This window comes from Tyto alba, unplaced genomic scaffold (genome assembly GCF_018691265.1).
Source record: "Tyto alba isolate M040663 unplaced genomic scaffold, T.alba_DEE_v4.0 Super-Scaffold_26, whole genome shotgun sequence".
Lineage (NCBI taxonomy): Eukaryota > Metazoa > Chordata > Aves > Strigiformes > Tytonidae > Tyto > Tyto alba.
The window spans coordinates 16,415,063-16,484,925 of NW_024881300.1; the positions used below are offsets into that span (position 1 = coordinate 16,415,063).

General features: G+C 37.6%; 2 protein-coding genes across 4 annotated transcripts; both read left to right on the forward strand.

Moving 5' to 3' along the window:
- The first annotated feature begins 43,996 nt into the window (after window positions 1-43,996).
- LOC104356774 (hypoxanthine-guanine phosphoribosyltransferase) lies at window positions 43,997-53,570 on the forward strand. 3 transcript variants are annotated; one of them, XM_032990631.2, is made up of 9 exons: window positions 43,997-44,109; window positions 47,419-47,474; window positions 47,945-48,128; window positions 49,014-49,076; window positions 49,617-49,634; window positions 49,848-49,930; window positions 50,967-51,013; window positions 51,695-51,771; window positions 52,755-53,570. In XM_032990631.2, the coding sequence occupies exons 1-9, from the start codon at window positions 44,092-44,094 to the stop codon at window positions 52,800-52,802; spliced, it is 594 nt and encodes a 197-aa protein (XP_032846522.1). In that variant the 5' UTR covers window positions 43,997-44,091; the 3' UTR covers window positions 52,803-53,570. The 3 variants fall into 3 exon arrangements, with proteins under 3 accessions (XP_032846522.1, XP_032846520.1, XP_032846521.1); XM_032990629.2 differs by having other exon boundaries at window positions 44,002-44,109; window positions 47,368-47,474; window positions 52,755-53,569; XM_032990630.2 differs by lacking the exon at window positions 49,617-49,634 and having other exon boundaries at window positions 44,002-44,109; window positions 47,368-47,474.
- Window positions 53,571-54,371: 801 nt separating this feature from the next.
- On the forward strand, window positions 54,372-58,805 carry NUDT7 (nudix hydrolase 7). The gene is made up of 4 exons (XM_042797705.1): window positions 54,372-54,418; window positions 54,750-54,903; window positions 55,930-56,088; window positions 57,976-58,805. The coding sequence occupies exons 1-4, from the start codon at window positions 54,375-54,377 to the stop codon at window positions 58,357-58,359; spliced, it is 741 nt and encodes a 246-aa protein (XP_042653639.1). The 5' UTR covers window positions 54,372-54,374; the 3' UTR covers window positions 58,360-58,805.
- Window positions 58,806-69,863: the final 11,058 nt, after the last annotated feature.

Consider the following 69,863-nt stretch of genomic DNA (forward strand, 5'->3'; position numbering starts at 1 on the left):
CTTTGATAAACTGAATTTGGGTTTTATTCTGCCTCAGAAACTTCACTGAACATTCAGTAGTCCTACTTTTTAGATAGCCAGCTGATGCTTGTGATTGGGTTTTTAGCTGTGTATATTTCTGGGGTTTAGATTTATTTTTAATACTGACCGTATGTCATGTATTAGGTCTAATACATGGTTTTGTTTAAGCTCAATATAAGCTATGTAAGACTGACTGACTCCAATAAACATCTTTCTCTTTTTCTATTTTTTTTTTAAGGCATCCACTCTTCCTCAAAGTGAAGACTGGGAAAAAAAAAAAAAAAAAAAGTTATATTTTAAATTGAATAGAATCTGATGTTCCCCACAATATGCACTCTTTGATATTTTGAGATATATAAAGCCAGCCTGACAAATGCTGAGTTTGTAACTGTTTGGAAGATACAAGTTGACAGAATAAATAAAGAAATACTCTGTGTCGTTTCCCCATCTGGTCCTACCACTCTACAGAGGAGTACCACAAGAAATCAAGTATCTAGAAATTGGCTTCCAAAGACTTTTGACTGCACCACAAATTAGCCAGTTTCTGAGACTTCTGTTTGAACATGCTCTGTGCACATGCGAATAATAACAGACTGAAACAATGGCAAATTAGAAACATAACTGAAGAAGCATCAAGTCAACTTTTGCTGCCAGTATGTACAGTTGCAAAGCAAAAAAATTCTTTTTATGAGTATGCATCTCTTTATTAAAGAGAAAGTGCAGATATGTTTAATTTCACAATCCTGTGAATCATGCTTTCCTTTCCAGCAGCTTCAGACATGTCTTTCTTCAGTGCAATTTGATTGATAGACCAGACAATTTCATAATTTTTTCTTACCAGCACAAAGTTGGCCTGATTATTAATCATAAAAAGCTTGAACAGAATTTAATTAATCTTTCCTTCTTTCTCATACTTGCTTCCTACAAAACAAGTATGTCAGGCCATATTGGGAAGAACTTTAATTAATGTAACCTAATTCTGAATACTGAATATTGGTTCACAGTGGCAAGTTGCTTACAACCAATCCATTCAAGTGAAAGAAAAATCTCTCCAAGATCTTGCTTCAGAAAAATCAAGAAGATTCCAAAGTCCTTCCAAAGTTTCCATCAACAAAGAGATAGGCTTTGTCTGGAATATTATTCACTAGGAAGAACTTCCTCAAGTCTCATATTATGAATTTGGAGGTTTTTTCTTCTACTATAGGTGTTACCCTGTAAAATACAGCAGCACTGAAGTCAGATCACATAAAATACACTAACTGCTGATGACTTGCGAGTAAATGTAGAAGGGGAGACTGGCCGTAGATACCACCAAACAGGGATCTGCCCTGTCTCTCCCAGGAGGCCTAAAGAGAGGTCTCAAATGAGCAAAAAGCACCCGAGAGTAACAGTGTCTGGCATCCTGTAACTGCTTGTCATTATTAAAGAAGACCTAACCTCCCAGTGCACAGCCAACAAATGCATGAATCCCCAATCATTTACATGCACTGTTCTGGAATTTAACTACAGCCTGGTAACTCAGTGTACAAACTTACTTAAAAACTTTCTGACTTTCTTTCTACATCCCTGACTGAAGGAAAAAAAAAAAAAAAATGGTAGGTGATATTAAAAAAATTAACATAATCTCCTTTTCTCTCCCTTGGAATCTTGAACAATGCTAAAACAGGAATGAGAGGTTTTGGTGCAGACTCTCCAACTCTCAGGCATGTAATTCCACCAAAATCTTTGCATATCACTCATACAGGGTATTAGTTTCTAAGGTATACTGTGGGGAGTATGGCCTTTCACATCTCTTATTATTAGTGGGATTGTTCTTACTGATAATAATAAAATTTACAGTGATTCTAAGATGAGTAGAAATTACTACAACCAGTATTTGCCATTTTTATTTCCCTATCAAAATGTATATGTAAAGTACACAGGGTACAAAATAACAGCATGGAATCCAACATTTAATTACAGGGCTCCCATTAATTCAGGCAGATAATCTGAGATTTTCAGTTAGTGTGGGAATTTTCAGAGTAATTAATGGGTTTTGGACAACATGACATCATTTCAATGACTGACATTTCGTTGAACTTAATATGTCACTTAGCATTCACTGCTAAGCAACGAAGCTTTTGGTATGCTGGATGTCTGAGACATGAGGTCAATGTCTAAAATGTATATGCAACACAATTACTAGTAACTACTAGTCTCTAGTGAAAGTGCACCCACTTAAATTATTATTTCAGTAATTCTGTTTCAGAAAACTTAAACCTTTAAAATTGTCTTTCACACAGGCAAGAGTGTCCTCCACAATTTATCGTTTTGCACTTGTTCTAAACTTAGGTGTCTCCCATTTATTGTCTGTATTGGTGTTTGTTGCTGAAGTACAGCAAGCTATGTCTTGAAAATAATAAAAACAAAGCAAGATAAATTCCTTCAATTTGGCTTCCACTTATTTTAGATTTACTTGAACTAAGGTTTGAGCTATTCATCAAGATGGATTTCCAGGAGCAAAAGGCAGATCCAGAGCTGGGTTAGATCTCAAAGTTCCACAACGAGGGAGTGAGGACAGTGATTTAGTCCCATTTGGTGAAGACTAATTTAACAGAGTCTCCATAGTGGAATCATAATTGTGATCACATCATCAGAAAGCCACTGTATTGAGAAGCAAGTCAGACTTAATTCAACTTAATATTCCAAATGAAGAGCTGATGAATTCTCATCAAGACGCTTGTTCACTTTCTACTTTTTAGTCTGTCTGTTCTCAGGCTTTCTTACATAGTGCTGCTTTATAAAAGATGCGTGAAATGTTACAGCTTTTCACCAAATAATTTTTTCCACTCATACAGTGTTACTTCAGGAACTGGTTCCACCTTTTCCAGGAGTAATTTGGAAAGGGTCCCACCCTGACCAAATCTGACCTCTGATTGATTGCTTCAAAACCTACACACCCCAAATGAGAATAACTGTCCAGGACAAGACATGTAATAATGATCTCACCTGACAGAATGAGAATGATACAACTGAAGTAGAGGCCAGAGTAGTGGAAAAAAAAAAAAATGGATCACTTTCTTATTTGCGATGCTCATTTTCTTTGCCAAATACACTCAAACAGGAAGGATAATATAACAGATGATGGCCTGAACTGCAGAAGCTAAAGACCAAAGTATGTGATTCATATGTACTGCAACTAGTTAAGAAGAGACATATTAAGTAATTCTGGAAAGAAAGGAGCACTTGTCAGTATCATTTCAGTGTTAATACAAGAAACCCATAGCTCTGTTTAAAACATATGAGACATAATTTGTGTGATATACCTTCCAGGCAGCTTTTTCAGCAACATGACCATAAACTGCTAGATAATTGTAGATATTGGTTACTATTAAATTATACTTCAACTATCCCGAAATATCAGTAAATGTCAACTCAATTAGTATTTAGCTAACTGGCTTAGCTGTAGCTAATATAAATACATTTATATTTTAATATTGTCAGTAAGTATTGAGGACCAAATATTATTAACCAATATTTGATCCCATTAACTCCAGTCTGATCACAGTGTTCTTACCTAAAATTGAGGCAAATGCTAACATTCTTACCAAGTTGCAAGTGTATGAACTTTGCACATAAAAATGTAAATATTAGTATATGTGCATTCCTATGTTCTTTATCTTTACATGTGATCAACTCTAAGCTACAGCTGAACCACTTCAAATCATTAAGGGAACTTAAAAGCATGTAAAGTAATGTCATTTTAGAAGACAAATTTACGCTCCAGTGAACCTCAAGAACTTCACTGAACCTCCCAGTTTTTAAGGATCTTTCATCATAACAAATGTTTATGTTAAGCATATTACCTACTTAGAGTGTAATTTTTCATTTTGTGAAAAATTCTGCCACTGACCTCTGAATTGCAGACAAAATTCCTAAGCCCAACATGGATCTTCAAACCAATTCTACTGAAATCTATTTAATTGATATCAATTTAGTGAAAAGACCGTCAATTTGCAAGCCAGTACTATCTGAAGCTGGAGGGAAGAAATTCAAGACAACTGTCTTCTGATTCTGAAGTCAGCATATCTAGATTTAATTTTAAATGTGTTATAAAGCAAGTTTTCAAAAATCTCAGGTTGGTATTTTCCATATTGCTGCTATATGAGAACCCAGCATTCCACACTCTACAACTCCCATTAAGTTTATTGGAAGACTGATATTAATTTAAGTAAGAGTTGGATGTGTTCAAAGAATCAACTTTAATCATATGACGTGCCTATTTATCTTTTGGTTTGGTTTGGTTTGGTTTGCACAGAGTATGTGCTTTTCACAGTTAAATGCTTGTTTGGAAACTATTTTAGGCAGCATTACAGCCCATATAAAACTTGAGATATGTATAATACTTAGATAAAGCTAAAAGCAATAGTATAGTACAAAATTTGGTTCTTTGTATCTTATTTCCACACTTCTAAATTTAGGCCTTCTCATTGTAAAGATCTAGAGAAGCATCTCTTTGAATAGAAGGGAGAAGAACAAAATTCTTGCACTAATAATAAATGCTAGACTATATTAGCCACTCAAGATATTTTCAAAAGAACTTTGTATCCTCAAGCAGCAAAGATTCACATACAGTAACTTCTTTCCTCTTACTGCTTCTTACACTTCGAATGTATGATACTGGAATGATGTGTAGCAGGTAACTCCATATATGCAAACAGAATCCAGTAACTTTTTGTGGAAGTTAAGTTTTCAATTTCTTAACCTCATCTCAATCCAACTTTCAGGCTCTTTTCTCCTGCAGCCCCTCCTCATGAACTACTTTCACTAAACTCAGTGGAATTTCCACAGATAGGACCCAAATAAACATCCAGTCATGCTCCAAAAAATGGGTAAAAGAAGCCAAAAGTTATCATCCTCTTTTTGAGGACAGCTTAGTTCTTAGCTGTTGAAACTGGTGAACTCCTGAAAAGGAGTTGCAAGGCCCTCAGAAGGCCTTAGAATCATGGACTTACGAGGTATCTGAGTCAAGAATGACTGATTTATCGTTGTGCATGCATTTTTTTGGTAACACTTCCACTTTTCAGCATAAACCTGCTCTTCTAATGGATTGAGAATTGCATTCAATCAGCCAGCTTTCACTAGATGGGCTGAATTGGAGTTACTGTTCATGTTGCTTTTAAACTTAACAATGTTATGCTGGCTTCGAAAAAATGCTTTGTGCAGTTGAACTCTGTAGGTCATACTGCAAGTGCACTTTGGGTACACTGACCAGAACATAGAGGCTCTCTTGTTGCATACTCTGTAGCCCTCAGAAGAAAAAAGTGGACTAATGGCTCACACAGAGCCAGATTTCAGACTGAGGCAGGACTCTTGAGGACTCTTCCAAGTTCACTCCGTATGGGCCAGACCACCCCATGACATGCCCACACAGCTACATGAACAGTTTTGCTACACTTAACTGCAAATGTCTGGTATACTGGGAGTCTATGCAAACTGTCATACATCGAACATAGTATGATAACTTCATAGTTAGCAGTTAGCAGGGAGGTATTTTCTACTCTTTAAAACATTATAATTTTAATTTTGATCTTTAGTCATCCACACAATGCAAGGTTCTTTTTTTGCTTGTTTTACAGTCCAGTATTCACATTTACCTGCCACAGTCTCAACCATGGGAATATCGCATATGTCAAGAATCACAAAATGTTGAAAATCATTAAAGTCCTGAAGATTTGGGAGTCATTTTAGCAAATTCTAATTTGCTAATATCACCTGCTTCATTTCTGGAGACATTTCTCTTAGACACACTGGGGAAAACAGCAGTGTTTCACTTAAGTAGGTCTGAAAAATTTGGTTAATTTTGTGAGCAAACATTTAAGAGCTTGGTTGAAAGCGTGCTCTGCATCCACACAGAAAACAGGTTATAAACCAGTTTTAACCAGCATGATATGAGCTACCTACTTCGCTGCACCCTATGATTACGGGAGGTGATTAGACTCCACGCTGTGTGGTCAGTGTGAACTGGACTTGCAAGACAGTAGGGATAATTGCTGTCCCTTTCTTCAGGACTGCAGGGTTAGAATCTAGGTCTACATGGTTGGCTTCCCAAAAAAATGCCTAAGTAGAAAACTGCTGTACTTCAAAAGCAGATATGTATCATCTCTCAATCTTCCCTTTCCATCCAGAAAATTCAAAGGTCTAATTTCAACTGATGGACTCCAGACTATTTTCAGATGAAAAAAGATAATTGAAAAGCTTATCTTGCTTGATTTCAGATTTTCCCTACAGGATATCTCTGTTTATAAATATTCAAGGATGTTTTAGTCTTCAAATTCAGCATAGTATTAGACTGGGAGGTTCACTGTTCACTCTCTATTATTCCTACTTTCAAGGAACTTCCCTTTGTCAGCTATTTGCACCATTGCTTAGCTTGGTAAGACAACCAGCGTCAGTCATAGGCATAACCATTTGAGCAGAAATGTGAACACTTTGAGCTTTCTTCTTTCACAATGAGCTGCTAAATCCTATTGTTAAGTAGGGTTTAAACTTAATTAGATTAAGCTAAAGACATTGTCAGATGGGTTTGTTCGGGACAATGGGGACATCTGCTGGCCACTGCGCCAAACGGCCGTGCCCCCGGAGGGCTCCCGGGTAATGGGGGGTCCCCCCGGCAACAGCACTCTGCAAGCTGGGCTGCCACTGCAGCGGGCACCGCGGCCCGGCCCTACCAGCCGCACGTTCGTGCTCAAAGCGAGGGCGGGGGGTGCATAAAGGAAAAAAGTTCTGTGCATTTTCCAGTTGAAAGTACAGTACCTTCCGCCGTTTCACAGAATATGCACTTCAAGACTTGCCTTGCAGTTACAATGGTAACACTGTTACTCCTGATTTCCAGAAGGCCAGTAGTTGCATGCAATCAGGGAAGCCAAGAGGCAGACCTGAAGGAGGAGGTAATAGGTCTGTAACCTCCCTCCTCGTCACTCAGACACGCACACAGCAGGCAATATTGCCTCCAGTTGTTCTGGTGTGTACAGTTCTGGTCACACAACGCAGTCATGGAGCTGCACAGACTCCACAGTTCACTGTGCAACCAGGCTGTCCTGTCGTTAATATAAAGAATATAGGCTCTATTATCACATCTTCTACTGCAAACAGAAAATCCTCTAACAGAATTATAAGCAAAAATTCTTGTTGGCTCACTACAATATAATTTGGAAACTCAAAGCAATGCCTCTCAGTTTGCCCTAGCTGGCAAAGTTCACTGGGAGCTCAGGAGACTCCTAAAATTATGCTAACCAGAAAGTCAGCCACAGATTTAATATACCACTGTGAAAATATATCTGGGTTTGGGATGATCGTCCAGTAGCTGTTGAGCATAGCTGTGGCCATGCCTGTCTCTCCATGATGAGCAGAATGAAAAGGAATAAGCACAGGAGGACTGATAATGTGTTATTTTTGCTGTAGTTTGTTGATACCTTTCTGGTTGATGTGACGGCCTTTCCAAGAACTTAGAACGAAGACAACAGTAAAGACTATGGCTGTCATCTGTCAGTGCAAATGTACACAAACTTTCTCTCTTGCCATTTAAGTTACAAATCTACTCTGGTCTTGATTACTTTTAGAATTGCTAGCCAAATCACTAATTGAAATTAATAATTAAAATATCTGAAAAGGTTCTGAGCAAGACTATATTAAAAAAAAAAAAATCATATGGCAAACAATGTCACCATTGACATAATGAGTTGGCCAATGCTGTAGTCAGGGAGAAAAATTTAAATCTAGCAAGCTGAAGCCTCACAACTTCCAAACAAAGTAAGCTAGTTAAAAGAAGACAAAGCATGAACAAAACTGTCCAGAACAGTAATGGCAACCAGAGATCCATCATAGACTGTAGAAGGGATAACACAGAAGGGTCAGAAGGAGCCATTTACATGGTTACACTCATCTCTGAGGAGCCCAACGGCTTATTCTCAAAAAGCAGCCATGAATACCCCTTCATCTTTTTCAAGGGGTTGCAGTATAGAATTTACTGTTGTTACCAGTAGCAAAAGCAGTCAAAAAATAAATAAAGCAATATGTATACTTTGTTTGCATTTTGGATATGATGGCACATAACATTTCTGACTTGCTGTATTATATCATAATTTTCCTCTTGACTTCAGCTGTCAACATGTCAGACTGTTCTGATCCCCTTTCAAGCATTCATGACAAAAGCCCCCAAGGGATTAATTCTTTTCATTCATCGGTTTTCTACTTTAAAGTCTTCCATGCCTTGAGGGAAGGAGAGCAAACACTAGAGGGTCAGTAGGGGGTTAAACATTCTTTGACCATATGAAACAAATGTGCAGGCCTACTAGTTGTCATAGGCTGGTAGTGGGGAAAATTGATTAGCAAATGAAAGAGACAAAATAGCTAACTAATTCTGCACATTTATCTGTGAAAGTTCAACACTTTAAGCTACATGCTTTCTCATAAAACACTTCTGTGAGCTTTTCTGGTTTTAACTGCTTTGATATGCTTTCCACCAGTGCTTTGAATTTCAGCTAAGTGACTCCCACTTAAGTGAAAAATCTATCCATATGTAGAAGCAGCAGGTGTTTGTTACTATTTTCCATGCCTTGACCTGCTGGATAGTTTCTTTTGACTTTCACACTATAAATGCCTTAGAAGTCTAACACTTCTCACAGTGATTAGTACACAGAAGAAAAAAAGGAAGCAGGATCTGGGAGTTCTTATGGTTAAAATGTTATGTTTTAGCGAAACACATGAAAATATTCTAACAATATGAGTCCTATCTTAAACTTCTCTGAAGGTTAGACTTTGTGTGTGAAAGATTTCACACCGTTTCTTCGGGGAATGTAAACAAGCTACAGTAGCTCGGAGCCAGAAAACTCAAGGGAATATCCTCTACTGGCACTGCATTAAGAGCATTTTCCTTTCCAGATGACTGCACATGATAACAGTCTGTATTTGGTTTGAACTCTTGTACCAACTGAACGAGTTTTTTCAACTTAGCAAGATTTAAGTCATCCCTAAAAACTGGTACCATTAGGGAGTCCAGCTTCATGGAGATTTCCGCTTGATTTCCACTGAACTTGGGTTTACATAAGATCGTTGCTGTGATCTAAAGAGTACTTGACTCTTCAAATTCTGTCTTGAAACTTGTATGATCTCAAGAGATATGTTCGGTGCATAGCAACTGAATGTCCATTTAAAAATGGAATCTACTGAAAATTTTGAAATATTGTAAACAAACTAAGTTCAATGTAAAACAAAAGAGTGAAAGTGAAAAAGCAAAAGGTGGCGAACTGAAAATACAGATAATATAGCCTGCATCCATCAAACCTTTTTCCCCACAGTACTTAGCCAAATAGTAACTCAGTGTAAATACAACTACATGCTTTTCAGACTTAATACATTCTGCTAAGAACATGCAAAACTGTCTTTGACCCTTTTTATTGTCATCTGCAACATTTAAGCAGTCTTGGAGTGTAAGCTCCTGTGAAAGCCAGTATCACTTTAGTTCCCAATTCACCTAAGAAGAAATGTTTAAGGAACTTAAGCACCTGAAATTGTAGTTGCGTATGTAGTAAGATTCTCAAAACTGCCCAGGTTCCTAATTCTCACTATGAATTAGATATCTTAGGTGGTTTTGAAAATGCTAGTAACTCTGTAACCTCAATTTTTGGTGCGTTTAAAAGTTGGGCCTTCAAAATTGTGCCACAAATACTATTTTAAATGTCTTCTGATTCACTAGGTCTTCAAGACTTAAGCTGTTGGTGTCTGCTTTGCCTGGAATGATATATGTTACATCTGATTCTACCTTCCAAAGTTTTATCACATATAAAAGGAATGACATGGGATATGGGAGACTCTGAACGCCTCAAATGGAAGGGCCCTACTTTGTTACGAAGGGATAGTTATTTGGTAGCTATCCAGTATCATTCTCATGAATAGAAGTATGAACGGGCAAGCACACCATGTATTGAGCATTACATTTTAGTACTTGTGGTTCCAGCATTCAGTACATCCCCCCTGCAGAACTGAACTCTGTCTATAACTTATCCTCCCATAGATATAATCTGTGAATTTTGCCCAGTGACTCCCATCTGAGCGGCATCTGCTCTGTTCTAAGCTGCTGTTAGCTGAATTTGTCCCTGGTTAGTTTTATAAAACCATTCATCTGTTATCACCATTTCCCTTTTGATGTATGTTTTAAGTGAGCTATTTCTGCTGTTTTGTGCAAACTTTCAAAACAAGAAATTCTTGAAGGAAACTCTGTAAACATTTCATACATGCATAACTGGAAAGGCAATGATTATAATAAATGCCGCACTAGCTATCTATATGGCAATGTGGATTTTTTGAATAAAAAGAACTTGTGATAATGACAATCACCTGGACACATTAGCTCTCTCTTTGTATGGGAACCCACTCAGAATGTCAGGAAAAGATATTCTAAAAGAACAAAATAATATGCCTGATTCTTATGTGCAGAATCCGTAGACCCATACAATTTTTTTTTTTTTTCTAAGCATGCAGCTGAATTCAGAAGTATCAGAATAAGAATATAAGCATGGATACAAGCATAACTTAGTAGGGTAATAAATGAAATGAACAGTTAGAGGCTAAGATATGGTCTACAAACCAGATCAGCTCCGCAGAACAATTTGTGTGACCTTAGGCGTACTTGTTGCTGCCTTTCCTGACAGCATATGAGACATAAGAAAGAAGTGGCTTCCAGCGCTTTGACAAGGTCTAACAGCTCCTCTTCTATCTTGTAATCCAGCTGCAGGCAACCTCTACCTCTATTATACAGTGGACAACATAATGCGAGCAACAGGCATAGGCATATGCATGAGATTACACACAATCAGGAATGCACCAGTGTTACAAAGTCACTTGCTCACATGTGAGATGCACATCCTCCCATGCAGGGGAATGTGTCCTGGGTCGTGACCCTCAGTGGTTCTGTGGTGTCTATGTTGCACACTATAGTTTCAAATAATAAATAGAGTTCTGATGACTGACATCAGTAAAATATGTTTTTTGCTCCTATAGTCTTCAGCTGAGACTGGTGCACAGCAGTGAGAGTGCTCCTGACTTACCTAGTCTAAATATGAAGCATGAACATAGTCTATGAATGTATGAAAGCAAAGCGTTTCAGTTAACATTTCCACATAATTAATATAATGTATATTTGATTTGCTTTATATTCTGGTATCTTACTTTCACCTTTTCCTGCTGGTTCAGTTGATCAATAACAAGCACTACCCATGGAGAAGGAAGTTTTACTTTGAGATGTTGCTGGCGTTGCCTCACATTACAAACCAAGATGGGTGGTGAAATATGGGATCTCACACCAAGTTGTGGGACTTAAGAAAATAAATACCTTTAACCTTACAGTGGTTGTGGCATTCCTGATAATTATCTGAAGATACCACAAAAATTCTTGTTTGTTTATTTGTTTCAACTGTACTACTTGTACAGCAACACTGGGCACAGTGAATTAGAGTTAACCAAGGCAAAGCAAAATTCAGCCACTGTGTGAATTTACATGTTCTGAAGTAATGTCAAAGTCCCCAGTATATTTGAATGTATACTTTTTGGTAAGCAAGTGAGTAATTTCATGGATTTCAAAGCTTAAACATACACCAAACTGAGGTTTCGTTTGTCAGGTAAATCCTGGTTTTATTTATAGACAAGGAAGTGAGTATATAACTATGGTTATTTTACACAACAGAAGAAATCATCACAAAATTTTAAAGTGAGTGCACAACAGTAGCACTACAATTTTCTAATTGCTATCTTTATAGAAACACATATGCTATACAGAACTAAGAGCTAAATATAAACAAACACAATACACTTGTTTGGCTGTCAGTACAGAGCACGCAGGCATGTGGAAATGCAATCAGCATTCAACTCCCCAGGCAAGCAAAGCAAGCTCTATGGACACCTTTGGCACACTGTAGCTTTTTTGTGTGTACCGTCCTGTAGATTGTAATTAAAACTGCAGCACCACTCCTCAAGATGGCATCCTGAACTTTCTGGACATCAAAATAGTTTCTTGCAAGTCATGTGATAGGGAATAATTTAAAAACAATGCTTTTACAACAGGAGTATGATGTTCTCTTTCAATTGGAAGCTCACTAAAAATGGGCCAAAATAGCTTTTTCTGTCCTTAGAAAATTTTTAAAATTCCAAGGAAGTTCAACCCAGCTAAATCTTTATCTGTGAGGAAGTCTGTGTTTCTTGAATTGAACTGTTCTGCCTGTGTATATCCATGTAAATCAGAAGTCCTCTGTACTCTCATGCACTTCAAACCTTAGATGTTGTCTGTCAGATTATGTTTTTACTTATAAGTATTCCTGGACAGGAAAGAGAGATGGAAGTTCATTCCTTGGTTTGGAATAAATTATGAGCTAACCATTGTCAAAAACCTCCTGGTTCCTTCTGGGCAGAAAGGTTTGCAAGTGGATGTTTTAGTGTATTTTTAGATTCTATTTGAACAGCTGACAAAGACAAAATAATTGACAACAGATGCAAAGTTAGAGAGAGGCAGAACTGAAAGAATCAGCATACGTCTGGAAAGCTGCTTAAGGGGAGTCGGAAGAGGATGGGCAAAATAGATAGAGTTTGTTTCCTGGGACTGAATTTCACATGTATTTGATCGTTATATGACTCGACCTCAGACTAGTTTTATTTCTATTAACATCATGTGAAGTGCTGGAACTGTGATATTTGGTTCTGGCTGAAAAATCTTGGTTTGTTAACAGACTAAAATTCAAAGCCTTGAATCCATGCATTAAGAAAACCAGAGATTTTACATATCTGATCGTAGAGACATGTAAAGACTTTTTTTTGAATTTAAGAACAGGTCAGACTCAGTGACTATCTATATCAAGCAACATCTCTTGTTATAAACTGCACATGCAGAAGACACGTTTGAGACAGACGGATTTCATTTACATGAGATGTTCAAATGAAATTACTGTGGTTACTTTTAGTCTTGGGAAATTCCTCTTATGCTGTAAGCATTCATAGAGGAATATTCATACAGTGATCTTCAGTTTTAATATATTTTCTGGCAGATCATAAATGAAATATATACTGCCTAAACATGTATAGGTTTCTAATAGCAGAAGAGCCTATACAGATTGCCTACAGCTGTCCTAACCACATAAAACAATTGAACAAGCTCCAGTAACCTTATTTTGCTGTAAATTCATTCATCAAATATTAGATGTTAGGCCATAGATAAATAATGAACAGTTTGGCTGTGTAACATTGTCTATTGGTACAATTTTTACCCTCTACAGCAATACAATCCTTCCTATAGGACGTATATGAGGAAATATCAAAAACTTGTTTTCTTGAGCTGCTACTGAACTTCACAAATGAAGATCATGTTAGGAACAGATTGTTCTGCTGCCTTTATGTGGATTGATTTTCCAATCTTCATTTAACCAAATTATAAGATCTATCAATGCCTGTCACAGCAAATATTAGCAAGTATATTCTCCACACATAAGAATTGACATTATCATCAAGTAATAAGTTAACAGCTTGCTTTGTTTGAGACTGACTCTATGTAAGTTTAATCTATGCAAGAATTTTAACTGTCTTTATATAGAACCCTCTCAATTGTGTAAACTATTAGAGAAGTGATTACTGAGTCTCAGACTTGAAAACATTTCCAGCAACTCAACATTTCCAGGGTCTCAAGTCAAAACCAAGAATAAACTGAAAGCCAAATTTATTCTGATGTAATTCAAATGGAGGATAAATCTGGTCTCAAGATTCCAGATCATGCTCTGTGCAAGTTTGGAAATGTCCCAATTTCTTTTTACTTACATTCGCTTATAACGTGAAGCAGGATAATGGGTGGCTATGAGCAACACCTTCTTCACAAAGTTTTGAGAGCCATTCTTAATATTTGCCAAGCATGTCACAGTCTTTCAGTGAAAGGTGGAATGAAATTCCATATCATTCTTGATTACTTTTCACATCAACTTTCACAGAGAATATATAAGGCATAGAATGCACTGGTTTACCCTGAGTCTGATTTACCATTTTTTCAGCAGGCTAATTCTACTGTTGTCGAGTTTCACATTAATTTAACATTATCTTAACAGAATGGGTTTCACCTGTATTAAATTAATACAATGGACTGATGAAGTTACAGAAACACTGATATGGTAAATATGCATAACTCATAACAGCACCTATATATGCAGACCTTTGTAGGTTTATGATTGTTTTATAAGTTTGAAATTAAAAATCAATGGGAAATCTTTATTTATATGATTTTGAGCCTGCTGTTATATATATACATATCTGATGAATGGTCAAAATTTTACCCTAGGATTGACTTTGGGCCAGTCAGAAAATTCTTTCCCCAAAATCTGAAAAGTACTAAGCTGCAAAATGAAAGTGGATTGTTAGCACATTCATGCTGCGAGAAGACAAAATACCAAAGCGGTGCACTTGTAACAGACTCACAGGACATTCTGATCATGTTGTCTAATTGCTGTAACAACAAAGTCAGTTCACCATGTTGTATGCGTTTACAACTAACATGAAAGAAGCTAGCCTGCTTTCAACCATTTCTTAACCATTTTATCCATTTACAATACCACAGTGCAAAACAGAAATGCACAGATTTCTTGCAGTATCCAGAAATTTTAAATTATTTGTAGCCACAACAATTTGTAGCAAAAAGGGACAGGGAAGGAGGGACATTTTTTTTCCTACTCTATCTATCTCCCATTATGTAACTTAGATAAATAATGCATATTCTCTTCCTCTCCTCCATCCAGAAGTGCTTATCAGATATGCTTGGAAAGTACTAGGAAACATTTTTCAAACGCGGTATCTTACTGAGACATTTACATTAACCAGACTCAAGATAATGATCAATATTGTAATTCATTAGCTAAAAAATCAGATTTTTTAATCACCTCACTAAGATTTCCCCTATATAATTGTCTATTTTACAATACACAGGACTCAACTACACTATAGAGCTACTGAAATGTACAGGCAGTCAATTCCTTGTAATACTAACATTGACTACAGTAATCAGAATGACCAAGGTGAGCTAGTCGAATTCAGATCTGTATCAAATTATAATCAGAGCTTTGCCAAATCAACTTCTCAGTCCACCAGTAACACTCATTAAAGGGTAGAGGACACTGAGGAAAGGACCTTTGACAACACAGACGCTCATTTAAATACACTATAAAGGAAAAGGCGTCTCAGAAGGAGCCTGAATGTTTTACTAGCTCAAGAGACTAGCAACTTATATATCAGTTACTACTGATGAGAGAAAGCATTGCTAGCTTTACAGAAAACAGTGCAATAAACAGTTATTTACCTTCAGTTAGAGAGAAAAAGCCTCGCTGTTTTATAGTAAGGTGATTATACTGGAATGCAGAAGTGGCAGCTGACTTTGTAAATCCTGGGTAAGAACATACACTTGATCACTGCTCAGACCTTTACCAAGGACCCTGAGTCAGGCAGAAGTTCTGAGAGCTTCTTTAAACAGGCTACAAGTATGAACAGTATTACAAGAAACTAAAGATGTTTAATTCCCATCACAAAACCCTCTGTAGCAAACAGACAACCACCCCAGGCCCAGCACAGTCCCTTTTATAACTAACAGAAAGATTTTTATTGAAATCCTTGGGAATTTGTCCAGTCTAAATACACTTCTGGATATAATTGCTTTTTGTCTCTAGTCTATTCTATCTGCCAACTTGCATAACACAATATTGCTTAGTCAGAGGATGTCTACGCTGGGGTGAGGACTTGTAGACAGATCTTCATGGCCCTACGACAGTGCCATTTTGGTTTTCTTTGGTGTTCACAGGGCCAAACTGCCATCTTGGAATCGTCAAAAACTACCAGATCTGTATTTCTAGTCTCACAAAGCCTGACATATAACAAACTGTCAATGTACAAAGTTTTGAAAAAAATGCATTTTCAAAACAAAGAGATTATAGATAGCTATTTAAAATTGTGTTTCAAAGAATTTCACAGGATCTCACTTTGTTCAAGGCTAATCTCTTTTTTTAGTTTTTCAGGGAACATATTTTCAAGCGTCTTACATTGTAGCTCTTAGCACTATCCTAATCCATTAATGCACATAAGCATTAGAAAGCTCTTTCAGATATCATTACGCAGTTCATAATAATTCATGCAGATGATAGCATAAATTGCATAAAAATTCACTGAAAACACAAACATCTTTTTGCAAGGTGAATCAAACTCCTCATAACAAAGGGTTTGGAAGACAGCTTCTTCTACTGATTTCCAAATTTCACTTAAACAGCATTTCGCTTATGAATTTGAGTAATTTTGATGAAATTGCAAATAGTCTTGAACTTTTTTGATTAAACACATGCAAGTTCTGCTGTTATCACCATGAGTTCAAGGGGGTTTTGAACAAACTGAGGTGGCAAAGAAAAAAGAAACTCCTCAGATATGACACATAATTAAACATATATCATATACTCAATGTACAGTGACAAAGCCATATGTCTATCAAAAAATAGGGGATTTGGCATGTAATATTTCCTCATCACATTGCCTTGGGTTAAAACATTTGGGGATTCTTAAGTTGAAAAGAATTTAAGAACAGACACAGGGTGGAAGGTCCAGTCGAGACAGAACTATGGAAACCTTCAGCACGGAGAAACTTGTCCTGTCCTCTTGGCTTTCTGTGTAAACTCAAATAATATGCAAAAGTCTATGCCAAAAGTTGTCAGCTCTCTTTTATTTTACCATTAAATCAGACTGACATTTAAAAATGCTTGCTTTTTCCAAAATGTCCTTGTTATTTTTGAGCTCTTGATGTTTGTTGTTGCAAAAGCCAATTACGTGTCTCAGAAACAGCTTCAAAAATGAGTCCCATTCATGGCTGAAAATGGGCACTAAGGAGTTTGCATAAAAGTAATCTCCTTCCTGGAATAAAGATGGCATAGCCAAAATTTACAGAAGATAAAAAGGACAAGGTTTTGAAAAAGGAGATACTAGTTTTAAAGCTACAACTACCTCTCACTAGCATTAAGTTCATTAAACATTTCATGCAACCCCTTTCAGCTGTTCTGAGCATCACTAGGCCAAGGGAGAGCAGAGATTTAGTCCAAGAATCAAGATAGCTGTTAGTTAATGCCTGCTACTGCCCACTGTGAGAATAGAGACTGAACTGAAAGCTGAACCTTATCCTAGATACCTTTAGTTACAATATTCTTGATTAACTAGGCAGGAACTTTCTTATAGGGACTGTTGGCAAATGGGATAACTGGTTAAAAACAAAACAAAACAAAACAAAACTTGAAGAAGTTACAGATAGAAAGATACGTTGTCATTGTTTGTATTAACAGATAAAGGGACTTAATTCAGGTAATTCCTTTGGCTCACTTTTCCTATATTCATGTTCTCACGGTGTCACTAAATATCACTGCATCCCTAATAGCAAGTCACTTACACTTTGCACATCAGTGTCCCCACATTAGAACTGAAATATCTAGGCAGTACCAACCAAACATAGATTTTGCAAAGTAAATAAAAAAAAGCTGAAAAGTGCTTTGAAGTCTGGGAATTAAAAACAGAAAAGGAAAGCAAATATATACGGGCTTTGTAATGCTTTGGCCCTCAAAGACTTTGAAAATCTGGAATACATCTTAGCATCACACGTCATATCTAGAAAAGGTATAGGGCAGCCAGGATTTATATTTGCCCTAGGAAGGAAAATTATTGAAGTGATTATATCCCAAATATTATCATAATAAGGTATCTGGAAATTAAATTTCTTTGTTAGTCGATCAGTATTTATGAATGTGAAAACTGGTTAATTCTATAATTTTCATGCACAGTAAACTGAAAAAGGCTTGACTCCTTTGACAAGCATCTTCTATCCACTAAGGCTTGTCATTCAGGGTTTTAGACTATTTTTTCAACTTTGAACACCAGAAGTGAGAGGGGTTGGGGTTTTTTTTTTCCATTTCTACATCATTTGTTTGCAATTGCAGTGGTGAAAAAAATGTTGTGTTTTAGATATAGCTCTGTCACAGCAGTACATGAGCCTGAAATACCACTGAAAATAGCAGTACATGAGTCTGAAATACCACTTTTGTGGTGTGCATGGAAAATTTGCAAGTGCTTGGAATAAGCCTCTGCTCATCAACTGAGTTTCACAAACAGCCTATGTGTACTCCTAGTCATCCTCAGTGGTAAAGTAAAACTTGATAGCTTAAATCACTTCAGCTTACAAACTCTTTAAATTTCGGTACTTGATTGGTTGCGAACATCCATACACATTCTATGTCTCATTTTCAAACATGTCCTGCAGACAATTTTCAACAGTGGTTAGGCACTTGGGGAGGCAAGTGGATACCAAATGTGATTTTCAAATGCATGTAAGAGATTGAATGTGTAATTAAAATTAAGCATAGGCACACTCAAAAAAATGTTACCGTCTACATCTTAAAATGTCTGTAGCAGTCCCTATTTGGACATAAGCTCCTAGCCTAAATGAAAATGTTAGTACCATCTAGCTGGGCAAATACATGGTGAATGTGCCAGGATAAAGTAAAAGCAGAACTGAGGATCAACCACAAACCAGTAGCATTTTTCAGTGTGAGGCTGTTTTGATGCTGTACTCTTACTAAATGCATTACAGTTGCAACTAGTGAGTATAGACAAGTGTAGAGAAGCCTGGGTAGCAACAGAGAACTGAGTTAAAATTCATTTCAGATAAGCTCCTACTTCTGTTATCTGACAAAGGAAAAAATAATGTACTTTATCCTGAACTCTGCTCTGGTAAGCAGTCTGCATTATGTAAACAGTCCTACTGAATCATCTAGTAGCCAACAAAGTTATTTCTTTACCCACTTCACTGGATTAGTATTGCCAAAGAGGCCTACAGCTATTGCACATTGTTTATACTGGTGAGATTTCTCTACTCAAAGAGGGCTTTAATTTACTTTCTGTCTCACTTTGCTTGCCCACTTACGGTGTGCTGACCAATGCCATTTGTCCTGCATCTCCATCTTCAGTCATACTTTATGTATCAATATGCCTCAAGGAAAACAGAAGGATCTCAAGGAAATCATAAGTATAAAGACATTTTTTTACTTCCCAAAGTTAGAACTAGACTTTGACACAAGGAATACCAACAAACTGCATGAGCAGACTCACTGTGATCAGTTTGCTTGTTAAGAAATATATTGCTTATTAAGAGAAAGATCTTGTTCCTCTCCTCTCCCTAATCACTCTAAGTATGTCCCAACTGTTTCATACAATGTGATTGCTTCTGTTTTTTCTCATCAACTTATAGAGAAAAAATGAACACCCACAACACAGCAATTTGTCTCAGTAGTTTCTGTCTTTTTCAAAGCATATGTACATACTGAGAGTTTGATATAGTAAAAAAGTAAATGAAAGATGTGATTTACGGTTGGAAGGGTATTTTAGCACTTTAAGGTGCCAGAAAAAAGGGAGCAAACCGGAGGAAAAAAAGTGGTACAACTAACAAAACACCACTGATTTTATTTTAAACTTATTTATTCAAAAAATCTCCCCTTCAAAATTGTTTTGCAGACAACTGTAGCGAACACAAAAATCAAAGTACAAAGTAAATTGTAAAGTCCTGACCCACTGCCCTTTGAAGAAAATGGGAATTAAGCCCTACAAGACTAAAAAAGTAAAGGAAGAGGAGAGAGGGGGGAAAGAAGTCCAATATGTGTATTCCTGGACCTCCTATCTGAAATCCAGAGGACACATTCCAAAAAAGAGAAACTCATCATTCCTAAAGCACACTACGTCTATATTGTTCTTCCTAAAAGCAAAGCAAAAAGGTCAGGGCTTCGCACACATGTGCTTCACTCCTGCCCCAAATAACACACTGCTAAAGCACTGTGCAGAAAAAGAAAGCCAGAGTGTACTTCAGTCTTCATGTGCTCCATTCCTCTTCTGCATAACAGGCTCCTAGAGTATTTTACAGGAAGAGAAAGCCAGAATGACAGACTCAGACAGAGCAACTGCAGAAGACAATTAAGGAAGAATAATGGAATTGAGTGGTAGACGAATGTTATTAATTTTTTTTTAATCTTATAAAAAATATCCTATTAGTTCTGAATGAGGTCAAACACAGTTTGGGATGGAATACATATGACTGGCTTTCCTTTGTTTTCTGAGTGCAATAATTGTTAAAAGAGCTGAAATATTTTTTCATAAAATGATTATGAGTTTTAAGAGGTGACATTTGAAAAAAGGATATAAATTATAGAGCAAGCATCTAAATGCTTTCATAATGTTGAAATGGTTATTGTAAAAAATGTATTTGATATAATAGGAAGCATATGTTTCATTAGGCTGAATCCACAGAAAATGTTCTCTACAGAACAACTGCATAATCATTCACATTGAATAGATGCTATTCACCTCACAAAACATGTGCAGTGTAGTCTTTTTCACACAACAAACACTCTGCTGTTGTAAGAAAAAGGAACTTGGAGTCAGAAGTTTCTTAAAAGTTTTTGACTAAAAAAGGGAATCTACTGTCTACAATTTGCAAATGTTTATGTGAAATGTGGTGAAATAAAACTACACACCAATATACGTTTCAAGGTATACATTTTGCATGCTCAAAGATCACTTAAGCCACTGAATTCCACTCCATTATTTAGAATCCAGAAATGCCCAACGGCCTCAATTGGAAGCCTCTCCATTAAATTAATTGGACTTTGTGTAAGCACCAGCTGAAGACAAATAATATAAACTTAAGCTCACAGTGTAACAAACCTAGGAGAAGTTTTTTTCAACAGCAATCTACTCTATTAGTTGGAATGATTTAAAGTCAAATGTTGCTTGCCCCAACCATGTAACACTCTCATTGACGTCACTGTACCAAGATAACAGGGCCTGACCTTTAATGATAATTTAATGAGTACAATGATGAAAGAGATTTTAATGAGTTCATGGTATATGGAATATACTCTTCAATTTACAAATAAAGCATTTTAATAGCTTTTTCAAGTATGTCATAAAATCATCATCCACAGAGAGAATACATTGCAGCCATCATGGCTTACTGTGCTCTGGTAGCATCTAGATCACGTGTGCACCAAAACCCTCAAACAACACCTATTAATCTTTACTTGAAAATGATACATCTTTGCAAACATGAACATTAATATAGGAAATGTCTTCTTCCCTCGTGTAAGGGAAAAATAAGCATCTAATAAGCCCAGTACAACAAAACCACAAAACCTACAGAATTATATACCCAGGTTAACTGTCTGAATGATCAGTGGTAATATAGCTATGGATATAATTGTCACAATGAATAAATTGTCATCAGGGAGAGACAGTGTGGTATCTTTCACTTAGAGAATGAAGAAAAAACATCTTAGAGATGACAAATGTGTCATCTGACTAAGGCAGGACTCAAAATTCAAGCATTAGGAAAAAGTTAACTGTCAAAACTGACAGCCATAAGCAATCACTGTTTTCCTTCTTTGATGGGAGTTATCCATATTCATCTGGATATATGCATATTTATATTCACTGTATGCATTCTGAACTCAGAATATGAATTCATATGTATAACTGAATTGCAGCTTCAAATCTCAGTTTCAGTCTGGGTTTGACTTAAATCATCGATACTGGAAAACAATGTTTCTATTCCAATTACTTGTGTGAGGCACTGCTGAGCCAATACAAGTTGCACAGGAAGTCCTTACTTTGGAGTTCCTACAGAGACTGATGCTGACAAACAGAATGGCTAGAAGTCGGTATCATTGCTGACAAAAGTGTTATTTAGGACATCATGCTACATCATACGAAACCATAATTTTTATGAAGCAATAGAATCACATTTATCATAAATTGTTAAATAATGAGGAGGTCACAAATGTAAAAATGCCATAAGGTGGAATGCAGAAGAGAATGTTTTAAAAGAAAAATACATGTATCCCATGTAATCGACAAAACAGTCTGAAAAGCAGAAGAGAGTCCAGTCAATCATCCAGCCTGTACACAAACAACACAGAACAGGATGAAATAGCTCAATGCCAGTCAGCCTGGACATAAAACTATTTAAATCATCATAGCTCTGCAGTGCTTATAGACTACATACGCACAGGTAATTCCTCTTCCACTGAAGTCAAGGGAAAGATTTTGCAGGTATCTAGTGCAGGTAGCTAGTCTGCAGTGTTTCACAGTCTATGAATTATTTATTTATATAGAAAAAAGAAGGATAAGAGATGAAAGACCTCAAGTTCTGAGGTTCCAACAAAATAAATATATACTGGATCTACGGAATGATGTCTTTTATTTTTTATTACCTCCTCTCCCACTTTATCTAAATGGTCTAGTCTATTCACAGCTCAAGTTCACATTCATCTTCCCTTCCTCCACTTGTCAGAGATATTTTCTTATCCTAATTCCCCAGACATCTTCCCTGACCCAATTCTTTTCTGACCGCTTGATACTCTAATCATCCCTCCAAGAACTGAGTTCAGAATGCATGCAGTGTTCTATTCAACCATCCTTCACACCTGTGTGATTCTCAGCAAGATACAAAAGTCCTATATTTTACTGTGATATAATCTTACTGAACATCAGAGAAAGAAGTAACATGACAGCTTGTGTGCCCACTGGTATGGAGCAAGGATACAAAATGCTTATGAATGTTTGAGGCCATGCCCTGTATCTTTTGACAACATGAGAAGTGTTCTGCAAATCACCAAGTATCCATATTTTAGCTCCTTAGCTATACTGCAAATACTTTCCATTTAGCTTTCTTTCCACCTGAATAAATAAAATTATACTATTTTTCTTGCATTTACATCATTCAGCAACATGCATAATATATTACTCCTCATACAGACAGTAATTTAACCTATTTTTTGTCCCTGTGCCACTTAATAATGCACATATATCTGAAGAAGCAAAAGATTAGAATGTTTCCTACAGAATGACATTGAACAGAATTTACTAAGACAGCTTCCACAAGATGGTTCCTCTAAAGTTGTCCTAAATTTTCAAAGCTCACTTTGTGAGTAAGAACTTCAGAATGTAGATGTCATTAAAAATCTACCTTCATCAGACATAACCATTCAATATATCCAAGTAATTACCTCTGCAGCTGTTGTGTAAATTAAATAATAGCTGATTTATCAGCTCATAATAAACAAAAATCTATTCTGCCACCTGGATGGTAATCTTCAAAACATGCTTCTCATTATCGCTGTAACTAATCTAGGCTGGGTCAGTGAAGTCATAAGAATTAAAAATATTAGCAGTAACAGAATGTTAATGGCTTTGTGAAACTAGACAGACACACCTACTTGCTCCAAAAGGGTGACGCTTCCAACAGTAGTAGCAATCAAGTGAAAACCAGAGAGCTTATGGCAACCTTAAGAAGTACGTACACCTGGTGCTGTCTTCAAAAGATGTATGCTCACCCTGAAGACATTGCTGCAAGTATTAACTGACAAGAGGAGGCTATAATTTAAGAATTGGTCTTGCACACTGCTGAGCAGTTTGAACTGCATCAGCATGCAGACAGACAAAAGGAGGGATCCTAGATACTAACTAGAAGTACTCAGTACTTCTGAGGACTGGACATGAAACTACTGACCTAATCCTTTTTCAAGGCGAAGAACAGGTTTTCAAGTCAGAAACAGTTTAGGCAGATGTCCAGGACTTTTTAGGACTCGCATGACAGCTCTGTAATTGCATCTCCTATGTCAGCATTTTGGTGGTTTCTAGAAGAATATATTGATCATTGAAGAGAGATAAGCTCCTTGAAATCCCTGTAGCTGACATATGCACAAGTAAGCAACAACTAGCATTCCAGCATTTACACATTGTCTTAAAGGACTGTCATGGAGCACCCTGCTATTGAGGGCATCCAAAGTAGCATGAAAGCGTCCATCCTGTCTGCCACAGGAAGCATTACCAAAGGTGTCTGGAGTTGAACATGCCCATGTTTAACTGAAATTACAAGTTATGATCGGGAGAACCAAGCTATAATTTCAGTCCTCTGAAAGAGCAGATAGAACCTGGAATGGACATTTTCCAATGGGGTAAACAGGCCCTGCTATAAGGAAAAAGAGAACAACCCTTCAAGTACAGGAATGAAATGTGATAGGCATGCACAATTTGGTATTACTCTAGCATTACTCTCATCTACCACTTTACTACTAGTATTTTACTGTAAGCCACCTCTGAGCCAAACCGAAAACCACACTAATTATTTTACATTAGAGAGTCTGCTTCATTAAAAAGCAGTAATGTGTGTAATCTGTCATTTTGTTAGGGATATTTTTATACTGAAAATGAACACTCCTGTAGTGGGAAACAGTTTGTGGGCAGTAGTTAGGTGAGGGTGCTAAGTGCTACTTTAATACAGTCAGAGTTGAGGAAAACTGCCACATCGCATACCAAAACTAGGTCATCATTTGTATCTGGAATATGATCCACCCCAAAGCCAGACACCAGGAACATATTTTTCCATGAATAACCGTCTGCTGAGAAAATAAGGGGAAAAGATGATCTGATACTCAGAATTAAAAGCAATTAAAAATGGGAGGAAGCAAGATAGGTGGGACATATGTGCTGAGTTTCTGGAAGATAGAAGGCAGAACTTGCAGGCTAAAAGGTACATGCTGAGATAAGTTTTCAATCAGCTAAGATCCAGGTCAATAGCTGCTTCAAGATATGGTTGCAGGCTGCAAAATTCGCCCAGAAAGAAGGCTACATCCTTGGACAGTTAGTCAGCATTAAGCATATTGCTGCTGCAGCCAAAGTAGTACTGGCAGTGAGATATCCATAAATTGTGCATTTCTGCATGAAATCCTCTAAGCATGGCCTGTTCAAAAGATGCCCACTCTGATACACTCTTTCCACTTCTAATCCATCTAAAAAAACTATCTGCATTGGTTTCATGAATAAGTTCTTTCTAAGAGAGCCCTCTGGAAGCTTCTCACAGAATCTGGCCTGACAAAGTACGTTCTCAAGGCTTTAAGATTCCTGCACATGAAGTTCCATTCTAAATTTATGTAATGAGGATGAAATGGAAGTTCTATCCTAAAGAAACCAGAGTAGAAAGGAGTTCTGTGCAATGGGATGCATCTCTATACTTACCTGTAAGATTTGAGCAATACCAAGAATACTGTATCCTGAAGTGCTCCCAGGATTCAGCTCCACATGTTCTTTTTCCTACTGTCAAGCAACTAAATACAGACTTTATACATATGTCATACTTTCTTAGAGTGAAAAATTCTGGGGTCTTTTTAAGAATGACTTTGTGTCACCCTATGTCCTGTATATTTGCCATTTCAAAGCACTGCAAAGTCAGACAGGATAGATTAGACCACCAGGCAAGGCACATTCCTGACAGCAGGGCAGCACTTTCTACAGTAGAGGACTCACTTCATTATCTCCTCCTGAGAGAACCAGTAGGGTCCTTAGAAAGCCAATCTAGTAAGAATTTCTGTTGGTAAATTGTGTGGACAGATGCAAAAATTTGACATCAGACTCAAACTCAAGACTGCTTTTGCACAGCAATAATATCATACTATTTCATAAATTATCCTAGTTCCATTAATTTCAATTTGTACCAGTCAAGAACCTAGCTTAGTCCTTCAAGCAATATCTGAGTGATTTCCTGTGTTAAGATAATAGGCAGGAAAATATAACAGAGATGTTAATTTCCATGCATTGTAGAAACACAATAGCAGCACAGTTATTACACTAACAGACTGCCTCATGGAATTTCTTGACACAGGATGTTTTGGATAGTGGAAGATCACAAAAGTTTGCAAGGGATTGAACAAATACATTGAAGAAACATCTAATAAAGTCTTTTAAACACAAAGATGATCCTTTGGCTCAGAAAGTTTCTGAATATAAAATAACTTTGGCAGTTGATTATTCTGGGAATGTATCACTATGCCTGTTCTGTTCTTCAGTATCTACCAGAAACCATTATAATTCTTTTGTTGCTGTTTTTCTTCCAAAAAATGAATACAAACCTTTAGAGGTGAAAATTCTGATTATATTGGTGATCCTTTCACTGTGAGCTGAAGAGACTTCATGAGAAGAAAAAAAAAAAGTTCATTGGAAGACTAAGGAGGCTGGAGCAGAGCTGACATATTTGCTCCTGGGTCTCAAGTTCCTGAAGATGATACCATTTCAAGTTCACTGAGATTTAAGTGTGCAGGCCTGGGAAGAGATGCTACCTGGCTGACCCCTTCCCAGCATAACGGTTTAGAAATTAAGTCAACAGGCTTAGATTTCTATTTATAAAGAGTAAAAAGCAAGAAAATTAGTCCTATAGAGGACAAGAGCAAATGAAGACTCATGGTCTTACCCGATCTGAGCCCACCATGCCACCACACTTTATTTTTCAATTTTTTTTCTTTTTTTTTTTTTTTGAAAAAACTGATGTTTCAAATTAAAGAAATATAGGGACAGTCTTGATTTATGCCGTTTTGCTGATGCTTCTCCCAGTGCTCAGCAGCACTCTTCTATAAAACCATGAAAAAGTCATGAAATTCAAATAAAAATTGCATGGCAAAATGATACCATGTCTCAGTTAAATAGTATAAGTTTGTGTACTGTTTTTATATTGTATTCGGTACTTAATGATATAAATTAACGGTTGGGAAATATGATTCCAGAATTCAACAAAGTGAAACAATAGTTTGGGTTTGGATTGAGCATTTGGCATGGCAGATTACACCAATTTTCATTGCTATGAGGTTTGCTTTGATGTAGGGTTTTTTCCTAGAAAGTAACATGTAAATTTACTTTGTATTACATCATCCTTTATATCATGTCCTGTTACAAAGACAGCTGAGTGTCACTGATCCATATAATGCTGAAACAGGCTATGTGTTACAGATCTTTTGCTCAATTTAAATACTACTTCAGATCTGGAGTTACTGTTTTCAGGTAACATGCCACCTCTCATCTCCCCCTACTGAATCCTCTAAGAGGTCTAAGAAAACACCAAGCAACAATGTTTAAACAGCTTGTGGCAAGTTACTACTTTTCCTGGAAAATTTGCAGGAGGAAATTTTTTATTACTTTCCTCATATTTTCAAAATAATACATTTTGCATTTAGTTCTTTACACACCAGGAATAACGCTTTCTCCCATCACTATGTAAAAGTGCAGCTATTTTGAAGGCTCCTGAGCAAGCTTCCACCCTGTGCCTCTATCTTACCCAAGGCATACCATCTAATATTTTTATTCAGCTCACTGGAAAACTAACATCTGGAAATGTGATGCAATTAAACCTAATTCAGACTTGAATCTAATTAAAGGGTTTACTTAAACTATTTGCATAAATAGCTAAGTAAAATGTGCTAGTTACAAGCAAAAAATCAGCAATAAACAATTGTTACCATACAATGATACACATGATACCACATGTTGTCATGGTTATCTAAGACAACCACAGGCAGTTTCCAATTCTTAGAGGTTGATGTGGTTTGGAGCTCACAGCATCAACTCCTTACATTTCCCTATCATGATGGGAGATTTTAATATGGTTTCAATTCTGTTCCTGAATATGGCAAACAATATACTGTGCTAACAATTGCATTCATTCAGAGGAGTAAATAATATACTTGAAAGAGCAATGACTTTTAAGAATAACACTGCAGCCTTCTTTTGGAGACTTGCAACTTTAATGAATGAGTTATGCTCACCATCTCATCTACATTATTTTATGAGCACTTCATCTAGTTTTGCATGATGATAAAGTTAAGACATAAAATGTATTCTTCTACAGACAGGTTCTTAACATTCACCAACAAGCAAAAATGTAGAAACTAAAGAAAAAATTTAGTCTCAAGAAAACATGCATTTGGGCCCAGACCTGGTTTTATTTGTCAGTTGCCAACAGAAAAAAAATCTGTGGATCACTAACACCTTGGAAGGTTTCCCTTAAAATTGCACAGCTGTTCTTATCTGACTAAATAGAGAAGGCTGTTGAAAGGATGCAGTCTGCTTCTGAACTTACATTTCAAAATTCCTCATTTTGGAATCAGCAAAGGCTGAAAGGTTAGAAAGGTAATGAGAAATTAGACTCCATTTGAGACACATCTAGTTCATGGCAACGTTTCCAAGAGCAGAAATATCTTGCTGCTTCTGATAAGTGAAAGGTAACCTCCTCCCCCATAAGTGAAGAGGACACTAAAAGGAGGCAAACATTGATTTATTGCAAAGGAAATGTCTGTGAAAACACAACTTTCTCTTCTTATTTTCTTGAGTAGTTAAACCTTTTGATTTCTCTAATCTAGCTTCTGATACAGTAGATGGAAAATATTTCACATTATTTAAGCCAAAAACCACTAGCTCAGGTGGATTTGATTACCAATTGCAGGGGGCCATACATTTCCAACATGCCACCAAGTGAACTTACATGCTTGTTATTCATTAATTCTTCATCTTGCAGAATCTTCTCATTTCATTTATGGACTGTTTGGGTTTATAGCTTTTAGCCTTATGGTCAGGTTTGTTTAAGTTTTGCCTTTTGTAGTTTAGCCACTACTTATAAAATCAGAGCTCTGAGTAGGATTTGGGTAGCATACCTGCACTCTAGCAAGGTTGGGAGAAGGTTCCTTACAGGGCACACATTTTTCTCTTGCAACTTGAAAATACTATGCTTTTTTCTAGCAAACACCACCAGGAACAGGCAATGAAAATCCAGATGCTACGTGAAGACTTTTCCCAATCAAACCACAGCTGTGGAACAAAGCAAACCTCAAAGAGAAAAAAACATCACTGACACCAAACAGTCTAAAAAATGTTACTCTAAATTCTGTGATTTCTTGGTAAAATCAGTTCTTAAATAGCCTCACAAAGTGAATGTCAGACCCTTAGATACACCAAATATTTAGTGATGGGATAAAATTTAAAATGATCAGTATATGATTTAGTTCAGTCAAACTCTGGAAAGTCTGTGGGCCTAGAGTAAACCAGAGTCGATTTCATCAAATTCATTGCATCTTCTTCGATTTACTCCTGCTGAGGTCTAGCCCTTTTGTTTATTCAGACATCCTGATGTTTTCCATGTCCCTCATATATCTTTCTCTCCTCTTTCATGCCAAACCAGAATGGTCTATTCTCTCCTGATCCTGTCTTCCAGTCCTTTGACACCCAGTTGGTTCAGAGTGAAACCATTTAAGATTTCATCCAGCAAGCATAATTCCTCTTCCCACCACCTCAGAAACTAAGGTAAGATGTGATTTTGCTAGTTGACACACACACAAAAGCTTTGCATAGCTTATTACTGATAATAACTATTTGGTTGTTATGAGAGTACTGATGTTAGAATGCTTCATTCCCTAACCTAAACCAAAGGGGTAGCAGTGAAAGTGTCTGTGTGTATGTGCATGTGTGATAGGATGTGGGAAGACAGGTATTTCTACTGCAAAACTGGAATAAAGCATTTGATCATAGTCTGGAAACAGCAACTCCGGCTGATTGGCAAAGAGCAAAATAGTAGTAGTTCGTGACAGAATATTTTCCCAGTGGGAGGACATAGTTACAGATACCATGTGCCCTGTCTAAGCTGGATAACAGGTAAATTCTGTTATCTGCAGAGCTAAGGTGTTCAGAAAATACTTCTACACAATGTACACTGTTCTCACAGCCAAAGTCCCAGTGTGCTGGATTGCTAGAGGAACAGTGGATGCCCTGCTCTCCGCTGACTCAGCATGCTGAAAGTGAGCACTGTGTTGAAGTGAGTACGGTGCTCCCTGTTTGGGTTGGCAGGGAGCAAGACCAGCTTGCAGTTGAGTCTGCCTCCACTTTTGTGATATTTTTGCATGAATTCCATGTTGTGTTTCTTCTCTAAATGCTAGAATGAAGACTCAGCATAAGCTTATCTCCTCTAGCATTGTTTATTCTGGGTGAAAAAGAATTCTGTTCCCATACCATCTGCACAGATTCAAGCTTAAGAAAGATTTGTCTCATAGAACTGCTATGACCCGCTTTTAAACTGAGTCATTAGGCACAAGGATAACTATATATTGAATGCTGATACACTGTCATTCACACTGACATCTAATTTCAATGCTGTCAGTGCTAATACACTGAATATCCAGAGTGCTATTGATACTGCTCAAAGCACAGATGCCTGCTACTGTGATTTGACATTTAAATGGACCAGTGAAGCCTCGATTCCCCTGAAATCAAGTAGTCTTGCTACTGATTTCACCAGAACCAGACTTTAGTCATAATGATGGTAGCTCTTATCCTAACATAGACACTTTATTTGCTGTATGAAGTTAAACCATTTAGTTAAAATGCAGCTGAACACTTATACTTACGCCACAGATGAAAGTAAGACCTTTCTCTATAAAAAACTGTTTTTCATCCCTGAAGCCAACATTGACATTAGAGATTCTCATCCCATTATAGTGGCTTGGCTGGTCCCCATCTGCTACAGAACTATGGTTAAGTACTTGAGAGCTGCTACACTCCAGGGAAGCAAACACTTCCAACGAAGACATTTTTATCCCATTACTCTTCTTTCAAATACAACTCAAACATTTTATGCAGACAATACAATGACCTTTGGGGCATAGAGGCCAGCATAAATGCTGCACTACAAGCCCAGTTTGTAGTTAATTTTACTGGAAGAATGATAAAATTGTATTGTTTCGCATGAACTATAGCAATGAGTTACTCAGTGGTGGAATCTAAAGACTAGACATCTTGTACTGGGGCTTGTCACACAGCCAGCAAAAGCATTATCATCTATTTAACCAGACCATTTCCAACATTATTTTTAGAATCATTGTTGCTCTCTGCTAATTAACTGCATTCACAGTTATACCACTACAAAATACTGCTTAATTTATATTGCTTGATTTTCTTCTTCTCTAAGCACTGCAAACAAGAAAAAATTAGTATATGCACAAAGGAGCTTCCATACTTTTTCCTAATACTTTTGACAATTAGTTTCTTGCTCTTCAGTTGTATCCAATGCAGTACTTCTATCATTAGTTGTTTGCATTATGACTTAAGATCACCTTACATTAAAGTCATCTACTCATTTGTCAAAGACAGTCCCCACCCTTAGAAGCTCACTGTCATCCCATAAAATGAATAATTTTCAGAGGTAGTCACAGAAATCAGAGAGCCTGGCACACACACATACCTTTAAGAACTTAACCTTGAATTAGTAGGGCCAACTTCCACAGTGCACATGAGAAGATAAATTTTAAAATGTCACTCTTGTAACAGTTGACCCAAGAGCCATCAGCCCAGCCCCCCTATATTTAGTCACTATATCTTCTGTATCTGTTCGTATTGAGTATTAGCAAGCTGGCAATTACTCATTTTGATTTCATTGTGTTAGCTGGTTGCTGGCCTTACTGAAGCAGCATGAGAGGAAAAAAAAATAAGACATTGACTTCCTACCTGACAATATGAAGTTCGTTCTAAATTTGTGTCTGCACCTTGAGCAATGGAGAGGGTGCAGTGTAGGTATATAGAGAAGGAACAGAACAAACTGGGAAAGGAAGAGAAATTTCACTGTATGCTGAAAAGCTGATCTAGCTGGGCCCATAGGGAAAAGCAAAAGTTCAAAAGTTGATCAAAAAATACTTGTTTCCTTTTGCTTTTGGAACAAGAGAAGAACATGATCTGCCTTTGGCACATATCTAACATGGTAACGTCTCAATAGTGCAGTCACAGATTGCTCCTCAGATACAATTTTCAATCTATTTTATCAGACCAGATACTGAGTCCACATGCACACATTGTTACACAAGCCGACCAACTCCTTATTCAATGAGCAGATACAGTAAGAACACTGTAGCTATCTGTAGTGTCAGTTAAATAAAAGATATTAGAATGTGGCCCAAAGTTACCACTAACTGACTGAAAGGGATTAGGTCAGTCCCTGTATTACAGTACAGGTTTGTGAGAGACAATCTGTAGCACTGAGTCTTCTCTTTGGATAGCAATAAGGCAGTTTATCCAGCAATGTTCAGTAAAACACACAAATTAATATCTATGCGCAAAACCTGAGAACCAAACATCTGAATCAAAAAGAAAGAAAAACTTTTTACCACCTTCAAATCAGCACTGAAGAAAACCATGGAAAGGGAATAAAAAGAGAGTGTCATATAATGTGACAAGTTACATTTAGAACTGACAGAAAAATTGGTCACCATATAAATTAATTGTTGGATATTCTTTTCTATACCTGTTCCTTAGACACCATTTTTGAAATTCTCTTTTGCATATATTATCTCACATTTCTCAGAATGTACTACACGAAGTTTCTCCTATAGGACTATTTCAATGTTGAAGTTTGCACTATTCTGGTAAGTCACGGGAGCCACTGGAAACCTGCCTACCTCTCAGCCCCCAGCTGAAATGATTTCTGTAATTAGACATTTTTACTATATGGCTGTGTCTCTGGGCTAGCAATAAACAAATGGAAAAGGATTTATTGTACATTTCTGTACTCTGTGTCTGAGCTAGTAAAAGCCCTTGGAAGCAGGGATACACAGTGTGGAAACTCCCCAAGAGGTTGCATGTAGCCTGTTTCTAACAGGGTGACTGCTAAACTGCACCAAAACCAAACTAACTGTTCAGAGTTCCCAGGTAATCCCTGCGTTGAGATCTCATGTCTCACAATACCTGCATGATGTCTGTTTTCCATTACCTAACCTATCTCAGTTCCCCATTATCCTGAATAATACACCTGCCTGCACATATATGACAGATTACTCTATCACACAAATAAAAATGGAAACATAATTCCCTCAAAATTCTTCTCAAAGGTTGTTGTATACAGCTTCAGGATGCAAAAATTCATATAATAGATTCTGTTGTATCCCAAGTTCACAGTCTACATCAGGGAAAAATCTATGTTATTGAAAGATTAAGTTGGTTTTTTTCATATTCTTTCTGAATAATGATAAAAGAAAGAAAATCGGGATAGGAATATAAATGACATCTCTGACAATGATTGGGAGGTATGTAGTTCACTAGATACCTGAGAGATATATATGCTTTGTTACCTTTATGATGATGGGCTGTCTGAATATGCCTGCAGTAAGAATAATTGTTCTAGTGCTCCTTCAGTATATAAAGGGACAAGGATCCAAACCAGCTGACCTGTTCTACATTGTGCCATTTATCTTCTCACTTCCTCTGAAGATGCATAGCTATGGAAGCATTTGATGGAAACAGATTCTTGTTAACCAATTCAAAGACTCAATGCTAAGCCTGAATGGTTAATGTCATATGTGAGTTTTTGGAAATTACTTTTTCCCGTATGGTTTAAATAGACTTTGTGTGATCTCATAATTCTCTTGCTAGAGTAAATAAAACTTTTTGCCCTTCTTTTCCCATCTCTCAGATACCTTTCAAACACGCACAGGTATTATATAAAAAACTATCAAAGATGGGTCTTATTTGTGATTTTCTCTTCTGGTTAACTCTAAACATGACTCTTCTGGGCTGCTTTATAGAGAAAACCTCCTGCAGTTCAGGTCCCCCTGATATGAGGCCTGTATCAGGGCTCTGTGTGCACCAACAGGCCTTACCGGCCATATTCAATCTCACCTGGGGCATCCACCAACACGCTTTGGCCGTGGGCCTAGCAGCTCCATTTAAGCTCAGGACTGTGCTTTCAGTCCTTGTCAGAACTATATCCTATGTGTACCTGCCTCCAGCTCAGCTGGATCTGCTTTGTTGTTGTAGACTTGCCTGGAGAACACTGGACGTGATCTGTGGATTGACTTCTCAGCTTCACCTTGGACTTGCTGCGTCACCACAACCTTTTCTGGTTATCTGGACTCCTGGTTGACCCCAGTTCCATCCCCAGGCCTGTCTTGTTCACCTCAGTCAGGTTCTGTGGGACTAAGCCCTATCTGGTGAGGCCCCTGCCCCGTTTGCTATGTTACCATGCTTGGCTCTTTGTCCTTTAGACAGCAGTTGTCCCTCGCTGCTCCCTGGCAGCCTATTCCTCAACCTTTTCTAGCTTCCAGATAGAAAACACAGCTTGAGATGATGGACTCTTTAAAAAATACACTTAATCATAACAACATACTGTGTGCTTTAACTCAATACAGAAGTCTTTGCTTTGAGCCCATTGACACAGCTGTGTGAGAGTACTATTATACCCCCTAGCTGTCTAAAACTTATTTTTCTTTTGATAGCTCGTCTTGTTTTTCCTGGGTAGACTCGCTATATGCACCATATTATCCATACAAAAACTTTGCTATTACAGCCTCTTACTGACAGTGTCTTTGTGGAATTTTCCAAACTGGAAATACGAAGATCTTAATGTCTCAGTTTCTACCTATGACACTCAGACAACCCTCCCTCCTGCCACCCCACAATGCAGCTGTCACAGGCATTCTCTTAGAAGATGAAAAGCTGCAAATCTGCATAAGAGATTTTTTCAGTTCCAGTTTACTCTATGCCTGAATCATTCTAACTTCTTTAGTTCCATGACTGAAGCCAGACTGAGGTCTTAGTACATGCCTGAAGTTAAGAATTGTTTTAGCTATTGCCTTCCATAGGGATAGTCCTTAATGCAGACTTTTGTGCTTTCCTAAATTGGACCCCTACTGGTTAAAATGAATTTTTAAAAAGCCAATCGTGGTGGATGATGTTTTAACATTTAAGCTGTTTAAGAAGATAATTAAAAGAATAATTGCTATAATGAAAATTTAACAAGCCTGGAAATGACCATAATTATCACAGCTGTCTTCCATGAGTTTAACTTTCTTCTTTTCTGTTAGTAAAAGCCAAGATGTTAGAGATGTTCCAGCTTTACCATACAGTGGTGCATTTTTACATTTGTGGCTAGACTGAGTGATCTTTAGCCAGCATCTGAGCCCACAGTTTTAAATTCTGGTTTCTCTTGACTACCACTGTGTCACATCTTCTACAAAGTCATCTCTTTTTTTCAGTCAGTGCCTGACTGCACTTTCTGAAATGCACATTAACAGCAACAAAGCAAAAAGAAAAGTAAGTTGCCATGTCACATGAGGGCATCACACAACATTACATAAGATGGCTCTCAGTTATTACTTTAGGCATACAGTAAAATGAAATATGGAAAAGCCTAGTTAAGGAGTGAAAAATGTATGCTGTTTGCCTTCATTAATATTCAACCCCCGTGTTTAGCTTCATTATGACATACTCTTGTGAATGGCTCAACAGAGTGAAAACCAGTTGCTGTGTCCACTGTGCCAGAAAAACCTGTGTGGCTCTTCCTTATTAATAGGCTTGGAAGATCCTTTTGATGACATACAAGCTTTCTTCTCTAAGCCAAGGTGCTTGTAGAAGAGTTGAAAACAAACCTAACTTCTTACTGAGTAACACACTCACTGCCATTATGAGAATGAGGAAGAAATTAATTTCACTGAGTTTGAGGCATATAAGAGTAGTGCCTGTCTGGAAATATGTCAAACTGCATGAACAGTTTTAGATGAAACAAGACCGTTTATAAATGAAAAATTTGGAAACAAAAAAATGTGATATAAACAAGCACAAGCCTTAACTATTACATTTTAAATAGTATTATTTGAGGGTTAAAATTCAGGTAACGTTAATTCCACTCTTTAACCAGACTATGGCATAGGTTTAACTATCAGTAAATCCACAATTTAAAGTAGATGTAAATTAATGACAGTAGAACTGCATTCATTTTCAACAATTCAGATTCCGGTTTTATTAATTTTCTCACAGATCAAAGCCTTTATAATAGCATAAGGGAACTGTGAAACAATGTGTTTCATTAAAAATCATTTCTATATCCTACTGATTTCTGTGTAGTCACAAAACTAGATACTCCTTTTTCAAATTCTGGTCAGAGTGAATGTGACATACAAGCAATTCAAATACCTAGGCCTGAAAACCTGAGCCATAATGAATTGGGAATAGAAGCTGGCTGTCAGTGGAAGGCTAGTATCTTCAGAAATGCTGACTTGTATATCTAAATTGCTTAGGTCCCTTAAAAACCCATCTGATTTCAATTAGATGGCTTCTAGCAAATATTCCAGATTTGGTGTTATGTAAAATGTATGGTTTTACATAGAATAAATCAGTATTTCACATATGACTTTGTATGACAGGAGATTTAACCTGTAACACACTATACATTTTACATCAACATGACCTGGCCTTGCACTAGGCTAGAATGATGTCTTCAGAAGAAAAACAGAGCTGAAGACACTTATTAGAACGATTGTTTTATTGCACCCTTTCTAAACATGGGCAAAACAAAAGGGCAAATAAAGCAGTTTCAGAAATATCAGTGCTTACAACTTATCCTTTTTCAGAATTACCACTTTTAAAAAAATTTGCCTAAGGAGGCTTCATGAGAAATCTAAATTATTTCATTAACACTGAAGGATTTACTTGAGAGTAATCCAAAACTAACCATAAGAAGCCTCCAGCACAACATCTTATCAATTTTCTGTCTTGTTCCAGCAACAGTTGTCAAGTGCCATGAACCAGTCATGTTTAGTTTTTAGGCTGGCAAAATATATGTATTAAACATATATAAAATCTGCCAGTCTAGGATATAGGTTGTACAAGACTGAAGAAAAAGTAGTTACCTGAATTAGGTTATATGTGCAGGATAGAAATGTGAACTACCCTAAATCTCCGGAGGCTTTTGCTGCAGAGGACTCTAGCAGAAATAACTGAATACAATAATTACAACAATACAATAATTCACACCATCCATCACAGCACCAAATAAAAAAATAAATAAAAGTAATATATCAAATTATATAAATAGCATGATGTGCATTTAGGACTTAATCCATTCATTTCAATTAAAGAAGGACTTTTTATTAGCTCTAATGGGAATAAAAGTGAATTATGTTGAAAGCAGATCTTGCTTATTTTTGTTTTATAGCTTTCTGACACAAAAGAAAATGTAGGAGAAAATAAAATATGTTAGAAGAGATAGGAAACTGTTGAGTGGAAGGAGATAATGAAATCAAAAGCAAAACAAGGACAAGTGTTCAAGGAGGAAGACATTAACCAGGTCAAATCTGCCATGAGTGCAGAATTAAGAAATGATAGCACTAACATTTCCCATTAAGATAACTCAGTGAACGGAGAGAAATTAGAGGTGATGTGTGATGGGAGAATAGAAAGAAGGTAGTTGATGAAGAGAATGAGATTATGCTTTTACGATGGAAAAGCTGTAATACTACTTGTGAGATGCAAGAACCAGGTGGAAACGAGTTTAGTGAATAAGGTGACAGGATATTAGGACAAGGGAAGTTCTTCTCTTATTACTAGAATAAGAGGAAACTTGAAAGGAGAGTGAAGGTATGAAACCTGAGTGCCTGAAGTGGAAAAAGACAAAGTCTTCAGCAGTATGAAAAACGCATATGATAACATACTGGAGAGGGTCCAAAGGGGGGCCATGAAGATGATCAAAGGGCTGGAGAACTTGCCTATGAGGACAGACTGAAGGAAGAAGAGGACAGACAAGAAGGCTCAGTGAGGACCTTATCACAGTGTTCCAGTACTTAAAGGGCAGTTACTCAGGGACAGAGGCTCCCTCTTCACAAAGTACCACACAGAGAAGATATGGGGCAACAGATGCAAGTTGCACCAGGAGAGGTTTCATCTTTATATAAGAAAGAAATGTTTTACATTGAGAACAATCATTCACTGAAACTACCTCCCCAGGAATGTGGTTGAGTCCCCATTACTGGAGATTTTCAAGATACTATTGGACAGGATGCTAGGTAATCTCATCTAGGCTGTTTCCCATGAAAGGTTGGACCAGATGATCTTTCAAGGTCCCTTCCAACCTGGGCTGTTCTATGATTCTGTGAACATCTTTACTAGGATTTACTGACTTTACAATGGTGCAGGCCCCCTATGGAATTCCGATGTTTAACTATGTAAACAGGTTCCAAAGTGTCACCTATGCCATCAGATTCAACAGGCAGTAACTGGACTACCTTGATGGAGATCTGAGAAGGAATTTAAAACTTGTGAATCAGTAACAGAAGCTTTCTCTTTGTTCCCTCCATTGTCTTATGAAACTGTACTGACCAGCACTGAATTTCCTTTTTAGATTGTGGGTAAGCCTGCACAGCTAATACACACTAGCAGTGGTTTTCACTGCAAGCTGCCGACCGCTGGAATTGCCTATAAGTAAACGTAAGTAGCAGCAGTAAAGTATTTCTAAGCAAGCTCATACAAAAGTGTCATCTACATTATTCAACATCTCAACAAAAGGCACTGGCAACACTGAAATAGCTGGTTTTATAAAATTGAGATTTAGAGATGAGCTATCTTTATTTGAATGCAGTAATTGCATGGTATTTTAAAATAGCATTTTTTTTATTTTACCAAAATGCATAGTCCACAGTTTTCTTACATGCTGTTATGGGAAGATGGCACTTAACTTTTCTAATAGTCAAACATGGCTTTGCAGAACAGAACACTGTTAACAATTAAAAACAGTGATTAGAAAAAAGTAGAGGGAAGAATTTTAGAATATTTTAAAACATGGCCTCTCTGTGGTATGTGTTTTTATGCTATGTTTTAAGGTCTCAACAAATAGAAAAATCATATAAAGGTAATACAAGTAATCTGAAATCCACTACATGCAGTTCTATTTTAACTCAGCAATTCACACCATATTCTTCTACCACACTAAGAATGAATTCAGGAAAATAAATATCCAAGGAGGAATATGGATTTAATTGTTATTGCTGTTACATTGCTAAAGTAAAACAGCTGTGATCACACACTCAGATAAAGCCATTGTTCAACAAATATTTTTATTAAACATCTCTGTAGTGAAGATGAGTCCAGCTCCCCAAGAGCAGAGCAGACTGCTTCCTGGACCACCCATTGCTCCCTAGGTAAAACAATTAATCCAGCTGCTGGCGGGTGGGGGGAACTTGATCAGACACACTGGACACTATGGCAGCTATGGAGCAACTCATGTTTGCCCACTGACATATTAAACTATAACAACTGAATTTTAACATTCAAGTCAAGAGACCACAACCTTTTTTCAAATCATTAATTTGACCATAACTTAATGACAGCAACAGTGTTACTTAAATGGCACCTTCCTAAAAATAACAATGACCTGCATAGCCCACAAAAAAGAAGTCTCAGAAAACCAAGGTCATCTGATTACAGGAGGCAATGGAGGAAAAGCAGGCACACAGGAAGGTCAGAGGTATAACAGGGAGCAGTCGGGAAAACAAACTGGCCACAGTCATACAGCAAATAAGCTGTTTGTCAGAGCTGTGAATAAAATCCAGAAGTCCCGATTTCTTGTCTCTATGCTCTATTGCCCCAGTCCTAATCAGATCCTCTCTCAAAATGCCTTTATAATAAAGACAGTCCAGGAGACTGAAACATTTTTCCTATCTACAAAACAAATGTAGCAAAAGTATATAAAAGTTTCCTCCACACAATCACTCCACCATTTATGTTATGGCCAGAAACACTGTTAATAAATATTGCACATTTCCTCCAGGTCAGCAATCTGAATGTCTCGAGTATGAAGAATTTGTCATTCATCTATTTCAGAATTGGAATCAGGGTATTTTCAAGAACTATTCAAACTTAAATCTGAGTCGTCTTTAACAGGGGTGTTTCCTTCAAGTTCTGCCATCAATCAGCCTGTGTTTGCTAGATGTTGGGGGTGTTACAGGAGCTGTGAAAGCAGACCTTTTCCAGCACAACATTTATAAATATCCAATATTGGTCAAGACTTAGATCACTTTTCTGTTTCAGTAAAATAATAAAAATCTCATATTCAGACTAGACAGAAAATAGACAAGGAAAGTATGAAGATTCATGCTCATTAAATTTGCTATGTAAAAGAGCTACATAATCTACAGGAGTACATATGATAAAGACTTATAAAGTGAAATTGATTCTAATTTCTAATTGTAAACATGCACTGTTTACCACGGGATGTGCAGTGTGGTTTTTTAAAACAGCTTTCAGCAAACCAATTAAGCACCTGGTCTTATCTAGGACTTAAATGTGCCAAATAAAAAATAGATTTTGGATGGGCTCCAAATTACTGAAGTTGAGCCATTTCAAAGTGTATTAATCAGGTTTCCTAATAACACATCAGTCACTGAATACAAGTGCTCAGTTTTAATTTAAGGTTTTTTCAGCCACTTGGAACATGGAGCCCATGGGTCAAGTCTTCAGTGGTGCAAGTCAGAGCAGTTTTCCTGTAATCCACAATTATACAAGCTCAGAACTGGTCTGAATATTTAAGATGCCTGTTTTAAATTACCTGATTGTATTTACATTTCATTGAGAAATCTGTATACTTATTAACTGAACACAGAGCTTCTTAGACTAGAAAGTTTGCTTCACAAAATGTAGGTTTCTCTTCCCCTTTGGCACGTATTGTCTTCCATGGTAGAGGCTTCCCTCTAGTGGACACTTTCTGACGTTTTATTTGTAAGGTTTTATCATGGAACAGTTGTATAATACAACCGGTATCATGGTTTCGCTTTCTGATTTAAAATAATTAAATCGAAATGCCTGACAGGACTTAATTAGTGCTTTTACAATGTTTCTTGAGGACCTTTAAAATTATTGCAGCGGCCTCAAGATCAGTTACTTCAACCTGTAACACAACATAAAACTATTTAACAAACTTAGATATGCTAACAGCAAGATCATGTCCTGAAAAAACTAAATATTGATTCATTAGTTCAGGGAATAGATACAAGGACAAGAGCAGTATTATTCTGTACTGACTGGCAGCTGTTCTACCAAGCTATCAGTGCTGATCTAATTAATCTCCAGTCTGTCTGTATGGGCTACACTTACTGGCTCTTTCAGTATCCTGTTATTTAGAGGAGGGCAACAGATTGAAACCCAACTTGCTTGGTGCATTGGTTTCCTCAAAACATTTGACTGTAAAAAGATGCACTTGGGGCTCTTATACAGAACACTTTCATACACACTTAAACTTTTTTTGCTCTTTCCTGTAGGAGTATAATCACATAATTTACAACTGAGAAACCATCTAAGGATGCCAACTGGCTACATTCCATTTTCACTATTCAGCAATGACAAAGGGCTGTCTGCTATGGACCAACCAGGACACTGTCTTAGCATGAACCTTTCACCTGTGAATTTTTCTTTCTTCAGAAGTGACTATAAAAACATTCATTGTAACAGTAACTTTCATAATGCAAATTTCAGCCCACTAATTGCAAACATTAACACATTTATTGGATTTTCAAGTACTTGCCAGGTGATAGTGGTATGTGGTTACTATTACAGTTCTATGCAATTTACTGAGAATCCTAAATTTATTCAAATAAATATGATCTGGGAAGTAGTTTTCTGAGTTTCAGATAGAGTAAGCAGAGGCTTCTTGAACCAGCTTTAAAAGTATAATGAAAGACTATGTTTTTCACAACACCAAACTTTTCTATTCCAAGTCTCCCGGAGTTCCAAAATCGACTGTTTTCCCCATGTGGGCTGTTGACCTGACTATTTCTCATGAATCCTGTCATAAAATTTTGGAGGACACATGGCAGCCGGTCTGACATTTTCCATCTAGGGGGATTTTAGTACAATATACTTATTTTCCCAGTTCAACTAGAGGAATCTTATTCCAGCTGAACAGATGCTCACATCACAAAGCAATGTCACAACAGTCTCTTTTGTTGTCAGTTTCTCTAAAGAGAAATCAGTACTTGTTAAGAAAATTTAATATTAATATAACTCTACATATAATACATGCATATATATGCATGTACCCCTTATGAATGCAATTCTTCTGCTCTTTCTAAACATGGACTCTAGTCAAAAAGTCACTGCTTATTTGTAGATCAGACAATACTTCCAATGCAGCAAAAATAAATTGGTTGTATTATACAACTGTTCCATGCTAAAACCATACAAATAAAACAGCAGAAATAAAGTCAGTAAAGCCTCCAGGGATCTATTAAAGTAATTTACAAAACAGAGGTGGTCTTCTAACAGACAGAACCAAAGCATACATATTATACTTGTTTAAGGTGGCCTGTTCAGAGACAAAGCTGCCTAGTACGTGTGATCTGCAGTCACAGTCTCCCTATATAGAGATTAAACATGCAAAAAGTTACATAATGTAGAGAAGAACAGAGCATTCAAATAAAAGGAGAGAGCTAAGTTCGGTGATACAGATCATATCAGATATGCACACGATATTTATTTCTTCACTGTAATTTCAGTAACTGTGCTCAGTTAGACTTGGAAACTGTAAACAGAGATAGTGCCAATAATTAACTCCTTCACTAGAAAGAGGTTTAAAACACGTATTCCCAAACATACTGTTGATTTTAGCAAAACTACACTAAATTCTGTTTAAATGTGGAAAACTACATGAGTACCAACAAACATGAAACCCGTATGTGTCTTTTTTTCCTGTAGATAATTAGAAAAAAAGTATTATTTAAATCCTAGAACTAGTCACGTAAAGCTGTAGGTGTGATACATGGGCAGTCGGTATGAGCAATATTGCAGCACTCTATCATGGCATCATCCTCTCAGGGCTCTCTGGAGTACCAACATCCTTTCAGGACAGCTAAATTACACTGATTGAAAAGCTCAGAAGAGGGGAAACATACCAACTAGCCTGGGATTCCCCCTCTTTTCTTTCTCTCACTGTTCTCCACAAACACTCATAAAGGCAATGTATGTTTGCATGAGTTCCTCAGAAGTGCTGCTGTTCACCTTTGTTTTGGCACCCGAGAATAAGGGAGAGTATCTCTGCTCAGGCAATAGCCATCACTGTTTACATGCATGGTCTTTGTTCATCTTTCCTTTAAAAGGAGGATCTTGTTGAGGAAATTCTCCAGGTTTTTGAACACAAGTTACTACCAGCTAGAAAGGAGTGCTTTACACTAGGAATCAGAGAAAAACAAGGCTTTTCACAAGATAGGGAGCTTACACATGTAAGGTAGGGAGGATGATAGGAAATACATAGAACGAAAGTATTGCTAACTGCATAAAATAGGGGCCAAGTAGCCTCAAGGCGTTAATTGTTTCCAAATAGTACTGCTATTCAACATATCACTGGAAGCTGTGGATATGCCCATTAATCCACTTGGAAGAGCATTTCTGTGTTATCCCAAGTGTTATCAGCCACAATCTGAAGAGCATCTGTAAAACTACAAAGAAACATGAACAATCTTCTTTCATTAATGTCCCCTCTCTCCAACAAAACACTAACATAGTTGAATTAATAAAATGTACCCAATCTGGTCTGAACATTCTGTAACATGTTGTATGCAAGCTGGCTTTAGCTCATTTTGTTTAGCAGGATTAATTTTAGAAATCTAAGACTTTCATGTTAATCCCAGATAACAGTGCAGTTCAGTACAATAAAATAGTCAGATTACAGTGAATGTCAGCACAATTTGATTATAAATGATGCGAAGCATGTTACTGGAACTATCACCCCCTCATTTTATGAAAGGATAACCTGGAAGAATGTCAGACAGGGTTCACCATGTCCCAACAGCTGCAGACCTCAGCTTCAAGTCATCTTTAAAAATATGGCTTTGTTTATTCAAACACTAATTTTTGACAGCAATTTAGCACAATAATTTTAAAAAGATGTAGACTTTATCACAGTAACGTATGTGCAAATACTGTGTAAGAAAATGGTATATAAAATTACCTTCTACACATATACTACTGAATTGCCACCTGCTACAATCAAATATCTGATTTGTGTTTTCAATTAAAAACCCACTACCCTACATGGTCCTTCCCACTAATCTGATTCATGAGCTTCCTTTTTGCATCTCCTTCATTCCCCGTATCTTCACCTGATTGGTTGCAGCAGGGCTAATGCTATTTTATTTCTGGTTAATCTGATTAAGAACCTGGGATTGTGATGTCAGTGCATTAGTAGAAGGAAGTAATACTTCCTGTAGGAAGGATGGCAATTTTGACCTTTTAGAAGCAGGTCATGATCTGACTGCAAGATGAAAATACAGCAAGACAAACTGCAGTAATAATACCAACTCATTCTCCGATAGCGTAGTTCAAAGTAAGATTATGGCTCATGGACTGAAGGTAAGAAAACACAATGCACTCATATTTGATTATTTATTTGATTGAAGGGAGCTTTGGGTGTGGGGGAAGAGGTTGGCTTCAGCAAAAATAGTCAAACATTAGAAATGCTGACTAAAGAAAGGCCTTGTTTCTTATATTTACTCAGGAGAAAAACTGGCTTTCAGAACAGAGGCATCAATAGACTCAATTTTTTTTACAAACTTATGATGTTATTTATTTGACTATAATATACATATATTCGTACTCTTTCATTCTGTGATGATGAAACAATACTTTTTTTATTGTTCGTACAATCTTGATTGTACAAAATCGCTGTAGTTTATTTTGTTGGTTTTTTCCCTCTTAAACTCAAAAACCTACGTAGGTAAATGAACAACAGATGAGACTGAATCTAAATTAAACAAGTAATTCCTCAAGTTATAAGCTCATGACTTAAAAACTTAATGACTTTGTGTCATAGTTTAGTAGATTGCTTTATTATAACAGGATGCTGCTGTATTATTTAGCATGTGCCACAATACAAATACTTTTATGAGCCTGTAAGGTATATGCAGCATGTTGCTATGGTGATGTGCTCAAACTGATGCAATCCTTAAGGTTCTGTCCATGAACCTTTCAGCAGACCTTAAAAAATGCTTTGCACATAGCAACAAACGAGATATTAATGTAGAAGATATAGTTTGCACAAAACAGCGTCAATGACCATAGTTGTTAACAAAATAAAAGATACTAAACTACACTGCTGGACTAGTTATAAGCAGTAATCACTATGCACACCTCTATGCTTCAAGATTAGATTTTTTCAATGGTTACAGTCACATGGACAAAGCTCATCCCTCACTTGAGCTAAACCACTTGTGATGCCTCTCCTCATATGCAGCTGGAAGCTAAATTAATTGTCAACAAGGCTGAACTTTTAACTTGCTGTGCAGATGAAAGCCAAATTGTAACTGCAAAAGCAAATTCTAAGTTTGAAGTCCATTAAATATGGCAATCAGTATCATTATTGAGCAAAAGAAAAACTGCTCAAATTGTAGGTAGCGTGGTCACTGTATTTAAGCTGCAGCTATGTAGAATGCAATAGAGATGGGGATCTTGCAAAAAAATAAACCAAACACAACAAAACAAACCACCCACCCTACAGCACTTTTTAAACTGTTTATTATGTCAGTGACTATCCTCAAAGGTGCTTGTTCTGTGCTCTAAATGAAAAAGATGCTTATATGTTCCAGTAGTCTCAAACACGTTTTTTTAACTTTGATCAATGCTTCTAATTATGTCCTATCATCACTGCTTCTTGTTGACAGAATCCCATATCCTGTATGTGTATTCCATCTGTCACCACTAGCAACCTCACACAGGCAGAAACTAGCCGGTTTTGAACTGGCCAATGGGGTTAATGTAACATCCAAACAACAGCAAGCAGTTCTGCAGTTCTGCACTGCATTAAAGCGAGCTCATAGGTGCTACTGTCTAATATATCTTCCAAGATTAATAAAGTACAAACAGACTTAATTTAAAAACAATCCCTCACCTAAGCTTTCACTTTGCTGACTTCAGCCACGAAAAAAATAGTAACTAAACCAGGCAAAACAGTACTGCTGACACTCTAAACAATGCTCAACTGCAAGGCTATTCTCTAAGTCTAACTTGGAACATCAAGGCCTATTCATTTTGAGTACTTGCAGAATAAGGTTAGTTCAGCCAGGATGAGATACTGTAGCATTGCCTTGTACTAAAATAATCTGTTCTTTGAAATTTTTGTTAACATCTGTCTCTCTAGTTTTATCTTTAAATGAAGCAGGCTATTCGTGGCCAGTTTAAAATAAATGGCAGTAACTGATTATCTCATTTCTGTGGCTTCTATGAGTTTTGCAAGTAATAACCTACTCCTGTTCCCTACGGTCCATTTTTCCTTTCTTCCTAAGGACTCATCTTTCCTATGCCAAAAAAGGAGAATTAAAAACAATTCATCTATCTAAAGAGTTTGCACGTGTTAATTTGTTTGTTAGAAATAGTTAATGCTATTAGTGCCTCGTTCATAGCTCTATGCTGTCCATTAGCAGGCCACTGCATCAAGTTTGCCTGAATGCAACTGGCATGTAGCTAATCTATTTTGCGCTAGTGAAACCTTAAGCCAGCTTTGAATTTTTCTTTCAATTAGTTCTGTATTTTTAAACAATAACAGAGCAATATTAAATATGATTATCGCGCTAATTTTAGTTTTTTCTTATTTCTAATGCTTACATATTAGCCCCCCTATTCAACTGCTTGTACCTCATTATATTTTTTTCTTGCCTGCTTTTGTACCACCACTTCATAAATGAACAAAGACCAAAGCATCCATTATGGTCTTGAAGGGTGGTAGAATCCAAAGACACAGATCTGTTTCAGGTCAAAAGACTAGTCAGAAGAGAAGCCCAAATAGAGACTACCTAACTTCTAGACATCCAGACACCTCTGTGTGTAACAGCCTGGAGCCAGCATGTTGAAGAAAACTGTAATTCTGAACACTGATGGCAAAGGGTTAAGGCCCTGACCTGTGGGAAGTAGCTATGGCCTCCCCCCAGCCGTGCTGAGAAGCAACCTGCTAACAGGGCAAACAGCACATGGAGCTGCACTGCAGCTCTGCAGGTGTCTGGTTCCCACCTATGAGCACCCTCTGCAGCTTCTCCTCTTCCCACTACCATCTCAAAGCTTCCCCTTTGGGGTAAATCATCTCCCCTGTCCCGAGACAGTAGATGGCTGGTATGGGCTTACCTCTGCCAAAAGTTCAGTTCTGAATTCACACTTAGGAGAGAGAGTTTCTTCTTTCACACAATGGAAAATGATGGTCAAGCTAGTGCAGCATCCCACAGTCACCTGCTGACTGAAGATGAAGCTGTAATCCCAATCTACTTGCCTCAAATTTTAATTTTTGCTTGTCTACCACACAAGCAAGCTACTGTGCTCTGCAGAAGGGGAAATGGAGAATACAAGAGGGAGTTTTTTGAGTTGATGGTTGAGAATTTCTCTTATAAAGACTGGGGCCAAGTGATTAACTATCCATTCACATCTCAGACAAGCACACTAGCTCCCGAATTATCAGACAGATTGTGAATTGTTCTATCAGAAAGTTCAAAACCTTAGATATTTTTTATTTTGACATTATTGTGGGGTGGGGAGAGGAGTCTCTTTTTCTGCGCTATCAGAGACTGGAAGGTTTTTCCCTGTGTGGCTCTGGTTTTACTCTTAGAGCTATCTCCCCTTCACTTGCAGATAAGAGATGAAGAAAGTGGTTATAACAAAAATCTATTTTGCATTCCTAAGCATTATGAAGAAGATCTGGAAAGAGTCTTCATTCCTCATGGACTCATCCTGGACAGGTATGAGAGTAAACAACAAAGAGTAGCCATAGTGATGCCAATGGTCCATTTCCCTCCACATGAAAAGACTGAGGCCCTACCCTGCATAGTCCATGAGAAACATAGAAACCCAGCAGCTGTAACACCTGTGTTCTGGAGTTTGATATAAGAGGAGTTTTAAGGAGAGGATTCCTCTACAACCTCAGTTAAGTTTCCATGTTATCTCAAATATTCTTAAGGTTTCCTATCCTGCATTATTTAGATCCACGGATTAAATCATCAGTATGTCCAGTGGAGTAGGCATCATCTTGTGAACAGCAAATACGTAGCTAACTTCCCTACATCTTAATGTGGTCACAATTTGCTGGTTATAAAAACCTAACAGCAAGATCAGCATTTTAACTTGGACATTGCTTAATATATGGACAAACAAATACAATATACAAAACACTTTACAGGACTTGTTTTGTCATTTTTTTTTTCCCTTCCAGGACAGAACGTCTGGCTAGAGATATCATGCAAGATATGGGAAGCCATCACATTGTTGCACTCTGTGTCCTTAAAGGAGGCTATAAATTCTTTGCTGATTTGCTGGACCATATAAAAGCACTAAATCAAAACGGTGATACATCTGTGCCTATTACTGTGGATTTTGTTAGAATAAAAAGCTACTGTGTAAGCAACTGTCTTGCCTTTGCAAAACTGATTCTCTCCATTGACTGAATCACTGAATACTAGTAGTTTATATGAAAATTACACAAAAATTGAGTTTATGCATATATCCTGGTCAAAGCAACTCAATTTATTACATACTGAGAAATAACTGATTTACAGCTCTGCTCCAATGATCAGAAGACTACTGTATATTCACTGGAATGAACATATAGCATAGCACTTAACATGACAAAGCCTGGGGCAGATCTCCAATGTCCTTCTCTCCAGCCCAAAGCTTCCATACAGGTTCTGCTCTGTCTTTACCATGGCACTCTTTGCTAGGAGGGAGTATGGAGATGAGCTTAGCATCAGAGACTTGCTTATTGTTTCTTTCTTTCTGTACTATTTTTTATTCCTATAGATACTATTGGAGGAACTACTTTTTATAATCTGTGTGTTGGGGAACAGGTATCTTTTGCCTGAACCAATTACTGTAAAGCAATGACTTATGCTATTTTTTCTGGTTTACCTTCTCCCCTCTTTGAAGGCTAGAGCTCTGTGCACTGATCAAAATATACACCATGCTAAATGCAACAATTTACAATATCCTATAATTTTTTCATGGAATTCTAAAACGAATCTGTGGTAACAAAAATAGCTTAAAGCAATGGTGTCTGTTCCATGAATATGGATGCATTCTTGTTCCATAAAAACATCTGTCTGCACTGATGCTTCGCTCTCTCCTCTTGCTCTCAGATGCTTAAAAGCTGTTTTACTGAAGGAATGCTGCGTAAAGTTGCAAGTCTCATGTGATAAACAAGAAGAGCAGCACACTATTCATACACACAGAAGATAACACTTTTGAGCATGCTTTTTGTGACTTCCCTCTCTTCTTTCTCCATCTAGAATGACTCACTTACAGAAAAAATCAGTATTGTTGGCGAAGAACTGTCTACACTAAACGGCAAGGTATGAATTAGCATCTTCAGCTTCTAAGGGGAAAGAAGAGTTCTTGTGTATCTTCCAGGAAGTCTACCTTTATTAAGATTTTGATACTACATATTTACAGCCACTTAACACTGGTTTAAAATGCCATGCTTTGAAACAGTGAGTAACTCCCACTGATCTCAGGGGAAACTTAACAAGATCAGTACTGAATGCTTCTAAAGATCCTATTCCACATTTTATCCCACAGCCCCTAGAAACAAACCACCTTAAAGAGACTCATACAGTATGGTTCTAGAATGCTATTCCTATAAACAGAATAATAGATAAAACCTGACATAGGTGGCTTTATCACAGTATTTTGTGCTTCCATACTTAGAGAAAGATTCATCAGAAAGCATTAAAATAACGTAAGTAGTTAAGTGACAAGCTCCTTTGAAAATCAATTGCAACTTACTTGTAACTGAAGCGTTGTGGTGCAAACTTTTCCTGGCTGTAAAATTCACTGAATGCTGCCATGTAAATATTTTCTTTTCTTTCTCTTCCCTACATGATCTTTTCCAGAATGTGTTAGTAGTAGAGGTAAGTAAAGATTGGAGTGTGGGGGGAGGGAATGACATGGACTTTTTTTTTTCCCCATTCTGTAAGTTAGCATATACTAAATATAAAACAACAATTAATTATGTTACCATGCTGCAAGGGCTGCTGAATGGGTTTTTGACTTCAAGTCAATCCACTGACAGTCTGGTTTTTCTTTCAGACTCCAAGGATAATTTATTTTTTAATCTCTTTCAGGATATTATTGAGACCGGTAGAACAATGAACGCGCTACTTGCAAAACTAAAAGACAATGAACCAAGGATGGTAAAAGTTGTCAGGTATAATGATATGGCCACTTACTAATGCATTGTAATGAGATGATGTAGCAAAGTCATCTAGGTAAATAGTGAGTGTATGCTGGTGGGTGTCTGGTTTTGTTTGGTTTGAAGTTTGGTGGAAGAGGAAGGAAGAGCAGGAAGCAATCCTCATCCAGCTGGTGAAAAACTAAGTATTTATCAAGCCAGGAAAATTCACATATGCACTACCACCTTCATTATTATAATGAATAAAAAAAGCTTCCTGGCTCTTTTTGCATAGTCCATAAAATCTGATAGATTCCCTGTTTCTTACCTCCTTATGTCTGAAGGAAATTCAGCTCTTACCATGGGCTTCTTAACACCTCAGTTGCCTCAGTACTAGAATGGCAATACTCAGAATTTTTCTTATCCTCAGTCATACAGGTTTTCAGAATCTAAGAGTTCGTCAGCACTTTCAAGATGACTTCAAGTGGCACTCTAGATCTTTTAAATAGTCTATAAAAGGAATTTTTGGGGAATTTGCCTGTCCTTGTCAAGTAATCACAATGCTTTGAAAAAACACTTCTTGCTTTATGTACCAGTTATGCTCCTTCTAGTGACTGTCCTGGAGTTGCTCAGTTTCATCAAAAGTGCACAGGAAAAGCAAGGATAAATATGACTTTGTGAAGGAAACAGTGGTGACATTGCACAGCTTGTCTGCTTCTCCCTCTCTCCCCACTAAAATCTTTACATGCCACTTGAACTTGCTTACCTGTCTGTGCTATTCTGGTTTGCTGATACATTGCTACATGAAAACATAATGATTCAGGATACAGAATTGAAGAGAACCAAATGGAAAACAAGAGAGTCATTTGGAGCTTAAGAATGAACCTAGATCAAAGCCTTCACTTCTTCCTCAATTATAAGTCTGAGCATTAATTTCTGTTACAATCATCTCATTGTTTTAATTCAGCTGCATGATTGTAGAACCTTACGGGGAGGGGTGGGAGAAGTGAAGTACCCAGCTTAGAGCAAGACATATTTTAAAAAATATAACCTTCTCTGCTCTGTCTTACAGCCTGCTCGTTAAAAGGATGCGTCAAAGTCCAGGTTACAGACCAGACTGTAAGTATTGTGTTTTTCTGGTTGTCCAAAATACAATCTCATAATTTCATTTCATGCAGTAAGTCTGACAGCTGGCATATAATTTTCAGAAAGGCCAAGAGAAATGGGGAGAAAATACATAAAAATTTGTAAACTGACGACCAATTATGCCATGCTGAAACCTCACATCCACCTCCTTTTTTACCCCCTGGTTGGTCTGAGTGCAGGTGTTTGATTATTTGTTACAGGATACCAGAAACAGAATCAAATAACTTTGTATTGTTTGGCTTTGACCCTAAAAGGCATTTGTTTTGACTATGCATTAAACTTGCCTTGTATCCTGAAAACTGAAAATCTCCACTGAGTAGTAGTGCCATCTACTTTTACACAAGTAAAATCTCGCTCGTCTCTCTCTTCCAGGACTACCTCATAAGTACGTTTTAAATACTTATTTTGTTCTCTAAATGCATTCTCTTAACATTTTAATTGTATTACTCACTGATGGGGATGATATAAATTCTAACCTTTATCATCAATTTAAAGCTCTGATTCTTAAAGAAGCATACAAAGTACCTTGAAAGCAATATGATGTATTTGTTAGGTATTACTCTTGAATAGCTGAATCATGTAATGAAATACAAACTGTATACTTAAAAGCTATTTATACCACCCAAGTATAAAAATAATTGTATTTTCTTACAGATATAGGCTTTGAAATTCCAGATAAATTTGTAGTTGGATATGCTCTTGATTATAATGAATACTTCAGAGATCTAAATGTAAGTACATACATGTGTGCCTCAACTGTTACGTATGCGACGGTTACCACAGGTAACCAGCAAGAATATTAGCTTATACTCAGAGCTTCTCAACAATTAACAAAACTTCAAATCTCACTAGAAATTTCCATTAAAAGGGCAAAACTATTATTAAGTGCCAAGCTGGTAATTCAATATAAATGTATAAGAACTTGTTTATGCCTTACCTTTTTATGAATCTACGCCACAAGACCTCTGGCCTAGCCATGCTGTATGAATCTGAATCCTCCAGGATGGTTGGCAGCGTACAATCTGCTGGCCCCATCTGAAAATAAAGTAACTTGTCATTTGGCTTTAATTTGATGTTTGTCTGTCTTGGTGAAATCCAGTGTTGCCCTTTTGTAGCCAAGTCTTTAAGATGGCTGTGTCTAGACTGTGTGTGAAGGTTTTTCCTACACTGTATAACATGTCCATCAAGATCTTTCTTTCCTTTGTTCCATTACAGTCTCCTCAGGCAGCAATAAGTAGTAGGCTTGGAAAGAGTGTAACTGCTAGAAAGAGCTTATCTTTCCCCTCCCCGCCCCACCCCCCCCCACCCCCCCCCCCCCCCCCCCCCCCGCCTTCCTAGTTTTCAAAATTACTTGCTTAAGTCTGGTTAAGTGGAAAAGTTTTTCACTTTAAAGTCTTATTAATAAGACAAACCAGTTCTGTTAAAGACACATACCCGACCTATGCTACTGCAAAGCAATATGAAGGATACAATAATTGAACAATCCTGACTGCTTCAGAATATACAGATCTATAAATTACAGATGTTTGGAAGCAATATTAACATCTCAATTTTACTGTTAGCAGTAAACTTGCAACCAGACTTGCAAAGATACTGTTCTGGAGGTTTGCCTTGTAATGCTAGGAATACAACTGAAATCATTCTTGCATTTTCTTTGAAGGTAAAGGTTGACTAAAATGGTACTTTTTTTTTTTTTTTAATTATTATTGTTTAGCACATCTGCATTCTGAAAGAGAAAGCCAAAGAGAAATATAGGATCTGATAACATCAGTCTTCTGGAACAACAGTTCAATGGCACGTACAGCTGTGTCGATGAACAATAAGAAGTAATCTACTTGTGCTCTTTTCACTGAACAACTACAACAATTTTATTAAGATCTTATCCTATAGATTTTTTTTTTCCTATAAGGATTAGGTGAAACAGCTTAAAGGTGAACAAGTTCTGCTAGAGATTCACCAAAACCTGAACAGAACACTGGCCATAAAATGGGTATTATATTCTGCTGGAATCACAGGGGACACAGCCAGCTCATGTACACGTGTATGTAATTATATTTGGGGTTTAATTTACTGTATGAAGTAACACGTTATGTGTATTATATATAAACTGCACTTATTTTTACATGTGTGTATAAATATATATACATGAATACTTTATGTAACAAGTAAGATGAATAAGCATTTAAAGACTTGAGGTTAAGTCAACTATACAAAGTGCATACCACATGAAAACCACCTTTGGTTCTTTAGTTTAAGGCAATGAAAAAAAAAAAAAGAAGTAAACAAAGGTAACCATACTGAAATTAGTTCTTACACATTGCAGGTAACTTGAGTGCTGTGCCTTGTTTTTGAGGGATCGTGAGTTGATTCTACCATTGTGGTGTTACCTGCATTTCAAGAAACACTAATTACTGGCTCTTAAGACTGGAGAATAAACCATTATACCAGGAAATTACTTCTGCTACTTGTGTCCTTAAGGAGATCCAGAACCTAAATGCCCAGAAACCGCACCAAGCTCGAGGCAATCTGACGCCTCCTTGTTTCCTACATGTACCAAATTATTAAAGAAGCTCTGAGACCCTGGTGTTTTTTTCCCCCGTTGTGAATGAAGAGCACTGAGCTAGGCGTTGGTGTTCAACAGGGCTCGATCCTGTCCTTCAGCTTTTGAGTCCTGGGCTACTGGTGACCAGGCTTTAACAGGAGTGCAGTGGCACTTCCCAAAGCCCCCTGAGGGCTGGAGGCTGCGATCTATCTCGTTATCCGCCCCTTAAAGAAGGGAGAAATGCTAGTTCCTGCACGAACGAGCCCCTTACCTAAAGCTCATCCTGGAGCCCAGCGCCACCCGCTCGCAGCCGCCGCGCTTGCCCCTCTGAGGGCGAGCTATGGACGCCACCCGCGGTGGCGCGATGCCAAACCGCCCGGCAAATTTCTGCTTTTCCCAGCCGGAGCGAGGACTGCTGGCAGCTGAGGGGGCCCGGCCCTCCTCGGGGGAAGGGGGCCCGGCCCTCCTCGGGGGAAGGGGGCCCGGCCCTCCTCGGGGGAAGGGGGCCCGGCCCTCCTCGGGGGAAGGGGGCCCGGCCCTCCTCGGGGGAAGGGGGCCCGGCCCTCCTCGGGGGAAGGGGGCCCGGCCCTCGCCTCAGCGCCCGCCTCATCAGCGCGTGCCACCTGCCCTAGAGCGGGAACGCCGCGCACAGCCGTCCCGTGAGGGCGTTCCTCTGCCCGCCGCCAATCAGAAGGCGGAGCTCGGCGATCTCGCGTGTCGATTGGAGAGACCGGCCGTCGGTCACGGGGCGGGAGGAGACAGGGAAGGGGAAAGTCCACTGTGGGCGGAGCGATGCCGAAGATGGCGGCTGCGGAGCGGGAGGGTGAGCTGGAAAGGTAGAGGTTGTCCGTGGTCTGCCGATGCCGTCCTGTCCGCAAGCTCCGCTCGCTGCGGGGCGAACCCAGAAGGAAGGCGGTGGAGAGGAGAGAGCGCTCTGGGCTGTGTGGGAGGGGGAGGCGGTGCCTCCAGCGCCCGCTGCGGGCCGGGCCAGGCCGGGCACCCGCCGCCGAGCTCCGAGCCCTGCCCGGCTCTGCCGGCCGCAGCGGGGCCGGGGGGCTGCCAGCGGCCCTGAGGGTCAGCTCTGTGGAAAAACACCTCCCCCGCTGCCTGTGGGGTGCCGGGGTCTCGCCTTGGGCTGTCACGGCGCTCCTTTCCCTTTGCTTCCAGAAAGAGCGTAAAAGAGAAAGCCAGGCTCCGCTTGAGGGAGTTCGACGTTGGGGACAAATTCTCCCGCTTGCCGCCGCCCAAAGCCTCCGTCCTGCTGCCGCTGGTGCTGAGGGAGGGGAAGCTGCACCTGTTGCTCACGGTCAGGTCGCTGCAGGTGGGTGAGGCGGGGCCGAGGGACACGCGTGGGGCAGCGCCCCCCCGCCTGCTCCCGGCCTCGCCACACGTCGCGGCGCCTGCTTTTCAACCTTCAGCCCAGGCAGCGGGCCCAAGGCTACAAGCGGGTCTTTTGACACAACGATGAGTCTGGTATTTACATGCCAGAAAAATGCGGGATTCCCAGAAAAGTGTGACGGTAACAGATGATTTCCAGATCAGAAAAGGAAACTTTGATTCTTTACTATGGCTTAAATAAGAAAAATTACAATGCAGTGCAACTTCGGTTAGTGGTGGCCTTTCAGTCTTCATTTAATACTACTCTTTCTCTCTTTCATACGTTAAAGGCAACAGCCGAAGTCCCCAGAACTCTTCTGCCAGCATTCTGTTTTCTTTTACAATTCTTTGTTTTTCCATCCCTCCCAATCAACTGCCTGTATTCAGAGATTATTTGCTTCTCTGTTTTTCTGTTGCTGAAAAAGTTTTTTTTGGATCTTGCCTGCAAATTTTAGGGCCCTAATCATTCTAGTTACTTAGCTGATAAACTGATTGTAAATGGGCTCTTTACAGATCTTTGGTGTATAAGCCTATTACTATAATGTACTTAAAGGTACATTACTTAAATGTATATTTCAGAAGTCTTGCTCTTACCTTGAATATTTTAATCTCACTATTCAAGTTGTCTGTCTAGATTTCATCTGTTCATGTCCTCTGTAAGCAAGATGATGAAAAAAGTAAATTTCGAAGTCTTGAAGCAGAATGTATAGTATGAATTACATAATACTGTACAAATGATACGTGTATTCCTGATTACAGGTTAATTTGGTGTAGGCCCAACTTTTTCTTGTGTGCCTCTTGATAAAGCACATTTCTTCTAAGATGCAGGAACATCTCAGCCACCATTTCCAGCTTCTTTGACTGGAAAGATAAACACAAAATAATTCTGCGATATGAACAAGTGCCTGTGTAGATCCAAGAAGAAATGTCAGACTTGTTATATTTAACAGTAGTACTCTTTAAATTCTAGCTGAGAAGATCACCAGGGGAAGTGTGTTTTCCAGGGGGCAAAAGTGAAGCGGTTGATAAAGATGAAATTGATACTGCTCTCCGAGAAGCTAAAGAAGAAGTGGGACTCCAGCCAGAGAAGGTGGAAGTCATCTGTAGGCTTGTGCCTGGAATTGATAAAGTAAGCAATAAACCGAGTAAGTCAGCATATCATCAGAAAATAAGCTTGGGTTATTTTGTAAGGTTGATAATGACCTTTTCAAACCTGTAACTGCAAATAACCACCACTCCGTAAACTGTGCAGCCTGTGTTGCCAGCAGAGCAAAGGGAGGAGATTCTTGTTCTGTTATTTGGTATTTGTGAGACTGCATTTGGTGTACCGTGTCCAGTTATGGACACACTGGAGTACCAGAAAGACAGTAGTTAACTGGTGAGAGTTTAGCAGAGAGCCACGAAGATAGTAAGGGGGCTGGAGTGCATGGATTGTGAGGAGAGGCTGAGAAGTGGGTTTGCTCAGCCCGAAGAAGAGAAAGCTAGCAGGGGATCTAGTTGCTTTCTTCAAGTACCTCCTGTGTGGCTGTAGAGAAGATGATGCAGGACGACTCTTGAGACAACGGACACAAGCAGCAACAAGTGGAATTTTGATTAAATGCAAGGAAAATACCCTTTTTACCATGAGGTTAGCCAAGCACCAGGACAGATTTTCCTAACAGGCTGTATAATGTCCATCCTTGGAGATATGCAAAACTCATGCGGACAAGGCCCTCAGCAGCCTGATGGAACCTCAGAAGTTCTCTCATTGAATATTCTGTTCAAAGCAGGGTTAATTCAGGCAGAAGGGGACCTCTAGAGGTTATGTGGACTGTGATTCTGTGTAGATCTCTAGCACCTTCTCTTCTGGACATTACTTTGGAGTGTAAGTCACTGTTTGTAAATTAACAGGCTGCCAATTTCAATAATAATACTCAGTGTCACATAGGATCTGTTTTCCCATAGTACAGAGGGGTTACTATTTCAAAAGACTTTATTCTTGTTTTTCAGATAATGGTTTCATTTTATTAATATGCCTACTGTTTGTTTTTCTGTAGCCACTTACTGTTAGTAATATCCTTCCCCATTAGAAAACCAAATGAGCTAGTTTTAAAATTATATTGCAAAATGCTTTAACTTATTAAATTATAATTTCTGTACAGACAACATTAAAGCCACATAGTACAGAGGCTATATGTAAAAAGAATCAATTTAGTTTTTATAACTTTTTTCAGTGTTTTCCAGCAAATTGCCTCATTCAATAGAAAAGATCATGTGGTTTTGGACCACAAAGATTTTACCTGTTGGATTCTACTTTGTCTTCTCTGTATGTACATTCCAAGTGTTTCTGACTTGGATGGAATCTCTCCAGACTTGCATCAAACAGCACAAATGTTGAGTTTTGCTGTTACTGCTTTCCATTGAACAGTGATGCTTTACTGGTATGAATATATAGAACTAGCAACATATTCTAAAGAATTTTGGTGTCCTGTTTATTGAAGCTACTATTTCAGTAGATTTAGCCTCCCTATGGAAGAAGAGATTATATCTAAAATAAAAATAAGCAGTTCCAAAAAGTGTATATGTTTTATAGCTGTATCTATAGGAAAATAATTCTCTATCCCAGGAAATTAGATACAGATATATGATAAAGCATAGGTAATTTGGAAAATTTGAATTAAAATCAGAACTCACCAAAATAAATAAGGCAGACTTGTGAGAGAGCATGCATGTTTTCTGTTTCTGTAGCCTATTGACAAACCTTTTTAACTGCTATATGATTATACAGGATGAATAGTAAAATCACGTTTAACTATAAAATCTTAAAATTTCTTAAAATATATTTAAAATCAAATATAAATATCTTGCCATTAGAGAGACTAAACTGCATTACAGTTAAGAATATTTCATAGGTTTCTTGTACTCATAATATCTGAAATGTTTTTAAAATAAAGAACATTCTTTTACTTTGTACAAACTTGGTGTTTGGGGGTTTTTGTTGTTGTTTGGGTTTTTTTGTTTTTTTTCTTCCTTTTAGATGAATCACTTGGTAACACCAGTTGTAGGATTTATAGAGGATACATTCCAGGCCACTCCTAATCCAGATGAAGTGAGTGATGTTTTTGTCGTGCCACTGGAGTACTTTATCAAGCCCTTAAATTACAAGTCCTTGCCTTATAAAACCTCATCTGGTTACTCAAGTCGGATGCATTGCTTTATATATGATGACCATGAACATGAAATGTCATTCAAGATATGGGGACTTACTGCACACTTTGCTGTATTTCTTGCTCTTGTAATTTTTAGAGAGACACCTACCTATGAAGTTGATTATGATCTTGACAACTTACTTTCATCTGCTGAGAATAACTTTATGAATTTATATGCATCCGTATATGAAAGAAAGAAGAGTAATCTGTGACTAACTGGTCTGGCAGTTATTTTATATTGAAGGAGGAAAAAGGTTTTTGTTTATTTCCTTTGTACCTATTATTTGATTCTGAATTGGGAACTTATTAAACTTTATTATTAAATAATATTTTTAAGTTGACAAGCCCTAACTAGAGTCATATAATTTTTAATCTGGTTTAGAGCTGCCAAAAGCACATGGTATTTTTGATGGACTTAATATACAGTTTTGGAAGATCTGTTTCAGTGTCTGCCTTTGTTTTGTGTGATCCAAGACACTTTCTGTGGTTTGTCTTCTGTATAATGAGATAATATTTTATCTAATTTTTGTCTGAATTAGGATATGAAAACTTTTGGTGGTCTGTCTTACTGTGTGGTGTATTACATACAGATAATGTATACGGTCTTTTCTGGTATCTTCAAGCACTTTTAAAATGCACAATAAAAATATAAAAGGTGGCAAGTGCTTTCACCGTCTTTTGTTTTGGTTGGGCTTGTGGAGGGAATTGGGAGGTTTAAGGGTTTTTAGAACTCTTGTTCAATGTTTCTCACAAGGAAATTCTGTAGGCTATGGAAAACTTAGTATACAGGCAACAGTGCTGAACTTAGCTCCTGAGCATCTTGTTAGCATCACTCACGCAGCTCCTAGAGGGAGTCATCTTAAGGAAAGAAAAGTGGAGTAGAATATTCATGAGAACTAAAATGTTTATCTATAGTTGAACCTTTACCAGTCACCCTGGCAATGTCAGGTGCAAGGTGAATCCTTTTTTCATCATTGCAGGTGAACTAGAAGCTTACTCATAGCTGTCGTGATCTTATTGCCAAATGGTTAAGTTTTCAAAAGCACCATCAGCTTAGGCTGGATTTGAGATGTAGTCTGCAAAGAAACAATTTACCAATCCTTAAATAGCTGATCTCTGAGTAACAAGTGTGAGTTGAAAGTATTCAGTGTCTCAGAATCACGTGCCTTAGTGCTAGTCTTGAATAAGATGAAGAAAACCACTTGTTCTTCCAGGTGTTTGCACTTTGTGCTTCCCCCCCTATTCACTAACAGACGCAAGTGTGATTAAAAAAAGTTGCTGGCAATTGTTATGAACTGTGCTGTAATTGGGCAGAAGTCAGATTTTTACATTAAGCAGCTTTTGTAGTATACTTGAAGTTAGCTGTGACTTTAGCAAAATGCATCCTTTTTACAAATAAATGTTTCCCAAGTGTGGCTTGAATAGCCAATTACGATTTTCTAGGAAACCCAATTCTGAGATTTTTTTTTTTTTTTTTTAGCTTCTCATAATTGCATCCAAAGCATTATTTGGCTGCTGTGCTAGGACAGTAGCATTTAGGCACTGGAAAAACAGCTTGTGTTTGGTTGGTAACTGCAGCATGACCTTTTAGTGAAGAAGAGAAAGATGCTGGAGTTACACTCATGACAGAAGTATACCAAAACAAGGCTAAAATCAATGCAAATCTTGCAGGGACTGAATTTCCCTTTGCCTCGCCTCCCTGCTACAACTGTGCAATACTTACTATTTGCCTCTTCCCAGAGGTAATTCAGTGGTAGGTATTCTACTACAGTATTCTGCCTGAAATAGTCCTTATGCTGTGGCATTAAGAAAGTACAAGATTGGCCATCAGAATACTGGGTTTGAAAAGCCCTCAAGAATTAGCCTAGTCTCTTGCCACCTAATGATGGAATTAGATACATGATATTCTGATAAACATCTAATATTTTTCTTAAGCTTCCCTGGACAATCCATTCTAGTCCTTTAGCCATGCTTCACAAAGTTTTTAGTTGTAGCAAGGAACAACTTCTTGTTACTTCTTGTAAGAAAACATACTTCTTGTCCTGTACATAGCAATATCTCGTTTCCTCAGTTATTTCCTGCACTCCTGAAACTTACATCATGGTGTATTCCTAAGGCAGTGTTACACTTAACGGTCAGTTTCCCTCAGGGTTTTTTTCATCAGTCACATTTTCTATACATCTCTTGTGATTTTGGTTGCTTTCCTGAATCTTCAGTGAACCTTTCTTCCCCATTTCCACCCTCTATCAAGTATGTGATAATCAAACCTGGTCATAATATTCTAGTTTACCACTTATTTGGGTTGGATAGGACAGGATTACTTCAGAGCTCCTTTTTATATGTCCCATTGTGTTTCTGAAGCAGCATGGTAATACTGACTCATATTCTACTTCTTCCGCTAAAGTTGCCTCATCCTTTTCTGAAAACACTGCCAATTTTTCCTACGTTTGTATCCATTGCATTTAGTATTTGAACAGTTGATTATTGCTACCAAATGTAGCACTTTGCATTTGTCCTTATTGAATTACATCCTAATTTTTTCAAAACAAATTGTAATGATCTGCTACTGTGTTTTTCAGACATTTCCATTTTGCTGTTATCCTCACATTTAATGAATATATTTTGTGTTTCATTTATGACTTTGAGTAAGCACACTCAGAACAGGCCTCTGCAGAATCTCACTTGGTAATTGCCACTTTGATACTGAACTACTAACTACCGTGTGTGGTTTTGTAACCAGCAGTGTAACAGTACTAGGAGTTTCATAACCATTCTTAGGTGGCTGCAAGAACATTAGGCTGGGCTATATCCAGAACTTGAGGATTTATAGTTCTCCCTATATACCAAGCCTGTTCCCTGCCCCACAGAGGAAGTGAACACATTTGTCAAAAACAGTTCATAGGAAAAAGACAACAGTTGCTACATATGTCCTTGGTAATTAAAGTACTTCCATAAAGTTTATTTGTTCTAATACCTTCTCAGGAATTGGAACAATTTATATGAGTTCTCCAGTTCTTTCATAGAGTGCTGTTTGCTGTTTCTCAGCCTCTGTTAGGGAAGAAGATAAAGTTCCTCAAGTTTCAAAGATAATTGCTAATAATGTTGTTGAGATTGGTTCTCAAGAGAATGGCTGTCGCACTGGGATGTTTCAAAAGATTCGGCCAGCTTCAACATTTTAGCATATCTAAATACCATCAAACCTTTCATATTCCGACATTAGCTGTTTTGGCACCCACGTTAATTATGTTTGATACCAGTTGACTTTTTAAGTTAAAAGAAAAAAGAATACTTTTTTGGGGGCTAGGATGAAATCTTTGGAGAAGTAGTATCCATGTTTATGAAGATCAGCTTTATTTTTCATTATTAAACACTTGTGAAATTGTTAAAACATTTTAAAAAGCTTAACTTGAAACTCTTCATCATTAATACTATCCTCAGTGATTTCTCTCGATGCTAATGTATGCAGGAAAAAATAACTAATTAAAATAAGAACATTGTTAATTAAAATAGAGCAAAGCAATTAGACCTTTGATTAGTACACAAAACAGGTACCAAGAGACATAATTAGTAACTTACCATCCTCCTCTGTTCCCAGCAGATTTTTTTTTCTTCATGTCTCAACCAGATCTAGCACAGAAATTGTACAAATTGTACAAATTCAAATCTCAGTTTGTTTTTATTTCTATTTCTTCAAACATTATTATGTGGAACAGTAAGGACAGAACAACAGTTACAGCTGTTGCTCCTTTTAGCAAATGCAAATCTTGCTGATTGTTGAATAAAATCAACCATTTGAACTAGTTGAAAAACAAAATCTATAGAGGTCCAACCAAAAACCCTTGAGTGATTTGCAGTAAAACCATTGGGGCTTCGTGCTTCACATTATGCATCCTACATAATTTTACTGACATTAGTTTTGAAATTTGGGAATTACTTTCTTAACTCAAAAGACTTATTCTTTAGATATCCATCTGGGATTTGAGTGCCCAAAAAACTCCTGTGAGCACTAAAAGAATAGAAGGAAATTTAAGTGCTTGTTACTAAAACTGCAATGCTGCAACTCCCACATTTACTAATGGGAAATTGTTTCCTTGGACAATCTGCAGATAAAAGTCTTCCGCAGTTCTTGAGGCAGAAACTAGAACATGACTCCCTCCAACCTAGGCAGCCCTCCTAACCAATCCATGTCATGTTTGTAGTCTCCTTCCTACCTTCAAGAGGTAAGGAGTGGAGAGTTCCCCAAGCAGAGTATCATGAAGTCTGGTGATACTTGTGTTTTTCAGGATACTACCTCTGAAGTAAGAGAGAACTGAAAGTGTATAACCCTCACACCTCCAGGATAAGTGCCCTGTGGAGTTAAATAGTATATTAAAGGGAAGTTGCAACTGCTCTGCACCTCATGTTTTTAAAGGAGAGTGTGACTGTGCCTTGTTTGTGAGATCAAACTCTTGAAAAAGTGGATCCTCAAGGGAGATGAATCTTTTGCTGAGCCTGGGGCTGCAGGGAAGCTGTGTGAACTTAAAAGGGAAAAGATCTAGCAAATGTGCTGTTCTCAGATTTTCCTGTTGGAAAATGCAGTATTCTGCCCTTAAACTGGTTCACAGCCTAGGATAATTAGTTCTCCCTTTTTTTGTGTACAAAAGTTGAAGCATCTAAAAAAGGCCCTGGATTTTGTTCAGTGGGCCAGGCGCTTTGCAGTTCGATACTGCAGTGTTATAGTGCCTCAGTTCCTTTTCAGATCTGTCTTTGAAGTCACGTAACAAAGCACTTGTCAAAACCTGGGTGTCCCAGTGTTCTCTCTTACTGGTCCTGTGTTATACCAGAATATTATTAAAATAGATTTGTATCTAATTTTATTTTGAATGTGATGATTTTAAAGGACTCTCTTACTTTGAATTATTGATTGCAAATGCATTTATGCCTTGTTTGGTTTAAGTATGGTGTGTTAATATAGCTTCCAATTTGAAAAGGTGTTTTATAAATACATGTTTGCTCTTTGCACTTTTTCTTACAAACAAATCACCAAGGCCATTGCTCAGTTGAAAAAAGGTATTAAAAATATATTCTAGATTACATTCTCTAGCTATGGGATAACTAATGTTTGCGTGACAGTAAAATGAGTGCAAAGGCTTGTATCAGAGCAAGAAAATTACTGATATGATATAAAATTAACTAAAAATAAGTGGTATACCATTTAACATGAATGAGTCATTCTTTTAGTTAATGTGCAGTGACTCAGCATTTAACATTTATATATTTTTTAGTGCTCAAATAATCAAGATTTTGATATTTAACATTTATGTGAACATTTATCATTTATATATATTTGATATGTAAATTGGTATTTAACAATTATGACCATATTGAAATTACTAACATTACTTTTAAAAAGATACAGTATATATACTATTTTACAGCACTTCTGTGTGGAGAAAAAACTTAAAATGTTCATTTAATTGCAGTGTACGCCGCTCAGTTAAAATGCATCTCACTTTTGCATAGCTAGAGTTCACGCAGGGTTAAGGCAGCTATAGTTAGATAAGAATGTAAATATTCAAAAAAGGAGATTATTTATATTCAGCGTATGCCTAAATCATATATATATATAAAATAGGAAATCTGGACATGTTTTTGTCTTTCAAGTAAGACATCATGTGAGTGCTAACATGTCAATATGTATGTGATGTACCTACAGTGATTCTTTTTTTTTAGTAGGTTGCCATAGCAATGCAGTTTTCACAACAGTACATGTTAAACCATCTCCAGTTTAAAAAAAAGAAAAAAGTTATAGTCAAAAGGGTCATTAGGTAATCCCTCTGTCCCCCTAAATTTACCTCTTCACAAAATGTAATCTAAGAAATAAGGAAAACAGAAAAAGGAATTGCACTTGTTTCTGATTCTTTGCAGAAGCTGTAATTCTGTAGTCAGAATGTTCACTTAGTGTATGGGATCCTGAGTTTCAACATAAATTTCTTTATGCTTTATGATGTTAATTAAATTTACCATACTGTATAGTTGCCTGTTAGTTAGTACTTCATATTTACGGTAGGTTTTGTTTGTTTTTCAAAATGAAAAGTACGTGTGCTAGGAAGGAAAACATCCAAGTAATAATGAAACATTAATGAAGAATAATCATCCTGTTTGTCATACTCTGCTGCAGGGGAAAGATTGTTCTCTGGCTAGCAATAAACTCATTATCTTGGGCACATTTACCTCTTCTCATCCTCAATTCTGTAATCCTTTAGACTGTCCAGTCATGACCATTTATTGACCTATGTCTGTCTTGATCTCCACTCTATTAGAAGGTATGTTTGGACATATATTGTATTGAAGGTACACCCCCTGCAATTCATCCTGCAGCTGCTTCAGTGATTGACCGTTAGCACAGCTGCTTTAAAATACTTGCATAGCTGTTCTTAATGAAGTGCTGGCATCCCCTCTTATGCCTATAGTAAAATCCAGAACTACTGGCAAGAAACAGGAACTGTTCTTCAGAGGAAAGCTAACATTGTCTTTGAGCCCTGTGGTAGATCCTAATGCTCCTCCAGACCCCCAGTGAAAGTCAGATATCCAGTTGTTGAAATGAGTATGAGTAATTTCAGGCAAAGAGCTCTGTATATGTTTGAAGGATTAAGGACATAGTGATGTAAATCTGTATTCAGATGGATTTGTATATAGAAACAAACAGCTGTAGGAAAGGGGTTGACAAACAGGACATTTAAATAGTATATATTTTATTCTCTATTTTAGAGAAAATGAATGAAACTTTTTTATTTTTCTAATAATTTAATTGCTGCAGATCTGTAGTTGACATAAATCACAGTAATATCATTGGCCTTAGCACAGTTGTGTCAAAGTACATTCTGTGAGGCTTTAGTAGTTTATACTGCATACCTACTTTAACTGATAATGTAGATTATCTCAATTATATTTTATCTTGTATCTTTAAATTATTTTACTTATTAACATTTACATAACAGGCACTATCAACGGTTCTACTTAATAAATCAGTACTTTTAAAGAAGCCTAAGTTTGTTTAGAATATATTTTTATTTGTTCTTAAAATATTAGGGTGTAATTCTAAATCTAAGAGCAACATCTTTTTAGATCATCTACAGTACTGATTCGCAGATATTTATGGGAAACAAACAATAAGATGGGAGTGCTATAGTTCATTGCCAGGCTTCATTGCTAAAACTGGAAGTCATACAGAATGCATTATTTGTGGATTTCAGCTATTAACTGTTAAATTAGAAATGCAGTAAATGCTGAATTAATAACAGATGTAAACGAAGGTCCACCAATGCTTGCAAAATTGGGAATACTGTTAACAAAAAGGAAGTTGATGTTATACACCTGGCATCAAACTGTTCCTTAATTGCGGAAAATAAAAAAGGTGTGTGCAGTGGATGGAGGACATTCTCTACGGTCATCAGGTTAAGAAGGGTTAAAAGGCAGCTGACATGATTGAGACCTTTGTATCTGTGAGAGCTCGTTAATCTAGACAGAGCTCTGGAAGGCTGCAAAAACGTACTGAGAAAAACTGCAATGATTTGGATGTGAGAGCACAAGAATTCTGTGATTAAGAAACAGAAATCTATTTGGCGAGGGGAAATAGAAAGGGGCAGCTCTCACAGGGGCTCTGGTTAGATCTCCCTTCCAATAATGTGTTAGATATAACAATATTCTGATTCATTCAGACTGACTGTCTATCAGTGGCTCAGCCACATGAAGATACACTATAAGCCTGGATTCATGCTTTTCTTCAAGACTGAATGAATAGCAGATCTCAAATATCCCTAGCCTGCCTTGTTCACTCTATCTTACTAGTCCACTATATGGCTGTTTAGTGAAGCCATGCAAATTGGTAATTGGTTTTCTTGAGCCCTAGAAATGAACAAGAAAGAGCACTCTGATAGGAAAAATATTTCTCTCAAGTAGAGGGAAAAAATCTCTTTGGTCTGAGAACTGTCTTCCAAACATATTCCTGTTATTTAAAACTATAACACTGATTTTAATTATTAGAATTTGCTGTGGTATTTACTCAAGCTTTGATTAAAGATAAATGATTACCACACTGATTTATGTACTACATAAAACGTTGCTCTGAATTTAAGAGCATCAGTCAAAATAAACGATCCAGTAAAACTTTACTGAGTTGTGTTGTTAGATTCTTCCCAGATGGGGGGCTGATATCTAAGAATTCTAACACACCACATTTAGATGCATCCTTGGGTCTTAGCTGTCTGTAAGGAAACTCTTTTGACATCCTCCAAGCTGTGTCTTTTATATCTAAACTGGTTATTCACAGATGTCCAAGCTGAAAAGTTTTAGGTGAGAATATTTACTGGTTCATGTTGTGAGTGTAACATGAAGGAAAAGAAGTGAGTTTAGAATTCAGAGACAAGCAGGGAAGGATGGAAGATGGTGAATGGGAACAAAAAGAGGGAAAAAAGTTTTTTAGTTGCTTGAACAATTGATCCTATTTATTAATACCTACATTTGTGGTCAGAAGCCCTGCTTAAGATACAAGTGCCCTTCTGCTGAACAAAAGCATAGGAAAACTTTCTGCTCTTGAAGCTTGCTCATTAAGAAACATTAATTTCAGTCAGTGTCTGGTATCAGAGGAGTTCCTCAGCTACACCTACAGAGGCAGAAATGCAGCTGTGTATGTTCTGTCTGTTGGCCATTTTGCACTTGGCAACTGTGCAGCCTGCAGCCTAATTTCTGTAAATATTAAATATTTGATTTACTTATTAAATATTAAGGCTTATTAAGCAGGACAGACAGATGGTTCACAATTTTGTGTGGTGGACAGTCATATGGTTCCTAGATATGTACTGTGGAGCTCAGGATAAAAAGACATTTCAGTCACATTCAGGCACTGTGAGTCAGATATGCAGCTGGTGGAAATTAGTGCAGTTCCAGAGATACTGATGATTCGTCTACTGTGTGGAGTTGCCCATTAGAAAAGCAGGCATGCTAAATTCTAGCTTTATTCAGTACAAAACCTGTGCTTTGTTCAAAAGCTTGAAGTTTTCCTTGCTTTCAATGAGACTGATCAGATAATTAACATCAGAGTTCTTACTGAACTGCTAATCCAAATTTTCTCGCGTGTGCCTGTCAGCATGAGTCCTTTTACACTTGCACAGAAGTCAGTGTCTTTCAGCCACCACAGACTCGGAGTCTGGGGCTACCTTGCAAAGGCAGACAAAGATGGGGAACACCCAATTCCCTCAGACCAGCCTGGGCAGCAAAATAAAAACTTTTTACAATTTCTCTTAACATGTCTGAAATTCTTCAGAATAGCCACCAGCCTTTTATTTCCACTCTATATACTTAAACCTTTTCTGGACTGAATTCCTTCAATTTGGCACTTTGTACTGACTTTCAGGTATATGTGCCTGAGAACAACAGACTCTGAATCCTTAGGCTTCAAAATTTCACAGTAGTACAACAGGATGATGCACCTCGAAACCCATCATTACATATGTCTATCTTCCTAAAGTGAGAGTTGTATCTTAGGTAAATGCTTAGTTCATCCATCATTCTCTCCTTGAATCTGACAGACCAGAAATGTGATACTGAAACGTTATCTTTTGAGAATACACTATTTAAGCTTTATGTGGGGTTTTGAGGATGATTGTTGCTGGGGTTTTGAGGAAAGACTTGGCACTTACTCTCAATGTGTTTTCAAGCAGGAAAAATATTAAAAGAAGAATTATTTCCTTTATCTAATTTTTAAAAAATTAAAACTAAAGTGATGCCAGGTAAACTCACAGAGCCAGACTCTTTAAAACTTTACTAGTTGAATCACTAGGGACTTGAGATAAAAAAATCTCTATTACAAAAAATCAGTGGTTAGTTTTAGGCATGAACTTACATTCCATTAGAAAAATACCAGAGGCAATGACAAAAGTAAGAGGCTTAAATGCTTTCCTGAAGGAGACTCTATATTATATTCTTTAAAATTTCCTCAATTTGTGGACTCAAATGGAGTAAAATTCACCCCAGTGTAAACTGTTCTGCACAGAATAATGTAAACCAGACAAGGGCCACTTAAGTCTCTTCTTAAAATTCAAATGTGGTTTCACTGAACATTTCCCTGGGCTAAATAGGACTTTGTCGTAGATCTGATGCTTCTTTCAGGACCAAAAATCAGTCTGGGCACTACCAGGATATGACAGGGATGAAAATGATGATTGTGCTAACAGAATCTATCAGGTGCTCTGTTAAGACTACGGCATATATCTTTGTGCTTTATTTTGCTATTTCTCATCCATCTTCCTTCTGGTTTATGCCTTATTTACCTAGGCTCTATTTACTGCTATTGTTAAGTCCCTCACAATATTTTCTGACAGATAAATATACAGTAGGTAGAAGATGGAGCATGAAAATAAATGCACTCAAACATAAAGAAAGCCATTGGTGCTAGATGATTGCAGGTGGGTGTTACCCATTCTGGACATTGCATTTAGGGCCTAAACCTGCAGTAACCTCAACAACTTTCTTATAAGGAACTCTTCTTTTTTAGCTATTCTTTTCCTTGTTGCATTGTGTTTTGAGGGAGGTATTGGAACAGTTATTTTTTGAAGCAACATTACATTCCTTTTGTAGTGAAGGCAATTAAAACTTAGTTGTGACCTGAGCATTCGCTTAGATATGTCAATTATTCCAGAGCCCACAGATCTTTGGTGAGCGGAGCTATCTGAGTAACTTAAGTTGCTATGCTACATATTTCTAAAAGAGCATGCATTACCAAAACCTGCTGATTTAAAGACAACCTCAGGCTGGCTATCATATTTGATTGTGCTAGTTCCTTGTGTATAAACAGATTTTATTGGCAAGCAGGTAGTTTACTGCGTATTATGCACAAACTGTCCTTTTTTCCTTTAATTACAGTAGAACTAGAAGACAATTCTAGAAAGGTGACCTCATCAGCCAACCTTGAGGGGAAAACAGGGAGGAGTGGAAAGAAGAGGAAGATGACAATGACTTGACCTGGATTTCTGCACTGTCAGAAGCAGCTACGCTCCTATAACGATTCCAGCTGAGGTGCTCAGAAGTGAGCAGTGCTGCGTGGTACCTCATTTCCATCATTGCCTGGTTGGGAGGGGAGGAGGAGAGGGAAAGGGCTGGGGGACAGATTCATTTGCACATATACTCAAAATCCTTTGTGCTGAGGTAAAGACAATGCAGAGGACGTGAGCTGTTGCTGCATACAGATATGTTTTAGTTAATTGAGTTGTCATGACAACTACTTCATCTAAATTGCTACAGTATATAGGTTGTCATTGCCACCTGATGACTCTACACAAACCATTATACTTTCCAACAAAATCAGCAAACTGTTCAGTCTACTTAAAACTAGTCTTAAAGAATGTAGTTTTTATAGGGGGAAAAAAAAAAAAAGGGACTTACTTGTTAATAATAGGTCACCACAGCTTAATTTTAGTGAGTTCAGCTGCAGGCTAGAAGCACTCTTTCAATTTATCCAGAAGAGCTGGCATTTCATCACGTAACCCATAAAATATGAAACAATGGAGAGTTGTTCTGATCCTACAAAATAAGTCAATAAAGAATTATAAGAGACTGATGATGTTCAGAAGAACCTCTGAGTATATAATGCAGATGACTGACGGCTCAATGTTAAATATACTGTAATCTGAAGTAAAGATAGAGCAGTTTAAATTTGAGACAAGAAATAAAATACTAT

Coding starts and splice junctions, on each gene's coding strand:
- NUDT7 (XM_042797705.1), top strand. CDS start 54,375: ATGCCGAAGATGGCGGCTGCGGAGCGGGAGGGTGAGCTGGAAAG. Junction 54,904..55,929: donor TCACGGTCAGGTCGCTGCAG/GTGGGTGAGGCG, acceptor TTTAAATTCTAG/CTGAGAAGATCACCAGGGGA. Junction 56,089..57,975: donor TTGTGCCTGGAATTGATAAA/GTAAGCAATAAA, acceptor TCTTCCTTTTAG/ATGAATCACTTGGTAACACC.
- LOC104356774 (XM_032990629.2), top strand. Junction 47,475..47,944: donor CATGGACTCATCCTGGACAG/GTATGAGAGTAA, acceptor TTTCCCTTCCAG/GACAGAACGTCTGGCTAGAG. Junction 48,129..49,013: donor TTAGAATAAAAAGCTACTGT/GTAAGCAACTGT, acceptor TTCTCCATCTAG/AATGACTCACTTACAGAAAA.